Below are 72,089 nucleotides of genomic sequence, written 5' to 3' on the forward strand. Positions count from 1 at the left end.
CTAAAGTGATATTCATGAAAATGGGTTCATAGCTTAATTTTAATTGACAATTAATCAAAATTCTATTAATTATAAGATAGCAGTTTGGTACCACATTAAGCCCCAAAACTTATGACTCCAGCTTTCTTAATAATATCAAATTGACGTAATTTATAGCTAACTAAAACCAAAAGCGGTAAACTCGCTTCGAGCTCATCAATATGCTTTCTCCACAGAATTCCAATAAGCAGTATCATTGAAGTCGTACTTGGGAATCTCGGCGGTACCGTGTTAGTGTTGGGAGGTCAAGGTAAAGAAGAAGACCGTAGGTACTCACTTACGAGTGTGGGGGAGCTTACCCCATGCACCGGCCTTATTGTACTCGTGCATAAGGTCCATGAAGAGGTGATGCACGCGGTGCGTTTGCAATAATTAGTCTTCTTCTCTTAGCCCCACCATTTCATATAATACACGGAAGATGACCCGCTTCAGTTTCAGTCGGTAATCGAAAGTGGTTTCTGAAGTGGTGCTTAGTGATATTAAAAGTTAAGGTAAATATTTAATTTTATTTAAATTGAATAATTAAAATTAAATTAAAAAATATTTTTTTTATTTATACAAATATTATACCTGTATCAAACACTAAGGGTTATAAGCGGGGGACATACGCAGACAGTAAAAGATATTTATATATTCTTACATAAAAATAGTTTACAATCTGGTAATAATTTTATTAATTACATTTAATTGTTTTGATTGGGAATAATCTACATTGATAAAAAATATATATTAATTTTTCAGTTTTTAACAAATAAAATTATTTTAAATATTCTTTTTTATTAAATGTTTCTTTGGAAATACACGACAAACTATTTTCGATTATACAGGGTCAGTCAGAACAACTTAATGAACCAAAGTATTGTTTTTTTTTAATGGAACACCCAGGATATTAAAGCATTTTTGAATATATTTATTAATAAAAAAAAAAAAATGAAAAAAAAAGTTATGAAAAATACTAAGAAACGATTTTCTTTAGTTACGAGTGACTAAAATCAACTAAAAAGCAAAAAATAAAAAAAATTGAAAAAATCTAACACATTCGTCAAAGAAAAGCGTGGCGCGTCGACATCGAATAAACGGTTTTCGCACCACGCTTTTCTGTAACGAATGTGCTAGATTTTTTCATTTTTTTTATTTTTTGCTTTTTAGTTCATTTTTTTATAATATGTTGAATTTTAGTCACTCGTAACTAAACAAAAGAGTTTCTTAGAAGTATTTTTTCATATTTTTTTATTTTTTACTTTTTAGTCTTACACTTTTCAAACATTAAAATATATCGTCATGTTTATTAAAATATGTATAAAACATATATGATGTACAATCATGAAAAGTGGTCGGAATTGGCAAAAAATTTGAAACTTTATTGTTTATTTATGAAGCAAATGTAAACAATTAACGTAAAAAGTGAAATTATGTATAGTTCATATAATTAGCTACAATCTGTAAAAGTTTCAAGTTTCTTCATTGTAAAAAACAAGAGAATTTAAGCATTTTCCGCTAAAATCGTTTTTTTATTTAAACAATTAATAAACAAATTTTTTTATTGACTATTCGTGTATTGTTCCCGCGAATGCATATGTCTGCAAATTTTTAGTCATTTGCATTGAAGAAAAGGCAGTCTTAACGTCCAAAAATTTGACCCAAACGATTGAACTACAGAAAAGCGTTTAATTAATTAATACGACAAAACGAATTCTAATGTTAATTGTAGCACAAAACGTCTCTACCGGTGGTTTTTCTAAGGCTACGATAAAAACACGAATTTTTTGAATTCAAGTTTTGGTTAAAGTTTTGTTTTGTTTCGTATCGTATTGAAATTTGACACGAATAAACGCCGATTTATATATAAACAAATATATGAGCGTTCAAAATTTGAAACTTTAGTGTTTACTTATTAAGCATAATATAAACAATTAACGTAAAAAGTGAAATTATGTATAGTTCATATCATTAGCTACAATCCGTAAAAGTTTCAAGTTTTTACATTGTAAAAAACAAGAGAATTTAAGCATTTTCCATTAAAATCGTTTTTTTTTTTCATTTAAACAATTAATAAACATAAATTTTTTTTTCTACAACCGTGTTAAAAATGCAATTTTTAGCACTCCATACGAGCGTTAAAAATGCTACTTTAAGGCACTAGTGCTTTAAAATATTTTTAAGGCACTGCAGTTCGTATTGACCGTATAGACAATTTTGATGTAATGTCAAAAAAATATCAAAATGGAATGTCAGTCAAGTTCAAGTAAAAGTTTTTGTAGATATTGTCCTGTAATTACGTTTGTAGAAAAAATATTGTATGATATGCATGTTAAAAAGTACATTTTTAAGGCACTCATGTGAATTGCAGAACTCGCTGTCGCTCATTCTGCAAACTTTCACATGCGTGCCTTAAACGTGTACTTTTAGCACTTATATAATAAATAACTATTATTGACTATTTGTGTATTGTTCCCGCGAATGCATATATCTGCAAATTTTCATTCATTTGCATTGAAGAAAAGTAAGTCAAATTAACGTCTACAGATTTGATGCAAACTATTGAAGTAAAGAAAAGCGTTTAAAAATATGAAGGGTTTGTTTGAAGGTTTTACAGGTTGAAAGTTAATAATTTTCGAAATATTTATACTTTTTTTAAGAAAAATTTTCTTATTTAAAGGGCTGTGGATTAGATTTCCAAGCTAATAAAAATGTAAATAAGATGTCAAAGTTTTTCTGGTAGAGTGAAATTTTTAAACAATAATTACAAAACTACAGCGAAAGTTAGATCATATACGGTACTGTGGGATGACCTCCAAGATATCTCGAACTGACATCAGTGCACTAGTTTTTTGGAAATACATCAAGAATATACATATTTATTGTACAACAACAAACCCACAACACGGGATAATATAAAAATTCGTGTACAAAATGCCTTTGCCAGCGTTACCAGCAAGTACTCCAACTGGCTATGCAAATTCCACTTAATACCTATTTTTTATTGCTTACTTTCTACATGATCCACTCAGTTATGATTGGAAATTGTGTCGGGGACAGAATGCATCCTTGTTTAACTCCGCTGTGTATACCTATATCTTCCACAATTTCCTCCGCATATTCCAGTCTGGCTTTGTATCCCTGGTAGAAGAATCTATTCAGGCTGATATATTTCATCGGTAGTCCATATAGCTTCAGAATCTTCCACATTTGGTCTCTATTTATACTATCAGAGGCCTTTTCAAAGTCAATAAACATTTAATTTATATTTCTTTGCCATTCGTCAGCTGTTTCAAAGTAATCCTTAGGGTACAAATGTGGTCGATAGGGGAGCGTTTAGTGCGAAAGCCTGCATAGTTGCTTCTTAGTTTCTTGACCAGATCTTGCTTCATTTGTTTAACTCCTTTGTTTCATTTTTTTCGTCTATATCTGGTGTTAGCTCGTGTGCGGAGTATATTTCTCGGAAGTGTTCTTTTCATCTTTGTATTATTTCATGTTGATTATATTGACTTGTTTATCTTTAATTTGTTTTTTACGTTTTAGTGTTTTCCCTCTCAAGTTTCGTATGATGGTGTATTCTGTTCTCCAGGTTGTTTTCTTGCGCAGCTCTTTTCAACATTCATTTATGTAATTCTTTTTATCTTTTCTGGCTTGCTTTTTAACTGCTGTATTTTCTTCTTCCATGGGAATTATGGATTCTTGTTTTTTTTTCTGTAATAGCTTCGATATTGCATCTTCTTCTTGTGTTTATCTTCCGGCTTTTCTCTCTGGCTAATTTCATATTTATTTTAGCCCTGACTCTAGCATGTGGTCGCAGATCTGCTACATACTACTCGCATTTTTTTAGTGATTCTACTATGTCGAAATTCAATAGGATTGTCAGGGTATCGCTTAAAGATAGCCTCTGGAGGGGCCTGAGACGAGAGACGAGTGTAGTTTAATCAGGGTGTGAACATTATTAAAATAAGGGAAAATAAGGGCTAATAAAAATTAAATATACAGGGTGTCCCGAAAAGATTGCTCATAAATTATACCACAGATTCTGGGGTCAAAAATAGGTTGATTGAACCGCACTCACCTATATACAATAGTGCACACAAAAAAAGTTACAGCCCTTTGAAGTTACAAAATGAAAATCGATTTTTTTTCATATATCGAAAACTCTCTAAGATTTTTTATTGAAAATAGACATGTGGCATTTTTATGGCAGCTACATCTTAAAAAAAAAATTTAAGTGAAATTTGTGCACCCCATAAAAATTTTATAGGGGTTTTGTTCCCTTAAACCCCCCAAACTTTTGTGTACGCTCTAATTAAATTATTATTGTGGCGCCATTAGTTAAAGACGATATTTTTAAAACTTTTTTGCTTCTTAGTACTTTTTCGATAAGCCAGTGTTTATCGAGATATTTTGAATATTTGTCGAATCCACTACATATTTGTATATAGTTAAGTACGATGATTATAGAGACCTGTTAATAATCTGAAAATTTATTTATAATTTACATTTTTAGCTATATTTTGAAAAAGAAGCTACATCTCGATAAAAGGTGACTTATGAAAAAAGACTAAGAGGCAATAGTATATTAAGTATGGAGAACGGTAAGGGTTTTATACCGATCGAAGACAATTGTTTGGAGGAGGAGCGGAGCGACGACTCCAATTATTGTCTGAGATCGGTTACCCTTAACGTTCGACATGCTTATAACGTTTTTTGCACGATTGAAACCATTATAAATTATAAAATTTTATCAAGATAGATACTTTGGTTGTTAGGTAGTAACTAGTGTGCATAACAACAATGGAGAATTGAGTTTTTATTTAGTTGTCAATAATTTTAAGTACAATTTTGATTATTATAAATTAAAATATGAGCGAAAGTGATAATACTACTAATGTATCCGATTCTGCAGGAGTTTCTGTTAGAAGTGAAACCACAGCCCAAACAAGTGGGATTTCATTAAATAATTTAACAAATTGTACCATAAGTTTCAATATTAATAAATAATTCGTTAGTTTTCTTTATTCTTTCAAAAAATAAATTAAAATTAACAGATTTTTTAACTCGACGGTAAGTGAATTACTTACCGTCGAGTTGGAGTACTTACCGTCGAGTTCGATTACTTACCGTCGAGTTGCTAGTAAATGTCACTTACTGACGTAAAATCTGTCACGATAAACAGTCAAAAATGATCAATCGTGCAAAAAAGTTTTAAAAACACTGTGTTTATCTAATGGTACCACAATAATAGTTTAATTGGAACGTACACAAACATTTGGGGGGTTAAAGGAACAAAACACCCATTATATTTTTACGTAAATATATTGAAAAGTAAGCCGCATCTCGATAAAAACTGGCTTATCGAAAAAATACTAGGAGGCAAAAAAGTTTTAAAAACGTTGTGTTTAATTAATGGTATCACAATAATGAATTAATTGGAACGTACACAAAAGTTTGGGGGGGTTTAAGGGAACAAAATCCCCATAATTTTTTTATGGGGTGGACAAATTTCACTATAATTCTGTTTTGAGATGTTTCTGCCATAAGAATAATACATGTTTATTTTCAATAAAAAATCTCTAATAGTTTTCGATATATTGAAAAAACTAGATTTTCATTTTGTAAATTCAAAGAGCTGTAACTTTTTTTATGAGCACATTTGTACTAAGGTAAGTTAGATTCAATCGAACTATTTTTGACCCCAGAATGTGTGGTATAATTTATGACCAATCTTTTCGGGACACCCTGTATAGCCGCTTACCATTAAGTATTTACGAAATACAAAATGTCCGCCCTGACAATCCTATTGAATTTAAAGAGTATTATTATCTTCATCTTTAAAATTTTCGTAATATTATCTAATATGTGCCGGCTGATTATTGTTCCACTGTAAATTCTATGAAATTAGATTTCACTTTTTGGTGGAGAATAATATAAGAAAATCATAAAATCTTGCGACCATCCTTTTTAAATGCCAACATTAGTAATATGGTAAATATTGAATGAAGCTACTACTTCGTAAGTAAAATTATGCTTTCTCCAGGTAATAAAATTTTTACAAGATAATAATTACTCTGCGAAATTTTATTACAGCTGGTCCTGTGGAATTTTACTTGTGCATAATCACTTGGAAAGCTAACTATGATGAAGTAATATATTATGTTTATAGGGGAATAAGCCACAACTGATTATAATGATTATTTCATTCATAGGAGATTCTGACCAATAAAGAGCTACAGAAATAAAAATTAAAGTGAATCATTTCATGCATAGGAGATTTTGACCAATAGAAAGCTACAGAAACAATACAGAAACAGATAATATCCCGTCGTCAAGTATATTATGTCAGATGCCATTCGTTGCTACGAAAAAATACATTCAGTGACATTAATGACAATTACTGTTTTAAAAGTTATAAAACATAGAGGTATATATTAACATAGAGTGAGCCCTCACTCCGCCACCACTGACGACAAGATCTCTTCGACTGGTTTGCGGTATCTCTTTCTAGCACAATGTATCGAGAAACATAACATGAAACTAAGTGGGGGTACGGGACGGCAACTGAAATAAGGAGAATTATTTTATTCTTCTTTTTTCTTTAATTATTATGACAAATGACAAGACAACATAACCCAAATAATTTAATGCGGCCCTATTTCTATTTTTGAACAAAATGTTGGAAATATCTTAGTTTATTTTTAGTTCTAGCTTATTTACGGCTAGATTGAAAATCTGAATTTTCTAATATTGGTTCATGATTATCATCAGAGACTTGATTCGGTTCTTAAACAGGTAAATTTTCTGTCTCATCTGATATTGATTTGGTAGTGGAATTCTTTAGTGTATTATTTGAACTTTCATTTTCATCTTAATCACTATTGTGATTCAATAATTTTAGGTCACTTTTAGGAGCTGAGTACTTCGTTGCAACTGTACTTTTCTTTCTGTTTGGATACTGCATTAAGGCATAATCTGCATTGACTTCTAAAAGATAATCCTCTTCAACTAAAGGATCAAACTTACTCATTCATACAAATTTTCTTAGTAATACTTTGTCTGAATCCTTCATGAAGAAATAGAATTTCTGCTAGTTGATCTTCATTGAAAAGTAAACACATGTTCATGATGTGTACAATTGGTTGCTGTAGACAGTAAACTTCATATAGAGTGCAGAGCATCTGGTATATAGAACATTTTTCCATTTAGTGATGTCTAAATTTCTGGTTTTCAATGCTAGATTCACTGCTTTCCATATAACTCCATTGTATCTTTTAACTTAACCATTTCCTTCAATATGGTGTTGTTCTACTTGAAGATATTCCTTTAGAGTGTAGGTAATTAATAAATTCTTGGTAAGTCAAGCTAGTCCCCCGGTCTGACTGGACGTATCTTAGCATGGAAATCTTGAAAATTCATCAATTTTTTTTTGTTCAGAATCTGTGAGGATACGTGAGAAAAAAGTAACGGGTCTTCCAGATTGACTCAGCATGATAGAAATAGCAAATTCATTCATGTATCTGTTTCAACAATGAGAATTTATTTTTCATTAATTACTGTCCATAGAAGTGCAATATTGTATATCCCAAAATATTTATAACTTTTGATTGTAGTGACATTTATTTTGATTTAAAGTTAACCCATATTTTTTAACGGCATTTAAAAACTTCTGTAAATTCAAATCATAGCTATCTTGATCCTCACCACTAACTGTTATGTCATCTAAATAAGCGTAAACCCCTTGTAGATTTTCTTTTTTATTGATAGAATCAATGGCTCTCTGAAAATATGATAATCCATTGGTCACCCCAAGAGGAATACGACAAAATTGGTAAAGGCATCCACTTTCCTCAAAAGCTGTACATGGTTTGTCAGATTCATGAATTGGTATTTGATGATACGCGTTTTTTAAATCAACTTCCATCTGACGTTTATAATTTTCGTTTTTGAAAAAAATGATGTATCACAGACTTAAAATGCGTTTATCTCAAACACAGTTAAGTTTAGCGAGATGAATGTAGTATACTTTTTTGAATAAAAATATTAACATAATAAAAATTTTGATTCAAAAAATTGAATGTATTAAATGAGTGCTGAAAGACGTATGTAGCTCCTTTTGGGAAATATTAAATTAATATTTATTGACAGAAAACTCCATTTTACAATTAAAATTAAAAGTCAAAATTAAACATTGAACACAAGTTAACTTACATTACTTACAATTAAACTAACGACATCAAAAAATTAAAACCAAATTAAAATAATTCACGTGAAATAGTCCTTTTAAAAGCATTTGGTGTGACTCCCATAAAGTCTATATTTGGAAACTCATTTACACTAGAAACAATTCTATTTAAAGGCATATTTTCTGCATGACGTGTATTGCACGATCTAGCGGATAGCAAGGGACATCTCAAATTCCTAGCTGGAACATAAAAATCTATTCGACCCAGAATGCTAGGTGCAACAATAATACCATTTAACACCTTAAATATGAAATTAAGGTCAAAGTATCGCCTGCGATCCTCTAGACGGTGCAAATGAAACATCTGCATGACCTGACTGGAATTCAATTGCATTCCTCTAGTTCCTAATCTATACCGCAGATATATAACGAATTTATTTTGAATCGATTCAATTCGATATTTGTGATTCTCATAACTTGGACTCCAAATCACTGAACAATACTCTAGTAATGAACGAACATAACTCAAAAACAATCTCACAATTACAAACAAATTATTAAAATCATATGACATTCTGATGACTAACCCTAATGTCCGATTAGCACGTGCAATAGTGGCATCATAATGGTCCACGAAACTTAGCTTACTATCCAGTAACACACCTAAATCCTTAATTACCTGAACCCTAGATAAATCCACATCTCCGATCTTGTATTTAAAATCACTGGTGGTCTTATTACGTGAAAAAATAATATATGAGCATTTCGAAGCATTCAATCTAAGATTATTTTCCTGGCACCAATGTACTAAAGAATCCAAGTCTCTCTGCAAACCCTCACAATCAGATTCTGACCTAATGCATTTAAATATCTTTAAGTTGTGTGAAAATATCAGGTATTCAGATTTAATGTTCCTACCAATATCATTTACCAACAACAGAAAAAGCTTAGGACCCAAATGGGAACCCCTGACATGGTTTCAAATCCATTAGAAACACATCCTGCTGATCTTACTTGCAATGTTCTTCCTTGCAAATACGAAGTAAACCAAGCTAATAAAGAACCAGTGATACCAGAGTTTCTCAGCTTTGTAATTAAGACATTATGATCTAGTAGGTCAAAGGCCTTACTGAAATCGGTGTATATAGAGTGCACCTCGTAACCCTCATCCATTGCTGTACCTATACTATCGATATACAAAAAGAGGTTAGTGAGAGTAGAACGTCCGCCTACAAATCCACGTTGGTTGTCCATAATAAAGTTCCTAAAACAATTATCCAAACTTGGCAAAACCATTTTTTCAAATACTTTAGATAAGGCTGACTGAATACAAACTGGCCGATAATTTTTGATATCACTATGATCTCCTGCCTTGAAAATAGGACACACAAAGGAATGTTTCCATCTGTTCGGGAAAATTCCCGTCTGGAGAGATTTATTAAGAACATATACTAATGGTTCACACAAGGACACTGCACTTTCTCTTAGGAACAAATTCGGTATCAAATCAGGGCCAGCCCCTTTATTGACATTTAATGACAACAACACATTCAGTAAATTGTCAAAAGTGACTTCGAAGTTACTAATTTCCACCTCCATCTGTTGTGAGAAAATTTCATTACTCTCCAGGTTATCCAGAGATTTACCATTAAAAGTGCTGTATACAGTACCAAAATGTTTCGCAAACAACTCTGTTATTTTTTGTTTGTCATTCTCACTTTCCTCACCTAGAAACATAGAGCCAGGGAGAGCACCATGTCCGTTGGTTTTATTTTTGATGAACTTCCAAAATTCACCAGCGTTCTCATTTATTCTCACTTCCATATTTGAAACGTAAGCATAGTAAGACTGCTCAGTGAGTGATGAGCATTCATCTCTCAAATTTTTAAATTCAATATAGTGGTGATACTTATTTGTAGTTTTATATTTTTTATGCGCAATCTTTTTGGCAATGACTTTACTCTCAAGTTCAGATGAGAACCAAACAGGAAAATTCGATCTTTTTATAGATATCTTTGGTACAAAAAGTTCAATTGCGTTCCAAATAATGGAATAAAAAGCATCTAAAATGTCATTTACATCCTCTAAACAGTACAACTCAATCCAATTGATCTGAAGCAAATAATTATTCAAGGCACAATAATCCGCCTTGTGAAAGTTATAATAAATATTAGTTTCCAAACTGATATATTGATTATCAAATAATATTAATGCTTCAAGTGAGGGATGATACCTGTCACACGTCATTAAAGCTTCCGCTTTTTTTAGATTTAAATAAGTATCAGAGAAACACAGATCAAGAATTGAGTCATACTGGTTTTTAAAATAATTATATTGACCTAATCCTAAAAAAATTGAATTCGTCATAAAACAAAATTTCAGTATCATACTTATATTGTTAGCAGTCGTCTCACCGTCCCATATCAGATTTGGTAGATTATAATCCCCAAATAATACTAGTTTAGAATCTTTATACTTATTCATAATTAGTTTTACAGTATCAATGTGATTGGAATAAACATCCAATCTAGATCTGGGCGGAATGTAGACACAGCCAAAAACATATTTAATGCAATTAATAGTAATTCCAGCAAAAACCTGTTCTACATTTGAACTGGCAATTTCCACTAGACAAGAACTGATATCACTTCTAACTGCAATTAACACTCCACTTCCTTTTGATTTCTCGCTGGAAATATGATCACGGTCCCGACGGTATACGGTATATAAATCACAGAAAACTTCATTACTTTTAATTTCAGGACCAAGCCAACTCTCTGTTAGGAAAATAACGTCATATATAGCTGAACAGGATGTCAAATATATGTCCTTTAGCTTCGTACGCAGACCACGCACATTTTGGTAGTAAAGTGATAGACTATTCATACTTATGTTCGCATTTGGAAGTTTTTTGGATTCTGGTGGTTTTGTTCTTTTACCTTTGAAATAAACGGGTTACCATTCTTGTATCGTATTGCCAAGTTTGATTCACCATTTCTTCTACGCCTATCAAGTTCTTCATATAATTTCGTGAGATGATTTCGTTGCATTTGAGTAAGATCTGATTTAATCAATATGCTCGATGGCTTCAACTTATGTTTGTTTTTAAGACATGCAATCACTGTGGTATTATTTTGAAAAATTACCTTAAGTGGTCTTGGCCTGTCACTACTGCTATTACCACGTCATACCCTCAAAACCTTAAACTCAGTTGCTCCAACCTCCAGTTTCGTTAGTACTTCTCGAGTATTTGCCTTGTCATGATCTATTCTCTCATTAGTAACCTTAGATTGGCTCTCATCAACATTATAGATTAGTATATTTTTAGATCGACTACTATTATCTTCTAATTCCAAGAACATATCTTGCTATATATCATTTTTGGTGGCGAATTTAGATTTCTCGTCCCAAAAAACCCCCGCTTACCAAATTTAGTGTTATTATCTCATGCCGTTAGGAAATATTCAAGAATAAATAAAATAAAAGTTTAACTTTGACACCCTGTATCTCGGTTATTATCAACTTTCGTACTAAGGTAAGTTAGCTTAAATCGAACTATTTTAACCCCAGGAATCTAAGGTTAAGCTATCGCCCATTCTTTACCAAACACCCTGTTATCGTACTAGTGACGTCATCCATTTGGATGTGACGACGTAATCTACTATTTTTTTAAATTGGAATAGGGGTCGAGTGCTAGCTCATTTAAAAGGTTATTCAATTCCCTATTCAGTAATATAAACATTAACATGATTAATTATACAGAGTGTCCAAAGAATTTTTTTTAAATTAAATTAATTGACACAAAAAGAAGAATGAGCTAGCACACGATCGCTATTCTCATTTAAAAAAAATATTTGATTACGTCATCACGCCCAGATGGATGACGTCACTAGTATGTTGTATACAGTAGAACCCCGAAAATCCGAACTAATTGGGGGGACAGCCTGTTCGGATTCTGAAAAGTTCGGATTATTCGAAATTCAGCCTAACCAGTAATTCAAAGCTCTCCTGCAAAACTGGTAACCTGACTATGAGAAAACCGAAGTAAATTTATGTTTAACCTTTATAAGCACTACATATAAAGTACCTACGTATTTATTTTTAAGAAATTTTAAATGAAGTCCTACTAATCCAATATTGTTCAATTTTCTGGTTATACTCTGTATAGGGGAAGTATGCCCGAGACGGCATACTGGCTGAGATGGCATATCACGTGTTTTTCGTAAACTATTCCAAATTTGGTGCCTAGTATGACAGTTTTCAGTTCCTCAAGTTAAAATTTGTCGACATTGTTGAACTTATGCATGTTAGTTTTATTTTGACAGCAGTAGCCTTTGGAATGTTAATTAAGTAGGACAAAATATTTATTGACTTTTTTGTATCACATTATAATTCGCGAGTCTTTACACCTGAGGTAAGTTTTTAAATTTTGTGATGTTCCTTTACCTTATGCATGCCTATCACGCCTGTATCGATTTATATCTTAAAAATGTGCTTAAGAAAAATTAGGTTAAAAAAACGGTATGATTGCAATGTTGCCTGAGATGGCATAGTAAGCAGGTGGATAAGATGGCATAGGTATTCCATCTCACCCTTATGCGTTTTTACACTGCATTAATTTTGTTATATGATTGAAGTTTGTCGTTACAGTTATGGATCGTTTTAAGAGGAATTCGAACCGACGAAATCGATTCCGTCGATATTGAGACAAGTGACGAGGAAGATGCTGCTTGCATTTTTTGTATTGGCCTCTTTTCATTATCTCGTTCTCGAAAAACCTGACTAAGATGTGCCAAATGACTAACCTTGCCAAATTTGTGGCAAGTGGTCATATTCCGAATGTGCCGGTGTACCCAAGACTACAAAAAAAATTATTTGTGACTTATGAGTCGAGATTAGTGCCTTTATTTCAAGGGTATGCCATCTTACCCACATGTATGTGGGTGAGATGGCACATGTAATACTTTACAATTTATTTTCTCAGAAAAAAACTATAATATGTACCTTGTTAAAAAATAATGTTATATTTATGTAAATGTTCCTAGCACTGACTTTGATTTTTATTACATGTCTAACTCTATCGATTATCGATTACAAAATATTAAAAAAAAAGTATGCCGTCTCAGGCATATCTCCCCTAATAAACATGTATTTAAGTTTTTGTCTTGAATTTTTAAAAAAAATTTCACTTTCCGTTAGTTCGGATTTGCGGGGTTCTACTGTATGTCAAAAATATATATGGGGGGGGGGGTCAAAATATAAGTGAATAACCCTGTACATCAAGAAATTTACTACCAACGTCTCTGTTACTGAATATATCACTAAGTACAGGGCAATCTATTTAAAACTTAAAAAATCAGCTAAAAAATTATACTATCAAAATCATCTGAGAAGCTTTAAAAGTGTTGCAAAAGAAATTTGGTCCATAATAAACAATCTTCTTCGAAATCAAACTCACAAAGCTCAAACATTTTCCCTTCCAGACCATGAATACTTTATTAATGTGAGTAAAATTATAACATCAACTATTTTGTCACAAGAGATCAATTTTGTTAAGATCCGATTTCCTATCTCCCTAATTCAAGAAAGGTCTCAAATTCATTATTTATAAGACTAGTTGATTAATCTGAACTGATCCAAACAATCAATAGTATCAAAAGCAAATCTTCCTGTAGTACTGATGGACTATCCATAAAAATTGTCTCAAATCTCCCAGAAAATGTGTTGGGAGTCCTCATCCCACTAATGACTCTTTTAAGGGGCTATCCTAGTGTAAAAGAACGAAATTCACATACTTTTTTGGGAATATCTAAAATAAAAAGTACTGTACCAATTGTTTTGAAAATTTGCATGACTATTTATTATAAAAAGAAGTACATACAAGTAAAACAATTTTCATAAAAAAAAATAATGAAAATTTAACGATTTATGCCCTATCTACTGGCACAGTGAAAATAAAAAACATGGCTCCACTGCTGCAGCGATTGGGACTAATAGAGATCCTGAATTGAAGCTATTAATGCAAGAAGGTGTTAACTTACATTTTTGTAAATTTGATCTGATCAAATGCAAATAGGTGTTAACATCCATTTCTATTAAGTAGTAAAGCCTTTTGTTAAAAGATGGCATTAATAGCCCTAAAAATGTATATAAAAAAGGAGTTAATATCCCATTATCAAAGGACCTGAAGTGCATAAAGGTGATAACTCTCGACGTATCTGCAAGAAGGTGTCAACAGAGCAGTTAACACCTTTTTGCAGAATATGCAGAAGAAAATCTGCGTATTTTTGCGCGGTAAATCAAGCATTAATTGTTTATCAGGTGTTATTACATGCCGTTGTGTTTGTTTTCGGTGCAATTATTTTGTTGTGAGAGATGAGAAATGAAAAAAAAAGAACAACAAGGCTGGTGAAAAATCATAAATAAACTATAAAGGTCAGGTGCAGTCAGCTAAAAAGTCAAGTGTAGGTAAGCTGTTGTGTAAAGAAAAATGTCGACTAAAATGTGATTCACGTTTTACGGATGAAGATAGAAGCTTACTATTTAACCACTACTATTTAATACAAAATGACGACAAAAATCTGTACTTGTTTAGTTTGATGAAACCTATTGGAGTAAGAGGCTCACTTTACATGCTGTTTGCACAAATTCTTACGAATATTTTTTTAAATAGATGGAGAATCTTGGAAGGTTTGTTTTATCGCAGTTTTATCTATGCTTGATATTGGTCTAAAAAAATTTGATTTAATTCGAAATCAAATAACAGCTGATAAATTAACTGCAAAAAAGGATGAAAGAGGTCGTCATCACAATCGGGCAATACCAGCAGAAACCAATATGATTGTTCATGAACATATTAAGTCTTTCTCAGCAGAAATGTCCCACTATGCTCGTAATAAGAACCCTTCTCGGCTGTATTTATCACCCACCTTATCAATAAATAAGATGTTCGAGTTATACGAAGCGTACTGTGTCAGGAGGAAACTGGAGAATGTTGTGTCAGAAGCAATGTACAGGAGAATATTTGTTAAAGATTTTAACTTGGGATTTGGTACTCCCCGATCGGATACTCGTAAAGTCTGCGACTCTGGTAAAGCAACAGATGGACATTCTGAGAAATTTAAGAAAGCCTCTGAAGAACAAAAAAAAAAGATATGGAGTTGGCTAAAACTGATGTTATACCTATACATTACTTTTGACATGCAAAAAACTCTTCCATTACCTAAAATCTCCACTAGACTGCTTTTTATTTAAGGTAGGTATGGCTATATAACTTAGGAGTGTACGTTATTAACAAAAACCAGCCAAACGGCAAGGGGTATTTTCATCTTTGGACAGAAGACAAGGGAGGTCGTGGACCTGAGGAAGTTGGAAGTTGCCTGCTAGCATTCTTAACCACTCTGAAACCACAGCAAAAACATCTTGTAATCTGGAGTGATTCAGCAGGTGGTCAAAACAAAACTGGTTTATTATATGTGTTTGGCATTACTTGATAAAACAAGGTGTTTTTGATACAATAGAACATAAAAAATTCCCTGAAGTGGGCTATACATTTATGGATTCCGACCGGGATTTTGTTTGCTTTCGAAAAAGTAAGAAAGCATCAGAATATTTACACAGTGGATGAGTATGTAAATACCATGGTACAGTGCAGGAGAAAAACTCCTTTTCATATTATTAGAATGGAAGATAAGTTTGTGGATGTAAAACAATTCCTAATAAATTGAAACTAATAAATAAAAAAAAAGCTGACAATGGTGAAAAAATATCATTTAAATAATGTGGTAAATAAGTGGATAAAAATTACGGAATTTGGTAAAACAAAGTACAGATATTCTCTAAATGATGATGACAATTGGAAAGAAGTTTCCATTTTAAAAAGTAAAGGAACTGCAACGCGTTAGTCAACTTCAAGTACAGGTGAAATCTTATGGCCAGTGAATAAAAGTAGGCCAATAGCATCTAAAAAATATGAAAATATTCAACAGCAAATGCCATACATTCCAGAAAACTTCTGGGCTTTTTACCATGGCCTCAGAAAAGAAGACGATAATTAAATCCTTTTTTATTAACTATAAGTTACACAAATTTTCTAGTTTTTTTAACAATAAACTTTTTTGAACTCCTTTTTATGTGTTATTTGATTCTCAAATGTAAAAATATGTTTGTAAAAAAAGGTGTTAACTTACATTTTTTTCGTAATTTTTATAAAAACTCTCTTAGTCTTATTGATTTATAGGACTATATGTATCCTCAAAAAATTGTGGTTTCATTTACTTAACACTTGTTTTTGTAAAATGCAAATTGAATTATTAGCAAAAAAGTTCTAGTCAATAAACTTTGAACTTAATTATCTCACATTATGTAATTTGCTGGTTAACACCTTCTTGCATTAATAGCTTCAATTATAAAATTGCAAATACATATTGATTATTGAAATATAAGTTATTTCCTATACCATCAATTAGGATTTTTGGAAAAATGACGAAGTGTTGAAATTTTTTTAAATTAGCTAGAACATTTTCAGTTTCAAAAACCTCCAAATTGACATTTTTTATCCGATTAAAAAAATCCCTATTTGATGGTATAGAAAATAACCTATATTTCAATAATAACTTTGATATTTTATGTTTCAGGATCTCTTTTATTCCCAATCACTGCAGCAGTGGAGCTATGTTTTTATTTTCACGGTGCTAGTAGATGGCGAATAAATCGTTTAATTTTCAATATTTTTTTATGAAAATTGTTTCACATGTACTTTTTATAACAAATGTTCATGCAAATTTTCAAAATAATTGGTACAGTACTTTTTATTTTAGAAATTCCCAAAAAAGTATATGAATTTCATACTTTTACACTAGGATAGCCCCTTCAGAAAGGTAAATTTCTAGAGCTGCCTAAAGACAGCCATCATTATTCCTCTTCATAAGGGTGGTGAAAAATCTAATGCCTGCAATTATAGACCTATTGCATTACTACTGGTACTCTCAAATAGGACTCATATTACACAAGTATAAAAACTTGTTGCTGGTATGAGCACATTGTGTAAATGTTAGGATTTAAAGAGGATATAAAAACCTTCAATACGATTATGAGCGTTAGTCTCTTTATATCCTAACATTTTTTTTGTTATTGTTTTAGTTTATTATTGTTTTATTGTGTTTATTATTGTTTTTTATGACTCTGTAAGTTTTGTGTATAAATTGTACAATTTTCCATGACAATAAAGCATTGTTCTATTCTAAGTTGTCTATTTTGTTAAACCAAAGCATTGATTATTATTACAAAATATTAATATAATCAATTAAATAATAATATTAATCTCACAAACAATATAGGAAGTATAGTTAAAAAGAATAAACATAGTAATCCACAAGGAAATAAATCTGCACATAGCTATAGCCCAAAGTAACTTCTGTTGTTTATCCAAATCTTCAATAGTCAAAAACATTTGTGTAAAATTAGGTTCCAGCAGTTTCTCCTTTTCCTACATTTAAAATAGCTGGTGTTTATTCCTAAAAACAACAAATACATAAATAAAAACTCTAAATTGTATACCATAAAAATATCATACAAATATGACAAAATATCACAAGAGTATTTTAACATTATTTAAGGACAATTGCCATAATAAGCCACAACAAAAATGTATTAAGCGAAAAAGCTATAGAGCTGAAACAGGAAGTTGCTATGTTTGGTCTATATATTAATGAAAGTAAAAAAAAATACATAAATGGAGTGCACAAAGTCAAATCCACATGAGAATCTGAAGGTAGACAACCATACCTACGAATATGCCTCCACTTTTCCCTACCTAGACTCAATAATAAAAAATGACAACAACACCTGTCAAGAAATATAACAACGGATTCTTATCAGTAATAAGAAGTGTTTTTATGCATACAAAGACGTAATGAAAAGTAAGTTACTGTTACTGAATCGTGAGTATAAGCTTAGAATCTACAAAACAGTAATTACACCAGTGGTCACATATGGATGTGAAATGTGGACCATCTCAACCACTAATGAAAATCAACTGAGAATATTTGAGCGTAAAATACTAAGGAACATATTTGGACCAACACATTGTAGAGATGGTTCATGGAGAATTAAAATGAACCACAAGCTGAATGAACTAATGCAGAGCGCAGATATTGTTAGATTTGTAAAGTCTCAAAGACTAAACTTTCTTGGTCGCTTAGAAAAAATGTCAGATAATCGAGCTGTGATGTCAGAGATGGAAGCCCCAAGGAAATATAACAAGAGGAAGGCCCTGTAACAGATGGATAGACGATGTAGAGAAGGATCTTAAAACCATGAATATCAGGCAGTGGTGCAGGAAAGTAGCCGACAGGGCAGAATAGAAGAATGCTGTTAAGCAGGCAAAGATTTACAAATGGTTGTAGTGTCATTAGAAGAAGAAGATTTAAGGACAGTTTAGGCAGGCTATATGCATTAAGGCATTATTAAGCTTTGCATTTAACCATATTGTAATACACTATATCTTACATGGTCAAGCATGATTTTCTTTACATAACCCTTGTTCTAAACTAGAACCGAATTGGTAAGTACATATATATTATTATTGTAGACATTTTAAGAACTTATTACTTAGTTGAATTACTTTAAACTTACCACTTATTAAATGTTTACTGCATACTGTCATATTTTAATTTGTGATCTGTTCTCTTTATTGCTTTTATCCAATGTTCCTGCCTTTGTTTGGATAAAATTCATTTAAATGTATTGCATGGGGGAAATGTATAGCCTTGGGAACAGTAAAAAGTGAGGATTTTATCCCTGTCTGTCCTATTCCCGCAATGTACAGGCTTCTCAAGAAAGCCCTTGCTACAAGTCGGTCAAACACAAGGAAAAGTGTTTTTTCTTTTTTACACACAAACAAATTGACACAAACTGATAATTACTATGGGACAATTCAGTTCTGTAGGCTATAAACAACTTTATATTTAATTTACTATCACAATTTCGCTGCACAATTAACAATAAAAAACAAAACCAAACAGAATATTCGTCTAAAAACATTTACAAACAAATGTCAATGTAAACAGTGACGTCAGTGACTAAATAAAAATAACAGGAAAGACATCAGCTAACTTCGTACTTCTCCTAACTTAAAAATGACGTTTATCATACTGTCGCAGCTTTACTATGTGTAAGAGTGAAGTAGCACTAATCCAAAGAAAAAAGATGGTGTCGTCACTTCGCTCCGAATGACACTCTCTCTATGTCAATATATACCTCTATGTTATAAAAGCGATGACTTTCAACCGTCAAATATAGGGCTTTTCATGGATTGTCATTTGTTTCGAGCTTCTGTCATGTGTCACATAATATTAATATATCTACGCCATACGTCTTTGGTTTGTATCAATGGTAAAAACCCATAACGTATGGCGTAGATATATTAATATTATGTGACACACGACGGAAGCTCGAAACAAATGACTGTGAATGAAAAGCCCTATTTATACGCTCTGAGCTTCGCTGGTGTCGCTCCTAGCGGATAACTAATTCAACTTTCACCGGTAATTTTTAAATTTATTATTTAATTGTTATCGCTTAATATTTACAACGCAAAAAGTAATTAAATTGTAATCGATTTTTTTAAGATTTTGCTATTCATTTTGACGTTCTATTGATAAAATATGAATTTCTTACTTCGGATACTTTCACAATTATCGTGTAGATGGCGCTAAGATTAATTTATAATTACATATTACGGAACATTAAAAAAACTAAAATTCAGTATTTAATTTTTTAACTAATATTTTTTATAATTTGGGCCGGTTGTTCGAACGCTAATCAACATTGATCACTATCAAATATTTAATTACTGTCACAACTGTCAATGTCAACTTTGGTTGGGTTGCTGAAAACGTAGTTAATTATAATTATGAGATTAGTTAGTCAATTAACATAACAATTATTAACATAATTGATTAACTAATTTCATAATTGTCATCAATAATTATGTTTTCGGCAACCCACCAAAGTTGACATTGACAGTTGTGACAGTAATTAAGTATTTGATAGTGATCAATGTTGATTAGCGTTCAAACAACCGGCCCTTTATGTTTTTAATTTTAATTTTAAATTAATCACTTTGACATTTATGTCAAATTTTCCGGTAAACGTTTACATACTTGTCACTACTGGCGCTCGCGAATTTGTAAATATCCCCTTTACGTACGAGCTCACAGCGTATAACAACTGTGTGTTTAATTGTAGTAATTTGTACTTACATAAATAAATTACAATAAAAGTTTGGTTTTGAACAGTTTTATTCATGAAATAATCACAGCAAATTGCACTGGATCTCTAAAATTATTATCGAATTGTTTCCCTCGTGCCACTTTGACATAATTTCACGACCCGAAGGGGAGTGTTAAAGTGAAAACTGTTAAAGTGTCACTGGGGAAAAATTCAATAATTTTAGAGCTCTTGTGCAATTACTACTGATTATTTCATTCATGGGAGATTCTGACCAATAGAAAGCTACAGAAATCTAAATTAAACTGATAATTTTTGATAATTTCCCGTCGTCAAGTATATTACGTTAGATGCCCTTCGTTGCTACGAAAAAATACATTCAGTGACATTAATGACAATGTTTTAAAAATTATAAAAGTGATGACTTTCAACCGTCAAATATTTATAAAGACTGTGTGTTTAATCGTACTGATTTGTACTTACATAAATAAATTACAATAAAATTTTGGTTTTGAGCAGTTTTATCCATGAAATAATCGCAACAAATTGCACTCGATCTCTAAAATTAATATAGAATTTTTGCCCTCGTGACACTTTGACATAATTTCACTCGCCTTCGGTTCGTGACATTAAAACTGTCAAAGTGTCACTCGGGAAAAATTCAATAATTTTAGAGCTCTTGTGCAATTACTACTGATAATTTTTGATAATATCCCGTCGTCAAGTAGTATATTACGTCAGATATCCTTAGTTGCTACGAAAAAATACATTCAGTGACATTAATGACAATTACTATTTTAAAAGTTATAAAAGTGATAACTTTCAACCGTCAAATATTTATAACGACTGTGAGTTTAATTGTACTAATTTTTACTTACATAAATAAATTACAATAAAATTTTGGTTTTGAACAGTTTTATTCATGAAATAATCGCAGCAAATTGCACTCGAACTCTAAAATTATTATCGAATTGTTGCCCTCGTGACACTTTGACATAATTTCACTCCCCTTCGGGTCGTGAAATTAAAACTGTCAAAGTGTCACTCAAGAAAAATTCGATAAGTTTAGAGCTTTTGTGCAATTACTACTGAAAATTACATTTCGTACTATTGTTGTTTGACGTTTCGATTTCTAATTCGGAAATCGTTTTGTGGAAGTCTCTGTTTTTGATGTCATGCTCGTTTATCCGGACACTTAGTGGTCTTGTTGTTTCTCCCGGTACCCCGTCAAAATAGCCCCGTCAAAAAAGCTCCGACAAAATAGCCCCGACATAATATCCCGCACACAAAATAGCTCCGACAAAATAGCCTGCAGACAAAATAGCCGCGGAATAATAGCCCGCCGACAAAATAGCCCCGACAAAATAGCCCCGACAAAATAGCCCCAACAAAAAAGCTCCCTTCAGAATTCATCATGAAATAATTCCTTAAAAATACATTTTTTCGGAAATGGTAATTATGCCCTATTCAGACGTTTATCTTAACCACATTAAATAAAAATGGTCTTTTCAGAGAACTTGAGTCCTGTCTTCCCTGCCTCTTGGAAGTTGGAACATTTAAGTTAAGCGAAAATCAATGTTTATTTATGATAAAAACATTTTTTTCTGTTTTTCGGGCAACAGTAAAATGCATTTTAAATTAAATAAATTAAATACATTCTTCCTTTTTGTTAAATAATTTAAATTAAAAAAAGATTTTGGACACCTTGTATAAATAATTATGTAATTGTTTATAAGAGGCTGTTTTAGCCGGGGCTATTTTAGCCAGGGCTGTTTTGACCGGGGCTATTTTGTGTGCGATCTATTTTGTCGGGGCTATTTTGTTTGCGGGCTATTTTGTCGAGGCTATTTTGTGTTCGGGCTATTTTGACGGGGCTTTTTTGACGGGGCAGTTTTGACCGGGCTATTTTGACGGGTCACGGTTTCTCCCACATAGAAATTGTTGCATTCACAGGCTTACCGTCACTCCCGTATATTAGCTACTGTTTATCCCCTACTTTCCATTTACTAAAAGAAAATAGTCCTGACCAGTCATTCCATAGAATCCCTATTTATCCCATACTCGATGTAAAACATCGAAAAATATTTTTGACGGAGGGCAGCAGCGACCTTCAATACTCAATAGGAACGGACGAATAGGAAGCGAAGCATAGGAAATTATCCCGGAACCACTTATCATTGGACTATCATAAGAGGAGTTGTAGTGCTGCAGTGCAGAAAGTACTGCAGTGCAGAAAGAAGTGGAGTGTCACTGCCATACATTGCTCCAAGAACGATCATGAAAGATATGAGTAATCAAATGAGCAGTTTGCAGAGCAACCCAAGTTGAAATTGGCGCCAATAAGAATCCGGGTTCATTCATGTCAAATGGGCTACCGGCCATTCTGGCGTAGATACCAGGTGCGTCATGAAAGGAAGAGGCTTGGAATAAAAAATTGTTGTAATAAGCTTAAAATACACATGGAATGATCGTGGTCTTCTGAAAGCAGGAAAACTGAATGTGGTGGAAAATAAAATAAAATCATGTGGAATCGTAGGTCTAGCAGAAACCCAATGGGCACTTTACGTATATTAATCACAATGTTGGAAAACGGAATCTTCAGGAGTCGATACAATAACGAGCTTTATCAACTTTATAAGGAAACACCCCTGTCAGACTTCATTAGAATACAAAGATTGCAATGGGCCGGACATGTGATATGAATGGGAGAGGATAGGCTACCAAAAAGAGCACTAAATGCTAGAATGCAGGAAAAGAGACCAGTTGGGAAGCCAATAAAGCATTGGGAAGACACAGTAAACAGCGACGCACAAGCCCTCTTAGGAGTCCGTGTATGGAGAAGAGCAGCCACAGACAAGCAAGAGTGGAGGCAAAAAATAAAGGAGGCCAAGGCTTAATTTGGGCTGTAGTGCCATAGAAGAAGAAGAAGAATCACAATATTACGTTCCTGGGAATGATAACCATGCAGAAATGGTGTAGCAATGACAGTTAATGACTATAGAGATATGAAATTGCGCTGTTCATGCTGACAGAATCATCTTACGTATCTAAGTGAGTTGATCTTCCTGTTTTAACTCATCCTGAAATGTTTATATTTTGCGATACATTAAAAACCCATAGCTACCTGATTAGCCTCACCTGAATTATACCAATGGTAATGGTCATCGTCTTCCTCTTCTACGGCACTACAGCCCACATTGAGCCTTGTCCTTCTTTATTTTTTGCCTCCACCCTTGTTTGTCTTTGGCTGCTCTTCTCCAATACAAAAGTGATTGTGCGTCTCTGCTTACTGTGTCTTCCCAGCACTTTCTTGGCTTTCCAACCGGTCTTTTTCACTGCATTCTAGCGTTCAGTGCTCTTTTTGGTAGCCTATCCTCTCCCATTCTTATCACATGTCTGACCTATTGCAATCTTGCAATCTAAAATCCCAAATTGGGAAATAAAGCAACAAACAGGAAAAAATGAAAAAGTATAGTCAACCAAGCCGTGGGCTTTCTAGACCATCAATAATTCTCATAACATAATAATTAATCAACTAGTCATCAAGTTGTACCGATACCTGTAAGTTTTTGTGAATAAAAAAGAATTAAACGTTTTATTTGATCACCAAAAAATTAATATGCTTAACTTTTGACGAGCAGTTTAGAGGAACTGGTCCGAATGTGGGCCCCTCATTTGTTTTTTTATTGAAACTTGCTTATTATATTTTGATAATACTGTTTAAATGTCATGTATGCATGCTATAAGACCATAGAAATAAAACTGCTAACTATGTATTTTTTATTATAAAGCTTATTTATTTTACAAGTAATAATATGAAGTGGGGCATATTTTTCTAACCAGGCCAGGCTGTCTGAAATATGGGCCCCATTAAAAAACTATCAAAACTTTCTTTTGACAATAAAAATACGACATAACTTAGCCAACAATTCATGCTTAAGGAATAATAAATATCTCTGAAAAATAAAATACAATTATCTACAAAAATCGCAAACGTAGATAAGAGTCTCTCTTCAGCTCTGGAACACTGTTCATGTGCCCAGAGATTGCACATTAAACATTGAACCAGTTTCTTCTCCATTATCTAGTATCATCAGAAAACTGTTTTTTACATACATAATAGAAATGTGGCTCCACTGCTTTCAGGAGATTACTGTCCTATCTGCGCTATGTCAAGGTCTTCATCAGCGGGCAAAAATTCCTCTTTATCTTCTTCATCACGAACTGAATTTGGTTTTGTTTTTTCTCTTGATTTCTTTATATTTTTTCCCTATTAGCTTCCCCTTTCCTTCCTTTATCTTTATATTTTCTTTTAATTGAACTGAAAATACTGTTCCTTTTTCCTTCCCTTCTTTTGATTGTCTTATATTCTCAATTGATATTTAAGAACCAATTTATACGGAGATAAACTTATAACTTGAGAACCGAGAAGTTTTAATTTCTCTTAAAAATGCGCGGTTCGTAACTGATCGGACAGGTGAATGAACGAATGGACTGATGAATATTTTTGAACAATGTTCTGGCATACTTAGTTGTTGCGTTCGCTGTGTTCCTTAATGGTCGATCTGGGTCTTTAGAATAACTTGGTCCTTGATCTTCTGAACGAACTGTTATATTTTCTAAAGAAATCGTTTCTGCAAGGTGACCTGTCAATCCTTCCAAATAAATTCCAGTCGAGTTACAAGTTTTCTCAGATTCAAGTTTCTCAGCACCGAAATCAGCATCAGAAAAAATGGGTATATTTATTGGCCCTAGTCCTGTTACTTTAAACCCATATTTAGCTATTTCTGCCGCCTGGCATTTCAGAAAGGCCTTTTCCAATAGTTCTTCTAGATCAGTGCGGGCGGTCTGAATATGAGCCCCTAGCCCATATTTACGTCACACAAGGGGCCCATATTTCAAAATATGTACGTTCAAGAAAAATATTAGCTTATGATTTTGTAATTACTTTTTGGTCAAAATCTACATTAACACCCTTTTCTTCCCTCTTTCTGTCGCACAAGCAAAATATATCAATTCCGAAATAATGTCCATAAACACAAATATCACTTTTATATAAACTTACCCAATAAAATTTTTTCAAGAGTCAAAATAAAACAGTCTACAGTGTGTAACAACAACATATGCACTGGTGGAGGAATCTGTAAATATATGACAAGAGAGGGGCCCTCCAGTATATTTGGGCATTTTCTAACAGATAGCACTACTTGTTTCCTAGGTAGTGTGGTGGCCCTTATTAAATACATAGCCCATATTCGGACCAGTTCCTCTATATTATTGTTATTTTCGAACATTTTTAATGAATGATTGAACAATTACGACCTTTCATCTGTAGAAACCTCAACTATAATATTAATAGATAATTGATTTAATAACCTATTCATTAAACATGGTAACCAATAATTTTATGCTACCTTTACATGTACTACCACAATGTAGTTTTTACTATTTTTCTAATTGAATTACAAGGTTCATTGAGTGCTTTATTTCATATTTATTATTTATGTATACAAACCTACATTCATACCTATAATTTATGATTATTATGTCGACGATTATATTAAAAGAAAAAAATAGTTAATACAATGTTCATAACTATGCAACTGAAATACTTATATGTCAATATATTTTTAATCAGCTCTAAATATTGAGTTTTATTAAAACTCTTAAATATTAAGAACATTAGCATTCCAAATCTGGCATTACTGACGTATTCTGAAAATATCATGCACAAAACAAAAGCACAAGTTCTCGAAAATCTGGGAAAAAAATGAGGTTGCGTACCATGATATCCTAGGTCTCTATATGCTACTCTTTTCTTGGATCTATCCCTGCATAATCAGTTGGTGCAAGGTTATCTCTCTTCACCTGTAATACGTCTAAGAAATTCCAATTCTCTTGTTTTGATTGTATTTGATTTCCATTTCTTTATTTATCCTTGTCAGAATTTCATTGTTTGTGAAGTATTCTTTCCACGATATTTTCAGAATTCTTCGATGCACCAACAACTCAATTCCAGTTTTTTCATTGATTCCGGATTCAAAGTCTAAGCTTCCATTCCATAAAACGAAGTCCAGTAAACGTAGAACCTTGCCAACCTAACGCTTAGCTCCAATTTTAAATATCTTGTCCAGAGCACTCTCTCGTTTTGTTGAAATTTGCTCAAGTCTTTTCAATTCTGATGTTGATAATAAGCTAATGGTAGAAAACTTGATTGACAGTTACCTGATAATGACCGAAGGTTAAGAACAAATGTAAAAATTAGGGAACAAATACATAGGGAACAAAGAGTTGTCAAAACTGTTCATGTGAAATTTTGTCTTTGACTGATCGCACAAGAGATGAAAGTTTTTATTGAATGGTAAACATTGTGTTTATTATTCTTTATAAACGGTAGGAATGAATCAGTTTCCACCTTCATCGTGAAGTAGATACTAGGATGTATACCATTCAGATGGATTTGAAAAGAAACCAAAGTATCCTTGCCGTAGGGCCAGATGACGAATATTGACGATACATTCGTGATAGGCAAAAAGTATTTGCGTTGCGATCTAGTGCCTCGGAATTCGCAATCATCATGAAAGATATGGTTGACCGTTTCAGGTTATCTACTTCAAAGTCGGTAGCTTAAGTCTCCATGAAACAGCCTCATTGTAAGCGTCCCTTGAATTGTACCTACATATCCACTCAGAAAGCTTTTACTGACTGATTCTGAGCTGATTCCTATTTGTCTTCTATTTAAAATAATACTTAAATAATATTTTCAAATATTTTTGCAGCAAGATATTATCAATTACATACATATTTAAAATGTCATTAAACTTATGAAATGCAATGAAAATAATTATTATGTTACTATTACTTTTATATTGTATTTTATTTCGTATTTGTACAATGTGAGTAACAAATTTTATTTTATTTACAGAAAAATGAAATCTACAATTTTGTGTTTCGCCCTCATGGGAATCTGCGTAGCACAGCTTCAAAACCAAAGGATTCTAGAAGCTCCCGTTCCTACTCTTTGTTCCCAAAGGATTATTCATGAAAGAACTCCAGATGGTTAGTATATGGTTAACAGGAGATGCCTAGAATTATTTTAACAAAAACAATGCATGCTATTAAAAGTAAATTTCAAAAAAAGGTTATTTTTATTTAAGTTAAGTTTAATTTTTAGATTTTTCCAAACCTCCACAGGTCCTACTGCCTTACCAAACTTCATCCTATTTAACTTAACTCCTCAACAACCTCATCTCTCACTATCCCATGTAATACATTCTCATTTGGGATCCCTCGTTCTCTGTATCTCCTCTGGTATTCTTCATTTAGCAACTTTCTAAAGTACTCATATCAGCTTTGTTTTATTTTAACATCGCTTCTTAACACTATTCCACATGCACTCTTAATCTACTACAGGCGAGTCATGAGTCTTTCTCTTTTCTCGCTACTACAGGAAATATACTGGTCTTCCATTTCATAAAGGTGTTAATCACAGACAAATCCCACGCCATTGCAAAGTCAATCACCCAAATCATTTCTTATTCCCATCCTCATGAACTCCACTTCCATGAACTCTTTCTATTCCTGCTATATCTCCACCAATATGACCATTCAATCACCTCTAATAAAACATTTTTCCTATAGAAGAATCTCGAGCATCTTGCAATCAATGACACTCAAAAATTCTTCCTTTTCCTGTTCTTCACACCGAACCTGTAGAGAGTAGATACATATGAAAATTTTTGTCGAAAATAAACTACATATTTTGATATAGAAAATTTGTAAAAGTTACACCTTAATTAACTTGTAGACGATGTACTATGTATATGTTATCGGCCAAACCCGATTTCAGAACAAACTAGTTTGGCCTAGGCCAAACAAGTTTATCATAACGCGTTCAGGACAAACTAGTTTGGCCTAGACCAAACTAGTTTGTCCTGAAATCGGGTTTGGCCGGTAACATACATGTATAAATGGCCGGTACATGTGTAAATTTTTCTTATAATTATGCTGTAACTTAAAGTTAACTTAGAATTGTATTACTTTTTAAAGGCAAAGGATACTTCTTCAGCTGGAAAGACCAAAACACCAAAGGAGTAGAACAAGATTGGTTATCAACTAGAAACTACTGTAGGAAACGTTGCATGGACTTGGTTTCTTTGGAAACAAGTGCCGAAAATGAGTGGATCAAAAGGCACATAGTTGAAGATAAGGTAAGATAATATGATTTAAAAAATTACATAAATAATGTATTATTTTATTCTAATTTCTACATTAAAGTTGTTTTAACGTTCAAATTTGTAAATGTAGTATTTCGATTATATTATTAGTATTATTTCTTGTTATAATTCTGAAATCAATTTTAATAAATATCGCCTGTTTTTGAGATAGGTATCATTAAAATATATGTGGACACTTTTAATAAATAAGCTTAATACTTAAGATTTTTAATGATATTACTTTCAAAAATTACTGAAGGTGAATATAATTTGCTAAAATACACATACTCTTATTAATTCTCAAGAAGAAATCACAATATATTTTAATTTTTATTGTAATATTATAGAGGTCAGTAAACAGGAATATTAAAAAGATTGTTTAAATGATAATATACACTATATATATTTCTCGTTTCTAAATATTACCCCTCTCAAAGATAAGCGCACTTAATTTCCCTTTAAGGCTGATTAATCTTACGATGGGACGTGGACGACACTGCTGTCTTACGGGGGAACGTTGAAGAATCGTCTGATATGAAAAGCATTGGCTAGTTTTTCATACAACGGAACAGGGTGACACCGGGGACGTGCGCCGTCTATTGCTTGACGGCACGGCCCGTGCAGTCCACGTCCCGGCGTAAGATAAATCAAGCTTTACTAATTGCAAATGGCTAATTTTATCAAACCATTGAAATTTTCATGTAAGCGGACGAAACATGCATACCATGTAGTAGAGTTAAAAACATTTAACGATAAAATTTATCGTACAAAGAAAATCGTACTTTTTTTCTCTACTTTTGTCTATTAAACAAGAAAAATAACTTCAATACAGAAAGTGAGTTATATTTGGAGTAAAATATTTGGTTAAAAATCTCATTTTAAAGAGAGAGATGAATCCCTAGCTCAAATGCTCTCCAGTCCACCAGGGAACCCTAAAAAGGGAAAAGCTGAGGAAAAAGAAGACGAAGAAGATAGTCAATATTGAGGATTAAGTTTATAAAAGGGGTACATCACTGGACGCATCCCTGCATCGTAATACTTGAATTGTCAGTCCTATTCATCATCATCATTCAGTATATACTTGTCCACTGCTGAACGTAGGCCTCCCGTATTTCACCCCACCAATTCCTGTCTTGAGCGGCTTGCATCCAATTTTGACATATCCGCTCCAGGTCATCTGTTCATCTTGTTGGTGGTGGTCCTCAAAGACGCCTTGTCTGGGTCTCCACTCGAGTCCTATTACTTGTTGTCTATTATCTACCTAAACATTTAAAACAACGAAAAGCCCCAGATACAAAGTTTACTACTTTTTAAACAATTAGAATAATTGAAATTAAAAATATAATAAACAATATTTAAAATCTAAGACTTTTCGTTAATAAACTGGTTAATAATCTCAGGTTTTTACAATATATAAACCCAGAGACTACGAAAATAGGAGAAAGTAAACAGATGACACTTTGGCCACGCATTTACCTTCCCCTCGTCAAGGAAAAGGACCGAAAGACAGTTTATAATACTCAATTCTGAGTAAAGATGAAAAAGAGATAACGGCAGTTTTGTTTTAATTTGATTCAGAGTTGGACCACCATCTCCAAATAGCTATTTCTGCATCCCATGCGTCCTCGGTGGAGCTATGCAGTCACAACTCTGAAACAAATATCAACAACCTTGCCTATTTAAGGCGAAACATCGCGATGCAGTGATTCCACATTTTGAGACGCAATCTAGCGACATCTCTCGCAATACGAGAAAAACAACGAAAAGCCCCAGATACAAAGTTTACTATTTTTTAAACAATTAGAATCATTGAAATTAAAAATATAATAAACAATATTTAAAATCTAAGACTTTTCGTTAATAAACTGCTTTCTGGCTGCATCCTGTATCTCAGGTTTATACAATATATAAACACAGAGACTACGAAAATAGGAGAAAGCAAACAGAGGACACTTTGGCCACGCATTTACCTTCCCCTCGTCAAGGAAATGGACCGAAAGACAGTTTATAATACTCAATTCTGAGTAAAGATGAAAAAGAGATAACGGCAGTTTTGTTTTAATTTGATTCAGAGTTGGACCACCATCTCTAAATAAGAATCCCATGCGTCCTCGGTGGAGCTATGCAGTCACAACTCTGAAACAAATATCAACAACCTTGCCTATTTAAGGCAAACCATCGCGATGCAGTGATTCCACATTTTGAGACGCAATCTAGCGACATCTCCCGCAATACGAGGAAAACAACGAAAAGCCCCAGATACAAAGTTTACTACTTTTTAAACAATTAGAATCATTGAAATTAAAAATATAATAAACAATATTTTAAATCTAAGACTTTTCGCTAATAAACTGCTTTCTGGCTGCATCCTGTATCTCAGGTTTTTACAATATATAAACACAGAGACGACGAAAATAGGAGAAAGCAAATAGAGGACACTTTGGCCATACATTTACCTTCCCCTCGTCAAGGAAAAGGACCGAAAGACAGTTTATAATACTTTATAATACTGAGTAAAGATGAAAAAAAGATAACGGCAGTTTTGTTTTAATTTGATTCAGAGTTGGACCACCATCTCCAGATAGCTATTTCTGCATCCCATGCGTCCTCGGTGGAGCTATGCAGTCACAACTCTGAAACAGACATCAACAACCTTGCCTATTTAAGGCGAACCATCGCGATGCAATGATTCCACCGTTTGAGACGCAATCTAGCGACATCTCTGGTAATACGAGGAAAACAACGAAAAGCCTCAGATACAAAGTTTACTACTTTTAAAACAATTAGAATAATTCAAATTAAAAATATAGTAAACAATATTTTAAATCTAAGACTTTTCGCTAATAAACTGCTTTCTGGCTGCATCCTCTATCTCAGGTTTTTTTACAATATATAAACAATATATAAATAGGCAAGGTTGTTGATGTTTGTTTCAGAGTTGTGACTGCATAGCTCCACCGAGGACGCATGGGATTCAGAAATAGCTATCTGGAGATGGTGGTCCAACTCTGAATCAAATAAAAACAAAAACTGCCGTTATCTCCTAAACATTTAAGTTGGGAATGCTATAGGTAAAAGCGACCTTTAAACTTATAACATTTAGTTAAAAAGTCTTGTCATTTATTAAACATTAATCCGCTAATTGAATATTAAATTTTAATGATAGTTATATTACATGTAGGTGTGGTTATTATTTTTTTACTCATTCGGAATATACATATCGTGTTAGGCGAAGATGCCTTAAACATAAATGATTAATTATTAAAAGTTGAAGACGACACATCAGGAAGCTAATTCATATTATGTAATGGAGAATACATTAATCAAATTGTCATCATTAATGAATATTGTTAAACTTTTTTCAACAATTTGCACATGTTTATCAAATAATGTAAAATAAAAATAAAATAAGATATACAAATAATAAAATGTAGGGGAGAGTTGGACAAAACCGGGTACCACTCCAAAAACCGTCTGTATCTTTTGCTATGTGAGAGTAGCAAATGTTTGCTGCAGATTGAAATATTCTCGAATGACTTAAGTTTGATATACCAATGCCAATTTTTAAGAATATTCTTAAATTCTTAATTTTTTTATTTTTATGAGAATATTGCAAAATACCCGGTTTTGTCCAACCGGTATGATAAAACCGGGTAGTAACTTAATTATCATGTAAAAAGACTAATGAGCAGAAAATAAAATATTTATTAAAAGTATGTGAACAAAAATCGAAAATATATGAACAGAAGTCACAAATAAAAACTTCATCTACATCATCATAGGCACTACAGGCGTCATAAGCCCATTTGGTGCAAGACACACATTTTATCCAGCCTTCCTTCGCAATATAATTTGAAAATAGTTAATTGTAATATAGACACGCATCGACATTATTATCTTCTTCCTCCAAACTCTCCAAAATTTTGTTTTTTTACGACTGGAGATTTTTTTAAATTTTTCCTACTAGCTTTCTTACTAGCTTCTTCAACAGAAGAAGCCACACGTTGTAGTTAACTAAAAGCAAAAAAACCACTGCAGAAACTGGAAGTAACAACAGGTCTGATAAAATCGGGTACCCGGTTTTGTCAATTTTCGGACTACCCGGTTTTGTCAAACTCGTAAACAAGATATTCAATGTTATTTAAATTTTTAAGTTATGATATAGTATTCAAAATTTTTGGCCAAATTAAAGATAATCTACTAGGTTACATGTATTAAAGTTTGAAATGGCTATTAGTTATTCATTAGAGGCGAAAACAGCTATAAACTTACCTTAAAAATCGAGTTTCCTGCATCAAAAAACAGGTGAGGTCTTACTGCTCCGGCACAGATTACTCAAATGAGGTAGAAATGAATACACACGGCTGTTGGTGGTAAAGGGACACTAATTTTAACATTGTCTAATAGATAGCAGCAGACAGTTAGAAGAATTAAGGGGTACCCGGTTTTATCAACCTACCGGGTTTTGTCCAACTCTCCCCTATACAATAATTTATTTAACACATTTAACTGTTTATATACAATTATTACAAAATATTTTAACGCATAACTGCAATCTGAATGGAGAGTCTAATCGTAACAGGATTTTATACGCCTTTGTATCGGGTTTCTTGTTGCTTTTTATCTAGTATTTTCTGATATAATCTTCATTAACGCTTTCTCTGTTATAATTAACCTTTTCAATAAACTCCATTTTTACACATCTTCCCCTTGCTGTTTTGCTTAATTCCAAAAGTGGTAAAAGTATAATTTGGCTTTGACTAGATGACGATCTGGTGCACATTCGGCTCCTCTATAAACCCTTATCGTATAATCCCCACTTAAAAAAATATAAACTAAAGTGTATATTTTATTAGGAAATTAGATATATAGGACAATCAAAGAAAGAAAAGGATGGAGAAAAGTAGTGGAACAGCTAAAGTCACACAAGAAACTTTAAAACTAAACCCAGAATGGGATGATTCCCCACATAAAAATGATCTTCAAGTGTAAACTTGATAATGACATTTTCAAAGGAACTGTCTACCAGAATTGAAATTGGACGTAATTTATTTTTTCTACGAGCGTGCAAAAATGTCTACTTTCGCACACGCATTTTAGTTTAGAATGTTTTACTTTTCCGCACGCTTGTTACTTTTCTGCATTTTACTTTTCCGCACGCGTTCTACTTTTTCGCACGCGTTTTATTTTTTCGCACGCGTGTTAATTTAGATATGGTAATATGGCCTTAAAGAAATTATAATACATGCAATAAACTAATATTTAGATATTATTTACTAATTTATTTCAAATATATCTTATTGTGTTCATGTTTTAATGAAATTAACGCGTAGTCCTGTCGCCAAGGGGGGTACAACGGCCTCCTGTATTCAGATGGACTTACCCAAGTTTTGTTTTATGTATTTTGACCTGTAGAACACGAATTTTTTGGGTAACAGTTGATCCGGATGTCGATAAGATTGTTATAAACCAAGAAGTTGAGGAATCACATAACAGCGATTTCTCGCAAAACAAAACTTTTTTTGTATTTTTTGGGCCATTCTAACCAAAAAATGTTCCTACAAATTTTTTCGTAGGATGCATAGTTTTCGAGATAAACGCGGTTGAACTTTCAAAAAATCGAAAAATTGCAATTTTTGAACCCGAATAACTTTTGATTAAAAAATAAAATAGCAATACTGCTTACCGCATTTGAAAGTTCAAGTCAAATTATATCGGATTTAATTATTTGTATTGCTAAAAATTTATTATTTTATTATTAAAAAAAGCTATAAACACCTAGTGCTTGAGTTATGTTTTCAATGATTTCTCATTTAAAATCGAACGAGTAGGTAGAAGAGGTAAAAGTGCAAGCGGGGCTATTTCTACGCAGCATGCCTTAAAACGCATGTATTAGGCAAGGGAAACACTATGTGTTTATAGCTTTTTTTAACAATCAAAAAATAAATTTTTAGCAATGCAAATATTCAAAACAGATATAATTTGACTCAAACTTTTAAAGGCGGTAAGCAGAATTGCTATTTTATTTTTTATTCAAAGGTTATTCGGGTTCAAAAATTGCAATTTTTCGATTTTTTGAAAGTTCAACCGCGTTTATCTCGAAAACTATGCATCCTACGAAAAAACTTGTAGGAACATTTTTTGGTTAGAATGACCCAAAAAATACAAAAAAATGTTTTGTTTTGCGAGAAATCGCTGTTATGTAATCCCTCAACTTCTTTGTTTATAACAATCTTATCGACATCCGGATCAACTGTTACCCAAAAAATTCGTGTTCTACGGGCCAAAATACATAAAAAAAACTTGAGTAAGTCCATCTGAATTAAGAAGGCCGTTGTACCCCCCCTGGCGACAGGACCAGCGAGAATTCGATGAAATAAAATAATTTTGACATACTATTCGAAAGTCAAATCAGTCGACAATAACAGTGGTTTTGAATCGTCGTCATGGAAACCAAGATCGTCGTCAAGCTAACCAATTATGCTGAAACTTTGGTTTTGACAACCTTGTCAAATAATTAATTTGTGTATGTATTTTCATATTAATTAAATTAATTGATTAAAATTTGGTCATTTTTTAAAGACTCGTAGAAAAAATATTGTTCCTAACGTTTGCAGAAAGTCTCTTTTCCGCACTCGACTGCTTGCCGAACTCCCGCTTCGCGTCGTTCGGCAAATTGCAGTCGCGTGCGGAAAAGTATGACTTTATGCACTTGTTAGCAAAATAACTATATGAAAATGAAACAATTTTTTTGCAATAGAATTTTGAGTGGCGGCACAAAAATGCGCATGCTTAGATGCTATATATTTAGTGTCCTATATGGTTTAGAGACAGCCACTGTGACTAAATCGATGATGAGAAAAGTGGAAGTTTTCGAGATGTGACTTTACAGAATAAATACTGAGAATATTTTACATAAATAATCATGAATGAAGAAGTCATGCGAAGACTTTCAGAAGAAACAGAACTAAATAATGAAATAAAAATAAGAAAACTACAATAACTTGGCTACGGGATGAGAGGAACAAAATACCAGCTTCTGCAGAATATCATGCAGGAAAAGATTTTAGGAAACTAAAACTGCTTTTTATAGCAGTTGTAAACAGAATACATATAGTCATGATGATCGCTAACCTTCGAAAGATTCCAAAGATTCCAAAACGGAACCGTTAGAGCAAGATCACTAATATTACAAGAAAATATTTTGTTTTCTTTTATGAACCTTGTGTAAATTTTTTGTTCATATTTTGTGATACGCATCTGCGGTTCTTATTGTTTTTCTTGCAGATTTTTCTACCGATAATCCCCGTCCTTGGTTCTTTATTCTTCAGTCCGGATAACATATTTATTCATATCACGTTCGTTACGTAAACTGCACAAAATATTCCTAATTATTCGTCGTCGGCGTATGTGTGGAAAACATCCTGTATCGTACGACGCGACCTGATGAAAGCGCAAGGTGAGGTGATAACTGATTTCGCAACATCATAGTTTTATTACCTTCCAGCAATTGATATTAGGTCAATGATTTTCTATTGTGCTTGTGCTTGGTTCATGCTTTGAATATTTACTCTTCTAGAAATGCCGCCATTACTATTTTTATTTATAATCGATGTGTTTATGCGGTATATGATAATCATAATGAAGGATTTTTTAGGAAAAACGTTTTATGTCGTCAGTAAATGCTTGTTTAGTCACTAATAATGCATTTTGCCCATTTATATAGTCTTCAATTATAATTAAAAAAATACTTTTCTTATTATAGATATCAATGGGCACGATGTATTATATTTATTTTTGTATTGTAATTTTGCCGTTATTATTAGTTTTCCATACATCCTCATTATTTGTTTATTAGTTCAGTTCGTCGTTCGTCTTCTCCAAATATTCTCTGTCTCTTATTCCTCCTAAGATTTTTCTGAGTACTTTACTTTCCCAGATCTCTACTTTTTTCTTTCTGTTGGTTCAAAATTCACGTTGTTCTAATACTAGGTTAAATAAACTTGTTGATAGATGATTCCCTTGTTTTTAACCTATGTTCACTGTAGACTGTCTTAAAAAGCTTTCCTTTATTATTACCCGACTTCTGGTGTTCCTGAGCATCACTCTCACTAATTAGCTTTATAAGCTTTTCTTGGTTTATAATGTTCTCATAATCTGATAAATCATCTTTTGGCTAATGAAGTCGTATTCTTTTTTAAAATCGATAAATAACATATGTGATCCTAATATTTTTCGTAACTATTATCTTGAAGAAGTGATTAAAAGAAAAAACGCAACCTGGATAAAAAATATGAATACAAAGATTAACAATTAGGAGGAACTAGGAGTTCAGAAGCATGAAAGACGATAAAGAATGTCGAACATCACAAAAAGGTGGGCACACAATTAAGAGTTTATCTGATGCAGAGTGGGAACAACATTTTAAGGAATTATTAGTAGCAAAACGACCACAATACATAACAAGAATACAAGAAAAAGAGAATGATATACAGAGAGAACGCGAAATAGAACTAGATAAAAGCAAAGTGGAAGAAGCTATTAAAACTATGAAATCCCGGAAAGCACCCGGGGCTGGAGGAATTAATCCTGAATTAATAAAATATGGACCACCGAAACTATAGGATATTTTTAAAAAACTTTTCGAAAGATGTCTAAATGGAGAAAAAGTACCAGATGAATGGCTAACATCACATATTACTCCCATACATAAGAAGGGACCTAAAAATAACCCCAAAAACTATAGGGGAATCGTAGTCATCAGCACAATTGGAAGATTATACTCCAGGATATTAAGAAATGAAATAGAATGAGAAATTCAAGGAAAGCAAGCTGAAGAACAAGCTGGTTTTCGTGCGGGACGTTCAACGGTAGACAATCTCTTCACTTTAAAAATAGCACTAGAAAAAAGAATACAGAGAAACCAGGAAACCCACATCGCTCTTATCGACCTAGAAAAAGCCTATGATAGTGTATCCATAATAGAACTATGGAAGTCAATGAGAGACATCGGTATCGATGGAAAACTCATACAAGCAACTAAAATATTATATGAGACCACTAACATCAGAATCAAAAACGGCAAAAATTTCACTGAGGCATTTAATACTTCAAAAAGCATCCGACAAGGATGTTGTCTATCTCCCACTCTCTTTAAAATATATCTTGACCAATCCTTACAGAGATGGGCAAAAACAGTAAAACCGATGGGACTGAAAGTGGGAGACGACTCCCTATTTACATTATACTTTGCGGACGACCAAGTTCTTATAGCCCAAGATCAAGATGACTTAAGCTATATGATACGGAAGCTAAATGAACATTACCAACAGGCAGGATTGGATTAGTAATAAATATGGACAAGTCAGAATACTTCATAGTGGGAAACGAAGACATTGAAAACCTACCATTGGAACAAGGACATATTGTTGGTGTGAAACAATGCAAATATTTGGGAGCTATATTTAACAAACGAGAGGAAATAGTGAAGATGAAATAAAACACAAAATCAATAAAGGTAGAAGCATCACTAGATCCCTCAATTCAATTTTATGGGACACAGATATCAGGAAGGAAACAAAGATAAGAATATATGCAAGTATCATGAAGAGCGCTACAATCTACGGTGCAGAAGTTTGGGACATAAGTGCAAGAAATTAAAAAAAGCTACTTAGTACAGAAATGGACTTTTTGAGGAGAAGTTGTCAGGTCTCAAGATTAGAACATGTAAGAAATGAAACAATTAGAGAACATATGAAGGTGGAAAAAACTATAATAGACGATATTGAAAGGAGACAGCTGACATGGTTCGGTCACGTTAAAAGAATGAATGAGACTCGCTGCCGAGAAAAATATTAGAGTGGGTCCCACCGGAGAGAAGAAAAAGAAGACGACCACAGAGAAGCTGGAAGTACAATATTCAGGAGGCAATGGATTCGATGCAATTAGATAAAGATATGTGTTACGATAGAAAAAGTTGGAAGCTGGGTATGAAGAGGCAGCGACAGCCGTAGAAATCCATTATATATAACTATTATCTTGTATTAGGTAATTTTATTTATTAGAAGAAACGGCACTAAATACATATTACTGAAGGTAATGCTTCAAGGTAAAGTATTCGGAAAGCGAGGAATTGGGAGAAGAAGAATATCATGGTTAAAGAATCTGAGGAAATGGTTGTCCACAACAACAACTAATCTATTTAAAGCATCAGTTAATAAAATAATTTTATTATAGCCAGAATGATCGCCAATATTCGATACGAATAGCCACTAAAAGAAGAAGAAGGTAATTTTAACATATTTATTTGATCAGTAGTTGTTTTTCCTACTCTAAACCCTCCCTGGTATTCTCCGATCTCTCTCTCTCTTATGGCGCTACAGCCAGGGCCGCGTTTAGGTCAATTGACGCCCTAGGCAGTTCTCTAGTAGCCGCCCTTCAACAATGTACCATTATTGCGAAGAAAAAAATTGCAAACAGATTTTTTTATTTAAATAAGAATACATAAAAATTGTCATTCCAGTTCGATCACATCGAATTTCTTTCTTGATTTTTCTTTGATAAAATCATCTATAGTATTTTTACTACAAAAACGTTATTACGTAGGTCAAAATTTTTGACGTAAGAGAACTGTCAAAACATTAGAATGTGACTTTTCATTATTGCCGTGTTTATAATAAACATAGCAATAATGAAAAGTCACATTCTAATGTTTTGGCAGTTCTCTTACGTCAAAAATTTTGACCTACGTAATAACGTTTTTGTAGTAAAAATACTATATAAATTATTTTAATGACTATTTTAAATTCTTGACATTTTCGAAAACGACCTTTCAGCGGACACGTTGGTTGGCAACTGGGAGGCAAAAATAAATGCGCAAAGCAAGCAATATCAAAATTAGGGAAAATATCTTTCAATCCACTCTTCTTTAAATATTTAGATATGTCAATTATTGGTGATTCGTGATTTTATTGTGGTATCCAAATGAACCTTTAAGTGAATGCATAATGATGTAGGTATCTATTAGTGCAGTTAGTGAGGGTATTTGGCTCCAAATTCCATCCTACTTCATCAATTTACTTGATATTTTCACTGTAAGTAGGGAATAGCTCAAGAAACAAAGTCTACGCTATATCCTATGACGCTTTTAATTTAGGGGTGGTTTCCACCCGTTCTCGGGGGTAGAATTTTTTTATCAAACTAACACCGGAAGTGGCCAGAGAACCTAATTCTAACCATTAACTGTTCAATAATTTTTTTTGAAAACTCAATACTTTTTGAGTTATTCGTGGTTAAAAATTTGCTATTTTCATTGAAAAATGACACTTTTCGGAGACTACTTTTTGGGAATACCGTAAAAATTGTGCATCTAACGAAAAAAACTATATTAAGCATTTTTGTAGTTTATGAAAAAGTAATGTTGTTCTGAAGCTATTTCCTTGTGGCATTTTTATGATTAAGTATTTATATGGGAAATAAGCCACAATTAAAATGAAAAAAATAATTTTATTAACGTTTCGACGCCCAAATCGGGTGCCGTTGTCAAAATACAAAATATTACTAAAATAAACAAAAGTGTTGTTGCTAAGCAAAAAAATTCTTCTAATAATTTATTTAATCTCACTCATTTATATTGGCAATTCAGACATATATTATATATTTTAAAGTAGAAGACTTTAAAATGATATTGCCAATATTTATGAGTTGCGTTCCTGGGACGACTTACTGAAAGATAGTTCATTCGATTACATGAAATTAACCCCAACTCAAGAATATCCGTCATAAAAAATTATAGCATGTGATATGTCTTTAAAAAGACAACCAAATGCAACGACAGTAAAATTCTCGAGTTAGAGACTTCATAGTAAATCACAAGGGAAAACCAGGAAAAAAAAACCCTGTGATACTATCCCGACATCGTAAGTATTTGGTCTTACATTAATTTACTCTAAAAAAATAATACCAAATTCTGACTTGTAACATGTTTAAATTATAAATAATATTAATAATACTAGATATATAAGTAATACTAAAATATAAAATATGTACTAGCTCTTTATATCTAATATATATAATTATATAATTTATATATAATTATATATATATATATATATATATATATATATATATATATATATATATATATTAGACTTTAGTTTTTTATTGAGGTTGCAGTCATTTATTTCTAAGGGGCAGGGTAAGAGAAACTCTGTGTTATAATCAAGCTTTCGCTTGATTATAACATTTATTATAACTTGATTATAACAGATTATATATATATATAATTATATATATTTATATATATTTATATATAATTATCTAAATATATAATTTATATCTAATATCTATACTAGCTCTTTATATCTTTTTTATATCTAAAATATAAAATACTTCTTTCAGGACTATACTTGAATCTCTCCACTGAACTTTATGTTCATTATCCCATGCGTGTTGACATATTTGAGATCTCTCAAATTCTCTATTTTTAATATAAGATTAATGTTCACTTATTCTAACGTCTAATGGTCTTGATGTCTCACCTAAATAAAATTGTTCGCATTCGATAAAATCGGGATAGTATCACAGGGTTTTTTTCCTGGTTTTCCCTTGTGATTTACTATGAAGTCTCTAACTCGAGAATGACATATCACATGCTATAATTTTTTATGACGGATATTCTTGAGTTGGGGTTAATTTCATGTAATTGAATGAACTATCTTTCAGTAAGTCGTCCCAGGAACGCAACTCATAAATATTGGCAATATCATTTTAAAGTCTTCTACTTTAAAATGTATAATATATGTCTGAATTGCCAATATAAATGAGTGAGATTAAATAAATTATTAGAAGAATTTTTTTGCTTAGCAACAACACTTTTGTTTATTTTAGTAATATTTTGTATTTTGACAACGGCACCCGATTTGGGCGTCGAAACGTTAATAAAATTATTTTTTTCATTTTAATTGTGGCTTATTTCCCATATAAATACTTAATCATATGAAAAAGTAGAGAAATTCATTTTTTCATAAATCTTCTACACTTGATAGCAAAATAATCGACTCACTTGCTGAATTGTACACGTTAGAAGTCTCGAATCTCCTAAACCTGTTGTCCGATTCGAGTGATTTTTTAGTATGTTAGAGCCTTATTATGTAAGAAAATCGATGTAATATTATTATTGCTAGACAGGTAAAGGTAATTTTATACCGGGTGTAAAAATTATAGGGCGTTTTTTTTAAACGTACCTAACTTTTTTATTATCCAACATAAGCAGAATTTTAATTTAAATATTTTTTATATGCTAGAATACTTCACAGGGTGTACCGAACTTTAAGAAAAAACACAGTATGATTGTTACAGCCGGTATAAAATGACCTTTACCTGTATAGCAACAATAATATTACAACGCTTTTCTTAAATAATAAGGCTAAAACATACTAAAAAAATCACTCAAATCGGACAACAGGTTTAGGAAATTCCACGTGGACAATTATTCAGCAAGTGAGTCGATTATTTTGCTCTCAAGTGTAGTTTTAATAAAAAATGAGATGGTAGGTGAAAAAATATTTTTTTGGTACATGCTCAAATCGGTGTATTAAACTATGAATACCTTTTGTGGTGCTTGAAAAGACCCTTAAAACGAGAACTGCTAAATGTCGGTTACACTCAAACTAAGAGAGATATGGTGCGAAAAACTTATGATTAATGTATTTTAAGGAAAATGAGAAGTTTATTTAACCCCTCATCCACCAGAATTTAAATGCATCGGTTTTCTTCTAGAATGCCTTCTACTGTAGTGTTATTTCTTTATTCAAAAAGTTGGTCGGGTTTAAAATTAATGGTTTTTGAAAATAATGAGATCAAATTATAGAGCGCATTTTTAAATTTTCTTGAAAATCTTCTTTTTCTCCATGTAATTCGAAAGTGATAAGAGATACGTAAAAAAATACCTTACAAAAATCTAGGTTTTCTTTTAGATAACAACTTTATTTTTCTTTCATTACTGTATCATATTATCATTTTCGAGTTACATGGAGAAAAAGGAAGATTAAAAAAAATTAAAATGCTCTCTTTAAACTCGTCCAACTTGTTGAACATAGAAATTTAATAACACTGTCGTAAAATGTATTGTATAAGCAAAACGATGCATTTAAATCTGGTGGATGAAGGGCTAAAATATACATACTTCGCATTTTATTTTAAAATAAATTAGTCATCCTTTTTTGTTGCACCATATCTCGCTTAGTTTGAATGTAATCGAAATTTAACAGTGCGGTCGTTTTAAAGGTCTTTTCAGGCAGTACTTACAAAAGATATTGATAGCATTATACCCTTAAAATCGACAATTTCTCTGTTATTAAGTTGAACACACCCATTTGAGCATGCACAAAAAAAAATTGTTTTTCACCTACTATATCTATTTTTATGTTATGTATTTGCAAAAAACCGTCCGAAAAGGCGAAATTTTTCAATGAAAATGGCAAATTTTCAACCACGAATAACCCAAAAGGATCGAGTTTAAAAAAATTATAGAACAGTGCACCCGCCGCCTTTGCGGTGCGGTGGTGCCGACGGCCCAATAATCCCTAAATTTACGACTTCTGTTCTTTTTGAATGATGGATGTACGATGTATGTACTTAAATGCTATTCGGTTTTAATTTTTATCTACAAATATTTTTTGTCAGTATTTTTGCCGCCTTCTCATAATTTGCCGCCCTAGGCAACTGCCTATATTGCCTAATGGATAAAGCAGCCCTGGCTACAGCCCAAGTCGGGACCTGGCTTCCCCCAGCATCCGCCTCCAAGTATCTCTGTCTCTGGCTGCTCTCTTAGAGTTGTCCACCCTCAATGTCTCTTTAGCATATGTATTCACTTCGTCTATCCACCTCTTCCTTGGTCTTCCTACTGGCCGACGTCCCACCATAGTTCCGCTAAATGTTCTACTAGGTGTTCGTTCGTTGTCCATTCTTATAAGGTGACCTGCGCAGAGCAATCTTTGTATTTTTGCATAATTTGCTATAGATGGTTCTCTGTAATATTGGTATAACTGGTTGATAAACCTTATTCTCCATATACCATTGTCGCAAATGGGTCCCAGTATTCACCTTAATAAGGTGTATTGCTATTGGCCGTATAATGGTTTTATATATTTTAAACTTTACTTCTCTATAGACGTCTTTGGATCCAAACACCTGCGACAGAGAGAAGTGTGCTTTGTTAGCAAGCATTATCCGTTTCCTTATTTTTTCCTCCTCGCTGCCATTCTTAGTTACCTGTACACCCAAGTATGTGAGCTGTTCTACTACTTTTATATTAGCGTCGTCTATGGTTAAATTCTGCAAGTTTCGTTGGTTCCTTGCTTGTATTAGGGCTTTAGTTTATAAGCTCCACATATAGTTCTGTGACGTATCTTGCAGCTCTTCCCATCAAGTTTACATCTCCGATCACTTTATTAAAATATTTCATTATTCTTTTCGCAATAATTTTTGCAATTATTTTATAGAATATGTACTTCTAAGATTGCTATATCTCTATCATAATACGTTCTTTAAAGGTAAAATATTGCAAAACCTCTAAATTTTAAAGAACCGCTTGTATTGACATGAAATTAGGCACACGCATAGCTTACATGTCAAAGAAAAAAAGTGATATTGTGCCGATGTGTGCTTTTGCACTAGGGGTGAGTTTCACCCCCTTTTGGGGGTGAAAAATAGATGTTCGAAATAAGTCAGAAATGGATAAAATTATTAATTCTAAGCAACTTTTGTTCTATAAAGTTTTTGAAGTTATACTTCTTTACGATCGAGGGTGAAATTTTATACTTGCCTGGCGCATGCGCAGACAGACAGTATGTAGTTCGTCGCTAATCTTTCAAATTATGTATGTATCAGCGCGAATAAGTCATTAAAAGAATATATTAGTGTTTTTAGTAAATGTATTATTTATTATAATTTTTGTGTCTTTGGATTTGTCTTCCTCGGGAATAAAAATTTTTATAATAATAGTAAGTATATTTACTTTAAATGTTATAGTATATTAAGTATGGAGAACGGTAAGGGTTTTATACCGATCGAAGACAATTGTTTGGAGGAGGAGCGGAGCGACGACTCCAATTATTGTCTGAGATCGGTTACCCTTAACGTTCGACATGCTTATAACGTTTTTTGCACGATTGATACCATTATAAATTATAAAATTAAACATTTTCGTCATATTGACTAGTTTCATTCATTTTATCAAGATAGATACTTTGGTTGTTAGGTAGTAACTAGGGTGCATAACAACAATCGAGAATTGAGGTTTTATTTAGTTGTCAATAATTTTAAATACAATTTTGATTATTATAAATTAAAATATGAGCGAAAGTGAATTTGAAGAAATTGAACGGGCTTGGGAAGAAGGGTGTTCCGCAATTATTCCCGAAAAATCCAAAATCCGTTATCAAAATACCTACCAAAGTTTTAAAAAATGGTGCGAAGGCAAGAATTTAAGAATCGAAGAAAAGACTCTATTGGCATATTTCGTTCAAAGACATATGCAGTTGAAAGCTCCTGGAAGCCTCTGGGCAGAATATTCAATGATTAAATCCACCGTTTTTCTTTATGATGGCATTGATATTTCCAAGTTTTCAACTTTGATCGCGTATTTGAAGAGAAAAAATGTTGGCTATAGGCCTAAGAAAGCGAGCATTTTTAAACGGGAGCAATTTGAAAAATTTCTGATGGAAGCACCGGATGAAGAATTTCTAGTTCACAAGGTAATATAAGCTAGTTTAGGTAAAAGAAATACACTAATGAAGATGTTTTCATAATTTGTAGGTCGCAATGATATTGGGAATATCTGGTGCCTGTAGAAGAGAAGAATTATATAATATTACTATGAATGACATCCAACAAACCGATGGTTTAATGATTGTAAAAGTACCCAATACAAAAACGAACATCCAGCGTACTTTTACAGTCGTTAATAAACCAGACGATAAAATTCCATATTTAGAAATTCTGGAAAAGTATATAAAACTTCGTCCATTACAAGTAAAATCAAATCATTTGTTCTTAAGATACGCCAAAGGAAAATGTTGTGCTCAAGTAATAGGGAAAGGGACAATCGGGGGCTGGCCATCTCAAATTGCCAAATTCTTAAATTTGCCTAATCCCGAGAACTATACTGGCCATTCGTTCAGGAGGACATCAGCGACGCTTTTGGCTAATAAAGGTGTTGATGTCCTCGGATTAAAGCGTCATGGAGGTTGGCGTTCATCGACAGTGGCAGAAAGCTATGTAGAAGATTCTCTTCAAAATAAAATAGATTTTGCTGAAAAAAATATTGTGCAATACTACTAATACTACTAATGTATGCGATTCTGCAGGAGTTTCTGTTAGAAGTGAAACCACAGCCCAAACAAGTGAGATTTCATTAAATAATTTAACAAATTGTACCATAAGTTTCAATATTAATAAATAATTCGTTAGTTTTCTTTATTCTTTCAAAAAATAAATTAAAATTAAGAGATTTTTTAACTCGACGGTAAGTGAATTACTTACCGTCGAGTTGGAGTACTTACCGTCGAGTTGGATTACTTACCGTCGAGTTGCTAGTAAATGTCACCTACTGACGTAAAATCTGTCACGGTAAACAGTCAAAAACGATCAATCGTGCAAAAAAGTATTTTTATACCTATTTGGTCTATTGAATTTGTCAGTATGTATGAGAAATCTTGTAAGCTGTCAAAGCAAAGGGAGTTTGGCTCGGTGGTAGCGCGTTCGACCGGAGATCGAGAGGTCCCTGGTTCAATTCCGTGTGTTATCTAACTTTTTTTTTTAATTTTTAATATTGTTTTATTAAAAATTTTTGGAAAGTAGTCAGTAAAAATTAGTTTAATCTTTAAATACAAATAACCTGCTGAAGGTATATTTATATCGTTGAAATCATATAATAGAAGTATAACTTCTTACGTGCGTACAAAGTACACACACATTCTTTTTTTTCACCAAGTTAATACTTTTCGAGTTATTTGCGAGTGAATAACTTTTTTAACATTTTAACTTTTTTAAAGTGTTTAAAAATGATAATTTTTGTTTTTAAAAAAATTTTTAGAATCAAAGTAAATAGTTACGCTCAAAATAAAGTTGGTCCCTTTTTTTGGTAAGAAATCGGGAAAATCACCCCCTAATTAGCATTTCAAATGAACTTAATTGTTACCACTTCACAAGTTTTTTACTCGCATATGTATTGATCATATGATCTGTAAGTTTCATCGGTTCAAAGTCCTTACTTTTGAAAGAGCTGTAGTTAAAAGGGCTTGAACGAGTCACTTATTACAAGTGTATGCAAATTTAGAAACACCGAATCTTAAGAGGAAACAGTAGCGATCAACAGGTAGCACAAACGCGTTTCAAGATTGCGGCTGTAATTTTGAATATTTTTTCGAGATATTGGGCACACGTATTCGTAATATAATAAAGAATGGCGGTACAGAGCCCAATTTGAAAAATATATTAATATGTGGCAATTACTCTGTAATTAAATACAATATTAAAAAAACGAGCATGTACCGCCATTAAGAAGAACAAAAAAATATACTTTCTTCAAATAAACTTTTTTTATCGGATGCCTAGATTTTGTGTCATTTTGGAACTACTAAAATTTTTTATTTCATTAGTAGTTCCAAAATGACACAAAATCTAGGCATCGGATAAAAAAGTTTATTTGAAGAAGGTGTATTTTTTGTTCTTCTTAATGGCGGTACAGGCTCGTTTTTTTAATATTGTAGATATTTAATTACAGAGTAATTTCCACATATTAATATATTTTTCAAATTGGGCTCTGTACCGCCATTCTTTATTATATTACGAATACGTGTGCCAAATATCTCGAAATAATATTCAAAATTACAGCCGCAATCTTGGAACGCGTTTTCGCTACCTGTGGATCGCTACTTTTTCTTCTTAACCAATTTTTGTCTTACAGAAAAACAAAAAAATACAGAATATTCAGGAAAGTAAAGCCGACTTTTTTATTGTTTAAGATTTTTAGCATCTCTAACAATTTTTAAGTTATTTTTAAAAAAAGCATTGTTTTCAAAATTAAAATTTTTAAAAATTTTACTTCAAAACCAAATTTTTTCAAAAATAATCACTTTGTATCGATGAAACTTACAGATCATATAAACACAACATAAGTAAAGTAACTTGTGAAGCGGTTACGATTAATTTCATTTAAATTGCTAATTGGGGGGTGATCTTCCTGATTCTTTTTGCCAAACCAAAAGGGACCAACTTTATTTTGAGCGTAACTTGCTTACATTTGATGCTAGAATTTTTTTTATAAAAACAGAAATAAAGCTCTTTTTAAACAGTTTAAGAAAGTTGTAATGTGTTTTCCCCAAGAATGCTTCATTATTTGGATATATCACATTGAATTAATCTATTTGGAATTTTTCGAATATGAACCTATTTTTCATTCAAACTCTGCGTTTGCTAGGTATAGAGACCTAATATATACACCATTTTTTTAAAACTTTTTTATAGGCTATATAGTTTTGCTAAGAATATTTTTTTTCGACAAAATGCTTATGTTTTGAGTTATTTGCGAAAAGACATCTAAAAACGTGGTTATTTTGTTGAAAAATGAACATATTCACTTGCAAATAACTCGAAAAATATTGATTTGGTGAAAAAACTCTATGGAACAAAAGTTGCTTAAAATTAGTCAGTTTATCTATTTCGGGACTTATCTTGGACATATATTTTTTCACCCCCGGGATGAGATGAAACTTACCCCCAGGTCAAAAGCACACATCGGCACCATATCACTTTTTCCTTTGACATGTTAGCTATGCCTATGCCATATTTCATGTCAATGCAAGCGGTTTTTTAAAATTTACAGCAAAAACCGTGAAAGAATGTACTATAATGTTCGCACACCGTTTTGTTGTCTTTTTTATGAATAGGACCAATAAGAGCGCTATTCTATTGTTTCGATATTTCTTCCTTTTGCCAAACTGGTCATGTCAAGCAGAATATTCATTCTTTCAGTCTTTTGCCATCTTCCTCAAAAATCTCATCTAGGATATTACTTTCTCCTGCACTTTTGTTATTTTTTAAGTTTTTTGATATTTCTTTGACTTCATTCAAAGTTATAGCCTTGCACGTCCCTTCTTAATCTCCTTTCCATTTCTCATTTACCTCTAGTTCTATTATTATAGCCTATTTTGTCTGTTTGCTTTACTTTTTCTTTTTTTGCTATTTTAACCATTTCTTTCTGTATTTCCTTTTCTTTTGATGTCAGATCATCATTTACGTAGATGCGATCTTTATGGTGTTTCTACTTACTTTTCTTATTTAATATATAAATTAAAAAATAAAATCAGTTTTTATTAACTACATGGATAAATAATGTTATTCGTACATAAAAAAGTAAAATAATTCAAGTCTAAATTAGGCTCCCGGTGTTACTCGTCATTATTTCTCATAAAATTTAACTGTCTCGTTTCTTCTTGATGATAATTTTAATAAGAACTAAAATTAACTTTCTTTCAATTGTCTACTGCTTTCGGTAAACTTAAAAAATCTTCATGATGATCCCATGTCCAATTATTTTGGTGTAATCATCGTTTATTCATCTTAAACAAGATAATTTACAGCTTTCTTGGTAACTAATGGACTTGCTTTATAAAATTACAGGTTTATGTAGCTATAAAAGTAATTGTAATATTTTTTGTTTAAACTTCAACCTGACGGGATCATTAACATTGAAGTAATTGACTGCAAATGATGATCTTGAATAATATTTTGTAGAAAGTGCAATCTTTATTCATGTATTGTTTTCAGTAGTTCAGTAACAATTACGTATACAACGAACGACCACAGAGTTAATTTCGTTACCAATTTTCTGTATAATTTCTTCTTCTTCTTTTTGTACAGAGATGACTTTGTTTGTTTTTTCAATATGCCTCCAGTAAGTTGTCGTTCCATCGTTTTCGTGGCCTTCCCACTGATCGTCTTCCTATTGGGGAACCGTCTCTCGCCGTCCTTACTACTCTGTTTGTTGTCATTCGGCTTATGTGGTCGTTCCATTCTACTCTTCTGCTTCTTACCCAGTTATTAATGTTATCCACCTTGCATCTCCGTCGTATATCTGTACTTCTAGCTCTGTTCCATACTGTTTTACTATCGATTTTTCGAAAGGTTTTCATCTCAGCATCTTTCATCTTAAATTCTGCCTTTCATTTCTTTTCAGATATATTTATTTCTCCATATTGTGTCATTCAGGCAATCTGCGGCTCTGTTTGCTCCTTTCACTTGATCTTCTTCCACTTCTGTTTCGAGCTTTCCGTAGCTAGATAATGCGATGCCTAGATATTTAAACTCTATCACTTGTTCTATTATCTGACCTTCCAGCTCTAATTTAGATCTTTTTATTGGATTTGCTGTTATAACCATGCATTTTGTTTTTTTTTGGGAAATTAACATGTTAAATTTTATGACGGTTATATTTAATTGGTGCATCATACGCTGTAAATCAGCTTCACTTTGATAGATTAGTATTGCATAGTAGATTATTTTAAGTTGTTTTTCTTTCATTTGGTATCCTTTTTAAATCTGAGTTTTTTTAATATTTCATACATTATCAGGTTGAACAATAAATTCGTCGGCTTAGGGACACAAAATTTTATCTCAGAAATGACTACTTTTCGGCAGAGCTTATTTAAGGTTTTTAAAAAACTGATTTGCATTTTCTAACGATCTGTAGTTTATTCTCAAATTTTTTGTTCCGAATTATTAATCTTAGAAATGTTTACTTTAAGGTAATACAATCATACCCAACAATGGATAAATTGTGTTCTCAAAATAACAACATTGAATAAAAAGTGGTGGAGATACATTTTTGTGTCCCTAAATGAAACGTACATTATTATAAAGACTTACTGTTGGGATCAGTAATTTATTTGTAATTCTTTGTTGCTATATAGTATTATAATCTAATTTTACAACTGAGGGTTACCCAATTTTCTAATAATAATAATAAAAGTAATAATCATAATTCATTTTATAACTTTATTTAAAATCACAAAATAAAAGTAATCGACTTGATAGAAGCGATAAACAGTTTTTTATTTTGATTTTATTTTTTAAATAAATCAATTATCAACTTTGAAAACATTTTCAAACATTAATTTTAATTGTGTCAATTACTTTGCACACCTGTTTGATTATGATACGCTCTGCTGAAGAGTAGTTATTTCTGAGATACAATTTTGTGTCCCTAAGCCGATGAAATTATCAACTTATTCATTTTTTAACGCCTTCACAGTTGTAACAGAGCTGGAAATGCAACAGACGTTGACAAATATACGAAACAAATTATTAAATCCATTGTTGCTACCTGCAACCACCATTCAGTGCAATAAAATTTATGCCACAAAAATGTAACTCAATATCATCAGTCAAAACATAGTATCACAGAAATGTAAGACCACTTACATTTCTGTGACACTCAAAGATTGCTAAGAAATGTAGTTACGAAAACTCCTTAGTGGGGTTTAAGGTGTTCGGAGAAATACAATTTTGTGTCACTCAAAAGAACTCAATAAGTTAAGTTCAATGGTGTAGATATCTCAAAATGGAAAAAAATGTAGTTACTACATTTTTGTATTTTTGTGTCCCTAAGCCGACGAATTACTCAGGGAATCTCCTGTCTTCTCCTATTGCTGGCTTCGATTGGATCAATTACATAGTTCATCTTCTTCTTTTACTTTCATTGTGTTGTTCTGTATATCTACTGTAAATCCTATTGTGATATTACTGGTAATGGTAATGCGGGATGTCTATAGTATTTAATTAATGGGTGGAAGCCCCCATATCAGACGAATTTTAACCATTATGATGATGATGATCCAGATCTAAATTACCTAATATTTTACTGACAGCAAAATGCTTTTTAGTCACAGAAAAACGGAATAAACTCGTTTCATTCTAGATTTCATGCCAGTTATCTCAAATTTGAATATTGTTACAGATAAAATACATATGGACTTCCGGTCGTCTGTGTGACTTCAAAGGCTGCGACCGTCCAGACCTCCTTCCCAATAACGTGAACGGTTGGTTCTGGACAGCCGTTCTGCAAAAACTAGCACCAACAACTCAAAGAGACCAGAATGATTGGTCCGAAACCGGAGGCATCGGCAAGCCACAACCAGACAACAGAGAAGTCATCCAGCAAGGAGGAGCACAAGAAAACTGTCTTGCCATTTTGAATCAGTTTTACAATGACGGAGTCAACTGGCACGACGTTGCCTGTCACCACGTGAAGCCTTGGGTGTGCGAGGAAAATGAAGATCTTCTTAAATACGTTAGGTACACCAACCCAAATTTGTTAATTTAAAATTGTAGATAGCTCGTGACTGAACAATGACATATACTATACAGGGTGTTTCATTAATAATTGTCCATATAGTAACTGGAGAAACCTTAGCACAAAATACGAAGATTTAACCTAAAACACTTAAAAAATGTGGTTCCTTACTGGGTTACAGGTTGTTTTAACTAAAGATTTAAAAACTATTTTGCTCAGCATTTTAAAACTATTCGACTTATTCTTTTCATACTTGGCAGGAAGTCGGTATAGGTAATGTACAAAACAAATTATTTTAAACAAACGTTTCTGGCTATTACCAGAGGCGTACGACGGGGGAAAGTGAATGGTTGACCCTTTCCAAAGTCTACGCCACTGGCGAAATTGCTATTTTAGTTCAATTTTTGGATTCTCCAATCCGTTCTATGAAAATTATATACTCTTCATTGGTAACGATAAAGTCATTACTAGTTTTCGAGATCTTTGAAGTTAAAAATGAAACGACACGGGATTTAATGTATTGTGTAACTTCATGTTTAATTTCAAATATCTCGAAAACTAATGATTTTACCGTTATCAATGAAGAGTACTTTATTTACGTAGAAAGTATTGGAGAATCTAAAAATGACACTAAAATAGTAATTTCTCCAGTGGCGTAGAATTTGAGAAGAGTCAACCAATCACCATCCCCTGTCGTACGCCTCTGGTAGTAGCTAGAAACGTTTGTTTATCAAAATTTAGTAGGGTGTCTAGTAGTCGCACTTTCTGCCTAGTATGAAAAGGATACGTCGAATAGTTTTAAAATGCTGAGCAAAAATAGTTTTTAAATTTTTAGAAAAAACACCCTGTAACTCAGTAAGGAACCCCATTTTATTTAAGTGTTTTAGGTTAAATCTTCGTATTTTGGGCTAAGGTTTCTCCAGTTACTACATAGACAATTATTAATGAAACACCCTGTGTAGACCCAGGACACAGTTTAGTGCTAAAGAATTAGTAAGTTCACTCTCAAATTTTGACGGTTCAAATTTTGCAATCCACTCCTGGAGATAAAATTTTGAATGCGCGGCGATAACAACCAATCCCGGAAGGACTAAAATTTCTGATTCGCCGTCACCAAAATGGAATATGTATAGAAAACAAAGGATTTTCGCGGAGTGACCCTATTGATTTGTTAGCATTATACTGTCATCGAAGTATGCAGTCTGTTTTGTAAATTTTTATGTCAGAAAACAGACTTAATTTTAAAAAAATATGTACAGATAGTTATTATAAGAAACACAGTCGGAGTTTTATCTTCGTATTATTTAGAAATATGATTTTAACATTTTATTTATTCGATATTAGAGTATAGTTCTGTATAAAGCGAAAAAATTATAAAATTTGTACGCATATCGAAAAAATCTTAAAAATTATTAAAAATCGGCAGATAGGTTAAAATTTTTTCTTTCGTGTAGGTATAAATGTCATTATACACTATACACATAAACTGTAAATCTACCTGTATCTGGTGGAGATATGATATTTACTTCTACGACCATTCCAAAACACACCAAGCATTTTTATTATTATTATGCCTGGTCTTTGTCATACGGTGCCTATCCTAGCCCTGAAGAATCAGTTGCAACAAGCCATATGTCTATTCATATGCCTTCAAGATATGTTTAAGCTCTTTGATTGTGTTAATAATCTCTCTTTCTTTGCCTATTCTACGTAAGACCTCAAAATTAGTCTTCCGATCCATCCATGAAATTCTCAAGATACATCTGCATCTGCAACATCACATCTCGAAGGAATCGAGCTTTCTGAAATAACCTTCAGAAAGTGTCCAGGCCTGTATTCCGTATAATAACGTAGAAAATACATAGCATCTGATGATAGACATTTTGGCACCTAGTGGTAAATCGTGACTACTGAAAAGAGACTCCATCTTTATGAACACTGATCTTGCCTTTTCGATCATCATCATCATCATCATGCAACCTCTTCTGTCCACTGCTGGACATAGGTCTCTCCCATTTTTCACCTCTCCACGGTCCTGTGCGTATTGTTGCCATTTCTTGGATACCCGTTTAATGTCGTCCATCCCGCGTGTTGGTGGTCGTCCTCTGCTGCATTTGTCTTCTCTTGAGCGCCAGCCTTTTCAATGCGTTGTTTTATTTCAGTAGAGTAGTCCCATTGGCTGGTACAAAGGTAATTAAATGTAATTGTTTACCCTGTCAATTGGTTGTTGGTTAATCAAAAGCTCTGTATTTAATATTTCGCGCTTACTGATTATCATCTACTTTATTTTTTCGGATTGAGATCAAGTCCATGTTCTCTACTTATGATATGAGCGATGATATTCTTTGCAAATCATCTAAGCCAACTGCAAAACCAACTGCGTCGTCGGCATACATAATGTTGTTTAGACGCACTCGATTGACTACTCCTTCCTGTAGTTCTTCCAGTGCTTGCTGGAAGATATGTTCACAGTACATATTAAATACCACCGGGGACAGAATGCATCCTTGTCTCACTCCTATAACCACTTTATGCATCTGCTATTAAGCAGATCTATAATCATTGATTGTAATACATTCTTTTTGGTCATTTAACTCCTCTTGTAAGAATGAATTCACAGCATGTCCTCACACAAAAGAAAAAAATTGCCAAAGAAAAAAAATTCAAACAAAAAATAGCTAAAAAGTACAAAATATAAAAAATTGTTTAAGCTTTCACTGGGAATGTAAAATAAAGCTGGTACAATGTAAAAGAAAGTTCAAAATATTTTGTGCAACAATAATATACATAATTATTAATAATATTAAATTTACGTTGTAGGATTAAGTATTTATTATTAAATTTACGCTATTAAATTATTTATAAATCCATGCTTTGTTTAAATTAATACCATCATTTTCAAATCAAAGGTCAACAGGACATCCAAGACCTCAAACATCAAACAAACTGGTTTTTCTCTTTCAGGAACAAACAGTTACTGAACAGGAAGAGTCTCGAAATTATAACTTGTTCATAAATATTTAACATCAGATACATGACAATTTTATAAATATGGCCTCGCATCTTGTATGCACTCATAAAAACAAGTATGTAGGTAAGTATAATTATTATTATGATGTGGTTCTGAAACTGTTTTCTGGTGGTATGCTTAACAATGAGTATACCTATTATATTATTATTTGGCGAAAAAACATCGATTGTAATTAAATAGTTCAGAGCAATAAGGAAAAAAATATCCTGTTGGTGACACAACCCTCTCCAGACCGAAACCAAATTTTTGAGTAGTATGGACATCTATAATAATAACCTATATATGTTTCCTGCAGCCGATTTTGATGATATACATAGTGAGAGCGGAATATATGCAACACAACATTACCAAAATATACGCATATATATGCATTACTTTTACTACAAATATGCAGGTATTTTTTCTAAATTTGTCTAAATATGCAAATGCATATTAAAAATACTCAAAAATAAAACAATATATTAAGTCGTAAGATCTTCAGAAAAGTTGCCTTCAAAAATACGTACAACTTCCTCAAACAATCGAAGCCCTCATTTTTTTCTAAAACATTTTTTAATTTATTTCTAATTGTAATCCCTGTATTTCCGGGAATTTTTTGACAATGAGCAGAAAAAGTGTTAACAACATTAACCGAATCACTTAATTGTAAATTCCTTTGTTCTAATGACTTTATTAGATCTGGTAAAAAACTAAAATTAACTTTTATGAACATAAGTTCTTTAGCAATTTGTACGTTACTTAAAGAACAAAGTACGTTACTTAAGCTGAAGAACAAAAGTGGAATTGTCTACAATTTGATGGATTTTTGTATTTTGATGCTTCTCTCTATGTCCGTCTTTATAGAAGTAAAAGCGAATTTGTCGAATAAAAACACTCTTTCCAGAAAAATTTCTTTTGTGGGACATGATGCTTTTGCTTGTCAGTTCCTCATTTAAAAAATGAAATGTGAAAATGAATGTAACTTACGATTTTGGAACAGGCCTTGCAAAATACTTTGTCTCCACTTAGCTTTAACTCGGGAAAACACTTTATCCAAGCACTTTTTTGAATGGTAGACATATTTAAATTTAATATATACCAATCACTTCAAAAACACTAAATACGATACAACGTTTACTTTAAACAAATGTTGGCCGGAAATTGAAAAAATAATTATTAGACCCTTAAAAGCAGGTAGATACCTACGACTTGCTACGCTAATAAAATAATATTTTTCAGGGAACACCCATAATTGTTAAATTCGCAGGTAGTAATGGGAAAGTCCAGATGAGCGATAGATAGATAAATAACGAGCTCGTTCATATCGAAGTTATAAAATTCCAACTGAGAGGAACATTTTAAACTTTTATATAATTTATTTTTAAAATATGCAAAATAAAGCGTGTTTAGCTTAAATATGCAATGTTGTGTTTGTTGTATGAAAATATGCAATATATGCATATATATGCACTTTGCATATATTCCGCTCTCTAGTTATAAACAAATGAAGATCAAAAAACGGTAAATTTTCGCTTTTTTCGTCTATTACCAAAAAGTTAAGCATTTTAAACAAATTTGAGAATAAGAAACTCATAAATCATACAAAAAGCTTCAATCCCACATAACAATGATGTTCGCATCATGTTCTAAGCATATACTACCAACATTCGTCGGAGTATATTCTTTTTAGTATATGTGTAGTACAAGCATAGCATCTACCTTAAAAAACATTCTAAATTTCATGTTCTTTGCATATACTTCAAAGTATATTCTCGTTCCGAATATACTAAGTATATTCGTGTACGTAGGATCTCGGAATATTCGTAAAAGTTTATTCTTAGAATATACCTTTATCGAATATTCTTAACACATACTTATAAGTACATTCTTAACACATACTTATAAGTAGATACTTTTAAAATATCTTAAAAATAATTTGTATGTATAGGAAGTATAATATTAGCCTTATAGATTATCAACTTCGTTATTTTTTAGAATACATAATTAATAAAATTTATGTATGTAGGTAGTATTGGACGAATTTCATTTCAAAATTGTTGTAGGGTAAAAAAGTTTAAACATTAATTGTATTAACGTTTACATAGATACTATTAAAAATTCGTTTTCATAATTGAAATGACTTTACCATTTCGAGTTTATCATGAATCATTAGTATTTTTACATCCTTGGAATTTGAATTTAGGTACATTCAATTCAATAGGCCATTTCGCAGAACCAAAACGTGCCAAAATGCACAACCAAAGCAACCAAAGGCTTTGGCGTTGCCAACCGTCGAGTAAGCTTTTTCCGTCAACTTACCTTAAAAATTCCCACTTTTATAAAAAAACTTTCCTCCTGTTTACAAAATCTGAGAAGATATGTAGAATTATTTTCAAATATTTTGATTTTTTCTTAATATTTTACAATTTGGACTGGAACAATAATTCCCTTTTGAGTTAACTTTTTCCCTTTATCACCTTTTATGTTGAAAATTCCCTCAAAAAGGGAAATTTCTCTCCGTTTGGCAACACTGACCACCGATTTTGTTATTCCACAATACATTCATAACCCCCCTCTCCCCATCATATTCTGACCATTTCTATTCTTACCTGAATGTATCAGGGATAGGAAAAAACCGTAAAATATGAAAAAGAAAACAGGCACTATTTCATTATTTGTATCATCTATGGATCTATGCAGTGTTAAGGATGAAGGCGAATGATGTAGTACTAGGACTAAAGAACATACATAATCTGTTTATTTTGTTTGCGGTGCTTCAAAGTACATATAATCTATTTTGATAACTCAATATTACTTAAATAGGTAAGTACATATAAGTATTATATAAATTTTAGTTATTTATTATGCATAGTTTAGTTTAGCTAAATATTATATAATGATTTATATAAATAACTAAAATTTATAAATATGTACTTACTTTTTAAGTAATATTGTAGAATGTAGGTACTAACTACATTCTCATTTGCAATTAAAATATGTAAATAGATATTTGGTAGAACCAGTAGAACCTAAGATGAGATTAGGTGATGCTGAAAACATACTTCTAAGCAATATAGCACTTGATAGCACTTTCTTAGAATATTCTTAAAAATATAATATTCTTCCCATACAAAGATGTGCGGTAGTACGTTCTTAGTATATAAATAGAAGGTTTATAGCACTTCCTTGGAATATTCTAAAAAGTACCTTCTTGGTATAAACTAAAAAGATGTGCGGTAGTATGTTCTAAGTATACACATAGAAGGTTTATATCACGTCCTTGGAATGTTCTAAAAAGAACATTCTTGGTATATACTGAAAAGAAGTGCGGTAGTACATTCTAAGTATATACATAGAACGTTTAAGTACTGTAATGTAGTATATACTCAGTATCTGCTCTGCACATTCGCAATGGTAATTACGCACATTCTCAGTATATACTTTTTCTGAAAAGTATGTTCTATGAATCTACTAAGAACATGAAATTGTTATGTGGGATATGGCGTTTGCTGACTATGTCTATCCATATTTGTTGCTTAGAAAATTACAAAATAATTCATATATTTTGAGATTTTATAAATGTTCATAACTTATGTAAAAATTAAGTTAGAACCTTCTTATTACACGGAATGCTGAGACCTCTGGTGCTTAAACCATATCCTAAATTTTAAAGCAATTGGTCAAATAGTTTAAAAGTTATTTAATTTGTTTTTCCCAAATTATTCTTTTTGCAACATTCTAAGTCAGAAAATGATGAAGTTATAGTAATACTTTGGATAGTTTATGAAAGAAGAAGACTTACACTATTATTTTAATTAAAAAAAAATGACAAAAAAATAAATCTAAATATTGCAAAATTATTTTGCAAGAACACGTAAATTAAAAGGGGTGGGGCTAACTTCGTCCATAATTGTCCTAGGACAATTGTATTTCTTTCTAAGTATGTATAAAAATTCAGTTTTTCTAAGTATGAAAAAATAATTTTTCTACGGGTAACAGTTAAAAAGTCGACATGTTTTTGCAAAATAATTTTACACTGTTTAAAATTATAATTTTTGTCATTTTTTTAAATTAAGTTAATAGTATAACTTTTCTTCTTTCATAAACTGTCCGAAGTGTTACTGTAACCTCATAATTTTCTGACATATAGTGTTGCAAAAGAAATGAATTAGAGATAAACAAATTAAATAACTTTTAAACTATTTGACCCATTGCTTTAAAATTTAGGGTATGATTTAAGCACCAGAAGTCTCAGCATTTCGTGTAATAAGAAGGTTCTAACTTAATTTTTACATAAGTTATAAACATTTATAAAATCCCAAAATTTATGACTTATTTTACAATTTTCTAAGCAACAAATATGGATAGACATATTCAGCGAACGCCATATTGAAGCTTTTTATATGATTTATGAGTTTCTTATTGTTAAATTTGTTTAGAATGCTTTACTTTTTACAAATAGACGAAAAAAGCGAAAATTTACCGTTTTTTGATCTTTATTTGTTTATAACTATGTATATCATCAAAATCGGCTGCAGGAAACATATAGGTTATTATTTAGATGTCCATACTACTCAAAAAATTTGGTTTCGGTCTGGAGGGGATGTGTCACGAGAAAAATCTTATTCCTCTGGACTAAAAATCATTTTTTTGTTTTCGACGTTTTGACGTCCAATAGGAACGAATATTAAGCAGCGTTTAGACACAGCGATAAATCGCAGCAATTTATCTATATCAATCGAGTTGCTTCAATTTATCGTTGTTTGTACTAAACTGTACATCGCAGCGATTTATCGGAATTAGAATTGGAGTTGGTATCGGATTGCATCAATTTATTGTAATTATCGAGTTGTTTCAGTTTATAATCAATCGCAACAATTTATCGCAACGTCTAAACAGCTTTAAAAGAATCAATAAATCGTTGCAATATATCGTCACAATAAATTGCTGCGATTTATCGCGACGTCTAAATGCCACTTTAGGAATAGAGATAAGATTAAATATTAAATTCTCTCAAAATAACAAAAATATTATCATCAATCAGCCCCGATTTGTCTATTGTTGAACATAAGCTTCCTACAGATATTTCCGCACCTCTCTGCCAATTTTTATCTTCTCAGTCATACAATGTGTTAACAGTTGTTGTATTTTCGTATATATTTCGAATATTCGCATACCTTGGTCTATTCTGCATTGTGGTAGTGCTTTTAAGATAACGACTGTCTCCACTGTGTCAAATTCTTTGTGGAAGTCGACAAAATAAGAACAAGTGGTCTGTTGTATTTGATAGACTTTTTGACTAGAGTTTTAAGGCATTGCAGATGGTCGTTTATTCCGAGGCCTGATCGAAATCCTGCTTGTTCTTCTGACTGATAGAAGTCGAGTTTTACTTCCAATATGTTTGCCAGTATTCAAGTAATGACCTTATGTAAGTAGTTTAGCTTAACCTAATGGGTTAATAGTCTTCAAGATCTAATTTATCTGATTTTTTATGAAGGAGGATTATAACCAAACAAATTTTAAATATCAAATTTTAAAGTATTATTATGTAACAATATATGTACCTTTAACTTACTGCTTGTATGTATGCCCCCCTCCAGCCCTCAAACTTTAGTGGTTGATGAGGGGATTCTATAAATAAAAAAACATCTTCTAGGAAGAAGAAGAATAAAAGTGAAAAAGTAAATAGACAACCAAAATCTAGTTTAGAGATGTAATTTAAAGACTGGGTGTCAATTCCTAATCAAACAAATCTACATACTTACCGACTACATTTCATTATTTTTTTACGATAATGTAACCAAGGACCATCACTCTGTCGCTTAAGAAATTATCAGTACGATCAATTTACAATTTATATCACAGAAATCTAGATTCTGTTCAGTGAACACGTAAATGGTAATTAAGATATCTCACTTTTGCTGGTTACTACAGGTACACGCAATGGTAAAAATTAATATTATCAAGAAAAACACGATCAGATAACAAAAAGGGAACTATTCTTAGGATGTTATTATCTCAGGCTACGACCGTGAGTACTTTACATAAGAAGAAACTATTAGAAAATATGATCTTTAGTTCGATCATACACGGTGCGCCAAACCTCTGGTTTTCTTTGATTACGGCTAAATTATGGCATATACAAAAAAATGTTTTTTACAAAATTAATGTATATCGAAGCCGTCTATAATTTAAAATTATTTTTGATCATACAGGGTGAGTCAGAACGACGGTATGAACCAAAGTTTTGTTTTTTTAAATGGAACACCCTATATATTAAATCATTTTCAAATATATTTTTTAAAAATATTAAGAATTTATATAAGGTATTATAGGCCTAAAGTTAACAATTTTCGAAATATGTACACTTTTATTGAGAAAAATGGTAATATTCAAAGGGCTGTGAATTAGGCTTTTAAGGTAATAAAAATTAAAGATTAAAATAAATCGTATACTAGTACAATTCAATTGAATTTAATAACTTAAAATTATTTTACAAAAAATATTTTACCATACTAATGAATGCATAAATTAGTTACTAAATTAGATAAACTACCAAATTTGATATCTACCCTAGAAATTTTTCTACCCTACTAACTTTATTGTACCCAATTTTGTTAGTTAAAATGTATATCAGTTTTTAACTTTTTAATTTACCTACATCTTGAGAACGTATAAAGTATGCTTTGAAACAAATGTACGTTATAGAAGTATATTATGAAGTAAATAGTATCTACATACTATGTAGTTGTGTCACAAAAGCTGGTAATAATTTCTAATGGTTTCGCCCAAAACAAATGTCATATCCACCAATTGTTCTTTTGAAAAATTGAAATTTAAAATATAAAAAATTGTTACAAAAATTTCAATTTTATTTAATTTAGTAACTAATTTATGCATTCGTTAGTATGGTAAAATATTTTTTGTAAAATAATTTTAAGTTATTAAATTTAATTGAATTGTACTAGTATACGATTTATTTTAATCTTTAATTACGTTTTTAATTTCATATTTGATATTTTAATGTATGTTTCTAAAACCAGATTATAATTTTTTTTGCAAAAAAATTTTTTAATAAAAAATCCGCAAAAACGTGAAATTTATAGTATTTCTAAATATCTACAAAACGAAACATGCTAGGTACATACAACCTCATACCAAAAGAAAGGCTGTAATATTTACTACAAAAGGCAATACTCATATACAGGGTGTCCCATTAAAAAAATGAGAAAATTTTGTATTTGCAAATAGTGATCACACTGTATACTCTATGGCTATATGTCAAATATATTCATTTATTTTAAAATAACATTATACCGAAAAAACTTTGGCATATCATTTAAATTTTTATTACCTTGAAATCCTAATTCACAGCCCTTTGAATATTACCATTTTTCTCAATAAAAGCGTAAATATTTCGAAAATTGTTAACTTTAGGCCTATAATACTTTATACAAATTCTTAATATTTTTAAAGAAAATATTCAAAAATGATTTAATATATAGGGTGCTCTATTTAAAAAAACACAACTTTGGTTCGTACCGTCGTTCTGACTCACCCTGTATAATCAAAAATAATTTTAAATTATAGACGGTTTCGATATACATTAATTTTGTTAAAAACATTTTATTGTATATCCCATAATTTAGCCGTAATCAAAGAAAACCAGAGGTTTGGCGCACCCTGTATAATAATTACTGTACAGTAAGTTTAATTCTATTCAAGAACATAATTTTAATTTAAGGGAGTGGTACGGGTGCAGTTCAATACAATTGTTCAGAGCTATTGCCAACAAAGTTAAGATTGCTGCGATGGTAGCCAACCTCCAATAGGGGACAGTACTGCCAGAAGAAGAAGATCATAATTGGCAATATATATAGAAATGAAACAAAAGAAGTATGTCTCCATAAGGTCTGTCATCATCTCACCTACCAATGATGTTGAGTATACTGCTGGACATATTCTTTCATTAAATATTAGCCACTGGGGTGTGTCTGCAACCGTTCTAATCCACTTCAATACCATAAAAAGGACAGAGAAGCATAGACATATTAAGGGTAGACAAGGCATACTGAGCAAAAAAGCGTAACGCGGAATCAGTCGATCGGTGGTCTATATATCTCTTTTAATCAAGCGATCCCGCGTATGTGACAGAAAAAGATGGCTAGACCATTCAATCCTTAATATTGGCGTTACACCTCGATGCATAGAGCGCAGTGGCGACGCGTGACTTTTGTGAACGACGCGTAAAGTGTTACCAAAACCAGATGCAAAAAATCTTATTTAAAAAAATTAAGATATGGCTAAATGTATATATACACTCACCGGCACAAAATTCCGCCACCCAAAATTTTTGATTAAGTTTGACAATCTATAACTTTATTATTTGTACTTCGATTTTCAAGATTCTTGCACGAGTTTGTAGGTACATGTATTGATGTCAATTGCTATTATTCCGGTAACAAAAATTTTTTGCTTAGATGGCATTATACGGGAGTGAATGTAAGCGTTGTTTTTTCTCCTAACTTTAAAAAATTCTGTGGAAAAATTGGAGGGCTGATTTTGTTTCATACCCTTTTTGTATTATCCTAGAGGTATCACTAAGGCCTTGTTTTTTGAATTATCTGAATATCTCTTTTCTTGTAAGAGCTGTAATTAAAAACACTGCTTTTAAGGTTTATTTAATTAAAAATATCAAACGCACTAAAATTAACAAAACAAAACAAATTTAACAAGAAAACAAAACAATTCAATAGCGGTTATCCACCTCTTGCAGCAACGACTGCTCGCAATCTGTTTAGCATCTAATAAAGATGTGTTTTCCTTGCTTGGGGAATAGCCCGATATTCCTCTACAAGGGCCATAAATGTACCAACTTTTCTGGAGGCCAACTTTTTTTATTATTGATGATTGAGATCTGGGCTGCATGCGGACCTCAATTGTATGAGTCAATCAGTGTTTTTATTTACAAAAAATGGTACAGCTCTTACAAGAAAAAAGATATTCGGATAATTCAAAAAACAAAATGTTGGTGATGCCTCCGGGAAAATATGACAGGACTATGAAACAAAATAAGCTATTCCATTTTTCCACAGAATTTTTAAAATTAGGAGAAAATACAACGCTTCCTTTCACCCCTGTACAATGACATGCAAGCAAAAATTTTTGTTACCGGAATAATACCAAACAATATGAATACATGTACCTATAAACTGGTGCAAGAATCTTGAAAATCGGAGCACAAATAATAAAGTTATAAATTGTCAAACTTAATCAAAAATTTTGGGTGGCGGAATTTTGTGCCGGTGAGTGTAGCTTCAATAATATCATTTTGTATATGACTTGAAACTCTCGAAAAAACAGATGTTTCTAGATTTTGACAAACTTTTTGATCTTTTTTGGCAATTAATGTTAACAATTCCCCGTAATTGCCTCGATTGTCAGAGTCGTCGCACTCAAAATGATCACGAAACGCTAGTTCTTGTTTGGCCCAAAAACATACAGTATCTCTTATAAGTGTGCTAAGGATATACCATATACCTATCTATTTTTGAACAAACTCATTATGTTTAGCAATATTTGCTTTATAAGCTTGGTTAAGAGAACTTTTGATTTTTGTTTTGCCAAACTGAATCAAATTGGGTATACATCTTACATGTAGGTAACGGAGAAATTTCATGTCTCCTTTTTAAAAATCTAACACCATTTAAATCGTGAACCTGGTCCACCCATTTTTCTGTAGAAACCAGAAGACATGCCCAATAATACAGTATATTTTTCTTGCAACGATAATATAACCAAGGATTTTCACTGTACCAACTAAATTTAAAATATCGAACTACTTTTGTTGATTCCTTTTTTAAATTGTTTAAAATAGGTCTTTCATTTTTAATAATCTCATTTTTTTCTTCAAAATTATACAAGGAGAATTACTTTTCAAGTAGTTGATCGATTGAGAAGCGACACTCATATATGGTTAACTGCACGCATATTTTTTATAGGTACTGTCACCAATTTTAAATTTGGTAACAGCCCTACTGATACACAGCGCGCTTATGCCGTCGCTTCTTCAAAATTTTCAGTCACTACCCGGTCCCGAGCGCCAGCGTACGTATATAACCATTGTCACCAGAAATGAGTCTGGTAACAGAGTATAATAAAGTGCAACGGAGTCACATAAACTCGCCAATATTTTCGTGTCTACGAGTAGTTGGCTATTTAGTGAAATATTTACTGAGTTAGGTACTATTACCACATAATATAATAATATATTTCTATTGGTAAAAATATTGGTAAATAGAATTATTCATCGTCATAAAATATTTATTTGCAAGATTTTTAACTGTTACCAATGGTAACAGTGGTTGGTTACATGGACGCTTCGCCAGTGATAGAGCTGCCCATACTTTGTCTAATCTACTAGTTATTATATCTATGCAGAGAAGACATATCATCACAGCATTCTTACTTTCATGCCAAGAGAGAGGTTGTGAGTCTTGAAGAAGACCCCCATCCAGTTTAGATGGATCTGGTCTTTCCGATGCGGGCTCTTATCTCTTCTTTGTTGGTTCATTCATTTCATTTCATTTGCTTCATTTATTATGTAGCAGTTGAGGTAGTTGTAGTGTGTCACTCTTTCTACAGGGGTTTGGTTGATGTAGAGTTGACTTTCTGTTATCTTTTTCTTGCTAATGATCATAAGCTTTGTCTTCTCTACGTTTTTATTGAGTCAATATTGTTGACTAAAATACAAAATTTTGTTCATAAGGACTTATAGGTCTTCTAGGTTGGCCGCAAATACTATAGTGTCATCTGCATACCTGATTTTGTTTAACTGGTATCTACCCATTTGGTATTCCAATAAAAAATTATCTTCATACCTGTTTGGAAAATGTAAAAAAATAATGTACTTACCTAGTACTTGCTATGTTATAACTCTAGTAGGCAATGCTTTAATTTACATAATCTGATTATGAACAAACTTTCTACAAATTTTCATCTAATGTATCGTTTTCTTACTCTATATATTGTTGTATTTAAATTCGAAAAAAATCAAACTAATAAAAATTCATATAAACAAAATGTCAAAAAGTTTTTCAGTTTGTGTATATTCTCACATGACGTATACGCGAAGTTGGTGCAGTTTGAAATCGCTTCGACTCTCGTACGGCGGGATACACGGAAAGTAGGTTCAAGCCCAATGCAAGTTATATCATTTTTTTTTATAGATTTTATGATTGTAAGTATAGTATTATATATTTTTTTTCAGAAAATTCGTATTTAATTAAAATTTTTGGCAACAATTATTGTTCAGAAATCATTTGTGGCATTTTTCAATGTGTTTGTGTGTGTTTTATTCTTTTATTTTTTTAATTTTTGGTATTGTTTTAATAAAAATTTTTGGAAAGTAGTAGAGAAACTGTTTAAAGTATATTGATTTCGTTGAAATCATATAATAGAAGTATAACTTCTTACGTGCGTACAAAGTACACACACATTCTTTTTTTGTTTCGTGCAAAACTTCGATAAATCTTCTTTCAGAGTAGTTGTGATGGGTAGTTCTTCTAAGACGACAGACGCAGTAAAACAGAGGTTAAAACAAAATATATTCGATGTGATTATTTACAGATCAAAAGGAAATAAAAATAAAATATAATTCAATTTGCCGCCGAGTAGCCGCGAAGTCCTCTCCCGGATAGACGTCTGTAAAAGAAGAACAAAATTAACAATAATATGAAATATTCTTACACCTCAGTGCAGTGTAAGTTTGCAAAGCGGTCACGCGATTAAAATATATGAATTTATCGGGAGCTCGCTCACTTAGCTTGCCGCCGTTTAATTATTATGAGCCGCAAATTACCTCACCACGGTACACCTTGCTGCTCAAGTTGGCCTGCCTTAGCTTGGTTGACGAGATCACGTCACCACGGTGCCTCGGTACTCAGGTCGGTCTGCCTAGCTCATCTCGCTTGGCTGGTAGTGGAATCCAGAGCTGTCGCTTCAAGACTGGAGAATCTCTGCTTGTGGCCTCCTTAAATATCCGTCTGTCTAAAATAAGTTATAGTCTAAAAAAATCATTATGAAATTGACTGGCCAGTTGGTTGTGAAAACCAGTGCCAATAAAACACAAAACACACACAGAGTAGTGGTTGAATATTAGAGGAGACAAAATACAGCCTTGCCTCACTACATGGGTACCTACATGATTTTAATATATTTGGTGTGTGTTCACCTTCCAACAAATTTTTGTGTTCAAACGAAAAAAAAAAAAGAATGTGTGTGTACTTTGTACGCACGTAAGAAGTTATACTTCTATTACATATTATGTGATTTTAACGAAATTGATATAATGTACTTTAAACAGTTCATTTATATTTCATTTAAATATTAAACGAATTTTAATACTTACTACTTTCCAAAAATTTTTATTAAGACAATATCCCACATAACAATGATGTTCGCATCATGTTCTAAGCATATACTACCAACATTCGTCGGAGTATATTCTTTTTAGTATATGTGTAGTACAAGCATAGCATGTACCTTAAAAAACATTATAAATTTCATGTTCTTTGCATATACTTCAAAGTATATTCTCGCACCGAATATACTGAGTATATTCGTGTACGTAGGATCTCGGAATATTCGTAAAAGTTTATTCTTAGAATATACCTTTATCGAATATTCTTAACACATACTTATAAGTACATTCTTAACACATACTTATAAGTAGATACTTTTAAAATATCTTAAAAATAATTTGTATGTATAGGAAGTATAATATTAGCCTTATAGATTATCAACTTTGTTATTTTTTAGAATACATAATTAATAAAATTTATGGATGTAGGTAGTATTGGACGAATTTCATTTCAAAATTGTTGTATGGTAAAAAAGTTTAAACATTAATTGTATTAACGTTTACATAGATACTATTAAAAATTCGTTTTCATAATTGAAATGACTTTACCATTTCGAGTTTATCATGAATCATGAGTATTTTTACATCCTTGGAATTTGAATTTAGGTACAATACGGGTCATTTCGCTGAACCAAAACGTGCCCAACTGCACATCCAAAGCGACCAAAGGCTTTGGCGTTGCCAACCGTCGAGTAAGCTTTTTCCGTCAACTTACCATAAAAATTCCCACTTTTATAAAAAAAACTCCTGTTTACAAAATCTGAGAAGATATGTTTAATTATTTTCAAATATTTTGAGTTTTTCTTAATATTTTACAATTTGGAATGGATAAGTTACCTTTTGAGTTAACTTTTTCCCTTTATCACCTTTTATGTTGAAAATTCCCGCAAAAAGGGAAATTTCTCTCCGTTTGGCAACACTGACCACCGATGTTGTTATTCCACAATACATTCATCATATCCCCCATCTGACCATTTCTTACCTGAATGGATCAGGGATAGGAAAAAACCGTAAAATATGAAAAAGGAAACAGGCATTATTTCATTATTTGTATCATCTATGGATCTATGCAGTGTTAAGGATGAAGACGAATGATGTAGTACTAGGAGTAAAGAACATACATCTCTTTTTGTTTGCGGTGCTTCAAAATACATATTTGTAATCTATTTTGGTAACTCAATATTACTTAAAGAGGTAAGTACATATAAGTATTATATAAATTTTAGTTACTTATGCATAGTTTAGTTTAGCTAAATATTATATAATGATTTATATAAATAACTAAAATCTATAAATATGTACTTACTTTTTAAGTAATATTGTAGAATGTAGGTACTAACTACATTCTCATTTACAATTAAAATATGTAAAATATAATAGGTATTTGGTAGAACCAGTAGAACCTAAGATGAGATTATAGGTGATGCTGAAAACATACTTCTAAGCAATATAGCACTTGATAGCACTTTCTTAGAATATTCTTAAAAATATATATTCTTCTCATACAAAGATGTGAGGTAGTACGTTCTAAGTATATAAATAGAAGGTTTATAGCACTTCCTTGGAATATTCTAAAAAGTACCTTCTTGGTATAAACTAAAAAGATGTGCGGTATTATGTTCTAAGTATACACATAGAAGGTTTATAGCACGTCCTTGGAATGTTCTAAAAAGAACATTCTTGGTATATACTGAAAAGAAGTGCGGTAGTACATTCTAAGTATATACATAGAACGTTTAAGTACTGTAATGTAGTATATACTCAGTATCTGCTCTGCACATTCGCAATGGTAATTACGCACATTCTCAGTATATACTTTTTCTGAAAAGTATGTTCTATGAATCTACTAAGAACATGAAATTGTTATGTGGGATGTAGCAAAAATTTTAAAAAAATAAAAGAATAAAACGCACACAAACATATTGAAAAATGCCACAAAGAAAAAATGATTTCTGAACGATAATAATTGTTGGCAAAAATTTTAAATACGCATTTTCTGAAAAAAAATATATAACAAATATACTTACAATCATAAAATGCATAAAAAAATAAAAACTTTCATCGGTATTCGAACCAGCGAATTTGGGGACGCTTTGATTTGTAATCGAAGCCTAGACTCACTCCTCCAATTACACATTATTTGTCATGTGGAAAAATAGGGCAACTAAACGTTTTACTGTTTGACAGTTGTTCTGAATTTACCTAATCAAATTATGTAGTTTGATTTTTGTGGAAGAAAATATTAAAATATGACAAAGCAGTAAGATAACAATATATTAGATAAAGATTGGTAGAACTTTTGTTGGTAATCAAATTAAGTATGTAAATCAAAGCATTACATACCTACTAGATAAATAAATCTACGCCAAAAAATCATAATTTAAAAATAAAAATCGGACCTAATTTCGGATTTCTCTCTAAAATCCCCATTCTTGAGAAAATAAATTTATTCCAATCTAATCCAAATGTATAATTACAATATGATTATAATAAAAACTACTTACCAAATTAGAATGAGTTTTCCTTGTCCAAAAGTCCAAAAATATATATGAAAACTATTTAAAAAGGCAGTATAACTATTAACTAACTTTTGTTTCTTGTTTCTTTTCCCACAAATTTCAAAACGCAACAACCATAAATAATCAAACCACACATAGAGAAATAAAAACAACATTCTTTTTATTTCTCTATGAAACCACAGCTATGCCACAGCCGCCATATTGAATAATTTTTGACATGTCATTTGAACATCCAATCAGAACAAAGTTATAATGCGCATGCGCCCGGATCGTAGGTTTTAACATATAAAAATTCACCCTCATAGCGCGCGTAAAGAAGTATAACTTAAAAAAAAAGAATATATCAACGCAATGCTACGAGGATATTCTATTATCAACTCTGTTTAGATACTAAGTGCATTCGCAGAGTGGTCTGCAGGGACTATATAGTCCCTGACAACTCCTAACTTCACCTAATATAAATAATACCATTAATAGATGGATATACGAGGCAGAGGTTTAACCAGGATGATACTAAGGGGGGGTTACATCTACTTGAAGGTCTCTGAGGGGTATGGAATAATAATGGTGTTAAGCGTATAGAGCTCAAAGTACATCCAAAAGGGAGGGGTTATAACCCCCAAAACCACCCCCTGGTTACGCCTATGATACGAGGTATGGTTACTATTAATTAATATTAATAGTTAAATTAATTAATGGATAAATAGCCTTGTATTAATGGTATTATTTATATTATTTTTTCTACAACCGTATAAAAATGCAATTTTTAGAACTCCATACGAGCGTTAAAAACGCTACTTTAAGGCACTAGTGCTTTAAAAATTTTGTGGCACTGCAGTTCGTATTGACCGTATAGGCAATTTTGATGTAATTTCAAAAAAATATAAAAATGGAAAAAGTTTTTGTAGATATTGTCCTCTAATTACGTTTGTAGAAAAAATATTGTATGATATGCGTGTTAAAAAGTACATTTCTAAGGCACTTATGTGAATTGCAGAACTCGCTTCGCTCATTCTGCCCAACTTTCACATGCGTGCCTTAAACGTGTACTTTTAACACTTATAGGGCTTTTCATCGATTGTCATTTGTTTCGAGCTTCTGTCATGTGTCACATAATACTAATACATCTACGCCATACGTCTTTGGTTTGTATCATTGTTATATACCAATAACGTACGACGTAGATATATTAATATGTGACACATGACAGAAGCTCGAAACAAATGACTCTGAATGAAAACCCCTAGATCATTAATAACTATTAAAGTGCGCATGCGATTTTCTGATAATTTATCACCGACTAAGTCTAAGTAGTCCGTTCTTTAACGGTGAAATATTGCAAAACCTCTAAATTTTAAAGAAGCGCTTGGATTGACATGAAATTTGGCATACACATAGCTAACAAGTCAAAGAAAAAAAGTGATATTGTGCCGGTATGTGCTTTTGCCCTGGGGGTGCTTTTCACCCCCTCTTGGGAGTGAAAAAATATTCGTCCAAAAAAGTCAGGAAATGGATAAACTGGCTAATTTTAAGTAACTTTTGTTCTATAGAGTTTTTTCACTAAGTCAATACTTTTGGAGTTATTTGGCAGTGAATATGTTCATTTTTTCAACAAAATAACCACACTTTTAGACGGTTTTTCGCAAATAACTCAAATAGTAAGTATTTTGTCGAAAAAACATTCTTAGCAAAAATATAGCCTGTAAAAAATTTTAAAAAATGGTGTATATATCACGTCTCACACCTAGTAGAAGCAGAGTTATAGCTAATGAAATTTAATTTCATAATCGTCAAATTCCAAATGGAATACTTTACCGTGAAATAACCAAAAATTAAGCACATTTCGGGGAAAACTCATTACAACTTATTTAAAGTGTTAAAAAAAAGCTTCATTTTTGTTTTATAAAAAAATTCTAGCATCAAAATTAAACAAGTTACGCTCAAAATAAAGTTAGTCCCTTTTGGTTTTGGTAAAAAAATCGAGAAAATCACCCCCTAATTAGTATCTTAAATGAACTTAATTGTCACGACTTCACAAGTTTCTTGACTCGTGTATGTATTGTTTATATGATCTGTAAATTTCATCGGTTCAAAGTCCTTATTTTTGAAAGGGCTGTAGTTAAAAGGGGTTGA

At 32.0% G+C, this 72,089-nt stretch overlaps 1 protein-coding gene and 1 long non-coding RNA gene across 2 annotated transcripts; one reads left to right on the forward strand and one right to left on the reverse strand.

Annotated features, from left to right (window-relative positions):
* Nucleotides 1-261: 261 nt before the first annotated feature.
* LOC126879958 (uncharacterized) lies at nucleotides 262-54,874 on the forward strand. Its single transcript, XM_050643357.1, has 4 exons — nucleotides 262-530; nucleotides 27,360-27,493; nucleotides 28,484-28,644; nucleotides 51,671-54,874. The coding sequence occupies exons 2-4, from the start codon at nucleotides 27,364-27,366 to the stop codon at nucleotides 52,034-52,036; spliced, it is 657 nt and encodes a 218-aa protein (XP_050499314.1). The 5' UTR covers nucleotides 262-530; nucleotides 27,360-27,363; the 3' UTR covers nucleotides 52,037-54,874.
* Nucleotides 17,435-19,469, reverse strand: LOC126879959 (uncharacterized). The gene is made up of 2 exons (XR_007696351.1): nucleotides 18,839-19,469; nucleotides 17,435-17,718 (listed from the first exon to the last, which is right to left on the reverse strand). It is a non-coding gene; the product is annotated as an uncharacterized LOC126879959 (long non-coding RNA).
* Nucleotides 54,875-72,089: the final 17,215 nt, after the last annotated feature.

The sequence above is a fragment of the Diabrotica virgifera genome, chromosome 2, assembly GCF_917563875.1.
Source record: "Diabrotica virgifera virgifera chromosome 2, PGI_DIABVI_V3a".
Taxonomy (NCBI): Eukaryota; Metazoa; Arthropoda; class Insecta; order Coleoptera; family Chrysomelidae; genus Diabrotica; species Diabrotica virgifera.

Coding starts and splice junctions, on each gene's coding strand:
- LOC126879958 (XM_050643357.1), top strand. CDS start 27,364: ATGAAATCTACAATTTTGTGTTTCGCCCTCATGGGAATCTGCGTAGCA. Junction 27,494..28,483: donor TCATGAAAGAACTCCAGATG/GTTAGTATATGG, acceptor TACTTTTTAAAG/GCAAAGGATACTTCTTCAGC. Junction 28,645..51,670: donor GGCACATAGTTGAAGATAAG/GTAAGATAATAT, acceptor ATATTGTTACAG/ATAAAATACATATGGACTTC.